Below are 72,089 nucleotides of genomic sequence, written 5' to 3' on the forward strand. Positions count from 1 at the left end.
GAGAGAGAGAGATAGAGAGAGAGAGACAGACAGACAAATTTAAGACAGTGATAGAGAGGGAGGGAGACATACATACATACATACATACATACATACATACATACATACATTCATACATACATGCATACATACATGCATACATGCACACATACATACATACATACATACATACATGCGTGCAGTTGTACATACGTACATACATACATACATACATACATACATATATACTGCATATCTGTCGTATTTGTGAATGTCGATGTAATTTCTTCATTGTTATTGTGAAGTTCTTGTAACAACCTTGACCGTACCCATGAGTTCCATCAATCAACCTGACGTTAACATATTCAAATAACCATGGTGATATTAATAGTAATTATTATTTATTTCAAATGATATCTCCAAAAAATAGAGAAATACACAACTACAGTGGGTTGGCTTCGAGATTAATCTGTGTAAGCAAACTTAGCTCTTCACATTGTACCAAGGTCGAAATACAGATTGAAAGACATACAATGAGAGTTTGAATTCCTTTGTGTAAATGTTCCGTATATAATTATATAGTGACCATAATCAGCGTAACAACATTGCAAACTTTGGGTTTCATGTAAGGTCACGTGGTAATAATTAATAATCATGGTTTTGTGTCTCTTTGTGACTGTCGATATATCACTACTTTGTTGATTTTGTTTTTTCTTCTTTGTTTAGCCTGGACCCCTTGTTCCATCAATCAATCTGTTCACCAAATCCAAACCACCACCATGATTTTGAATAGTAATTATTCTTTATTTCCAATGACATGCACGGAAAATGGAGAGAAAGTAATTACAGCGGTGTCATATTTTTAACAAAGTCCTTAACAATTGACAGTATTATGTATTCTGATTGAAAGACAAATTAAACTACATACAATAAAGTAGTTTTTTCATTGTGTAAATGTTTCGTTTAGAAGTACATAGTCATTATAATCAGTGTAACAGTATTGAATTGTTGGGTTTCAAGGAAAGACAAAACTACAAATAACATAACATTAAAAATAGTTTGTACTAAGGTGCCTAATAAAGTCACTGTGGAGAAAGCCTAGCCTCGTAACTTCGCCATCCCAAAATATGAAACACAGTTGATATTACAAAGTCATCATTAGGATGCTGACATTCCGATGTTATCCACAAATCTCTACATAATCTTAGACTCCAAACGTTTGTTGTGCAAACTCAGGTTTAGTCATTACAATAGCGTTATAAGAAAGCGCCATCAACGGCGAATAATCCAATCATTGAAGTACACCGTATGTATTCAAAAAAAAAAAGAAAGAGAAAAGACTGTTCCCAAGACTACCCAGAATGACACAAGGTACTGAAATAGGTCTCCTGATATTATGTTAATTAATATCCCATAATACGTTCACCTGACCATTACATAAAATAGAGTACTACTGTGGAAAGCCATGTTTCAGCTAACGAAGATAGGCACGTCACAACCTAAAACTGCTGCTGTTCAATGTGGTACATTACATAAGTGGATGATAGCAGTGCTGTGCTTATTCGGATATCAAAATGTATTACAGTGTAAACACTGGCTGGGAGTCCCAAAACACACACACACACACACACACACACACACACACACACACATATATATATATATATATATATATATATATATATATATATATATATATATATATATAGTTTTGGTAGTACTGGAACTCTGATGATCGCAATATGCGTGAAACTCCGAGTTACACCCAAGAAAGAGTTCCAGTACTACCAAAACTATTACGCTCTGCCACTGCGGTATAGAGCACTGTCTTATAGCAGATTGATACTCACCGAGGTATATATATATACACATACATACATACATACATACATACATACATACATACATACATACATACATACATACATACATACATACATACATACATACATACATACATATATATATATATATATATATATATATATATATATATATATATATATATACTAGTATACTGGAAGATAGTATAAATGTAAATGCGTGGACAAAAGACCTGCTATCCTTAAAGCCGCCCTACAGTGAGTGTAGTTACACATTAGCGTTCTGTAATATCTTGTATCAACCTTGGAGTAACTATAGTGACAGTATAATTACTCCAAGTATCAACATATTGCAATAATATATAGTTTTTATTAGTTGGTGCCGATCTCAGCTAACTGAAAGTTTGCTTTCCATATTAGTCGTATTGACGCTGACAAAATATCTCTTTTTATGTACATTTAGAAAATAAACAGGTTAAGTAAAATCTAATATTCAGATGGTAAGTACTAAATGCAATTTCTTGCAGAAATACATACAACAAATTACATAATAATCGTATACGGTATTTACGCCCAACAAAAAATTACTTTGTAAGTAGTTTTGAAAATAAACAGACCAAGTACAAACAAATGAAAACGGGGAAAAAATGCATACAACAAATTACAATAGAAGTACGCCACCCCCCCCCCCCCACCTCCGAAACTCCGAGAAAGATAGGACTACATCATCCATGTATATTAGGTTCCTTTCAAGAAAATAAAGGCAATATACTAGAAACGTAAAATAGAGGACTGTTCTACAGAACATGGGGTTCTTTTGCAAACATCTAAACTACTGTTTGTTTATTTTCTTTCTTTTGAATTGATACGAATTCAGCCCGCAACCCTTTATCAATGGCTTGTACACATTCACTCCATGTTTCATCCTGCTTAAATAGTGGGATGTCGTGTGGAAAGTACCGGAAGGTCATGTGGCGGACTTTTCGCAACCGCGTTGGACTCAGGCCACGTTTTTGACTTGCTACACGACCAGTGCCTCCCCCACGACAATTTCGTCCTACACGTTCTTCTTTCTTGTAAACAGAAAAAACTAACTTCTTAGCGAAATTGCGTATGGAACGACTAGCAAACACCATACACTCCACCTGATCCTCGGTCAGACCAGCACGGTAGTCAACATCTTGTTGCGTGATGACTGGAGGGGACACGGGTAAGGCTGTACTCAGAGACGCGTCGTTGAAACCTACTGGTATCGGTAATTGTACGGTATTGAGGACACTATTCTTTTCTGACTGGCAACAGTGCTGAAGTAGTGCCCCATGATTTCTCTTAAATTCCTCTAAATACAACATAAGATCTCGCATTTCTACCATGATTTTCTCATTCAAACTATTGCAGTTTTTGCAATGGTAACACTCGGTAGTTTTGGTACCGGGATCATCATTGACTGTGCTGCCCTCAACGGTTGTGCCTTCTTCGCTGTCATCGAAACAAAGTGTCTCTAACTCGTTGGACTCTGCTTGAGACGTGTTTGCCCGTTGTTCTTCATAATACTTCATTGAGTAGTCTGCACGGTAGCTTGTTTCCAAAGCGTCTTCGAATTCAGATAAACCAAGTCTTACCTGCAAATTAAAAAAACAACATTCAGTGTTATACCAGTACCTTTGTAGTCTTTTTAGGTAAATGTTCTTGTTCCTGTATGACATCATTTTTTGGCCTATGACACTCACTAACATTTAATAACATTTGCTATCACATAATAAGATCAACCAATCAGGTTACCCCAAGGGGGGGGGGGGTGCTCTCACGCTTGAATGCGATCTTCGGACGAAGATCGCATTCAAGCGTGAAACTCTGAGTAACGGCTCCGTACCATAACTTGTGTACTTTGTGTAATACAGCTCTACTTCTCAGTATTGAGCGCTTTTCCCTCAGTTTATGACTTACCTCTTACACTGAATTAGTATATAAATATATATAAATATATATGTGTGTGTGTATTCTGCAAAAAATAAAGTTGGGGAGAAGTAGCAGAACCTTTCCAGATCTTTCCAATCCCCCCCAAAAAAACAAAAACAAAAAACAACAACAACAACAACAACAACAACAACAACAACAACAACAAAACAAAAACACAAACAACCCAAATGCATCGGGTCCTTGCCCACGAGAGGACGCTAACGCGGTTTTGTACTGCAGCGTCACTGCCTGCATATACTAAGCTTACCTTAGACTGTCTGTTCGCTGAAAAGCTACGACTTTCCTCGTGTTTCGCCATCTTAGAATGTCTAACCTTCAGTGGATCCTGTCAAAAGTTAAAAAAAAAAGTGCTAAGTATCTGCAAGCAAATTGAAATCAATACGTTTTCGTGTTCAACATATCAAATGTGATGTACAGCTACGTTGTGATTTAAGGAGAAACGTCTAACTACACATTGCATGTATATAACACATATACCTTAACGTACAAATGCTATTCGTATCTGACAGATCTCTGAGAGTTGTAATTTTACGGGACAAGCGATCGTGCAATAATCACTAAGGACAATGACAAGATTTCCTGGCTGTATCAAGAAACTATAACCACCTGTTGATGGATTAACGTTGAAACTGCACTTCGGAAGGTTGCCGAATAAAACCGAAGGATGGTAGGAGTTCGTTGAGACTGCACTTCGGAAGGTTGCCGAATAAAACCGAAGGATGGTGGGAGTTCGTTGAGACTGCACTTCGGAAGGTTGCCGAATAAAACCGAAGGATGGTAGGAGTTCGTTGAGACTGCACTTCGGAAGGTTGCCGAATAAAACCGAAGGATGGTGGGAGTTCGTTGAGACTGCACTTCGGAAGGTTGCCGAATAAAACCGAAGGATGGTGGGAGTTCGTTGAAACTGCACTTCGGAAGGTTGCCGAATAAAACCGAAGGATGGTAGGAGTTCGCTCTTTTCGCTTCAGAATCAAGCTGAGTGGTCCATTGGTCTAGCAGCTATATACATACTAACGGATCGTAAAGCCAACATTCAAACACAGCCGTGGGGGGGGGGGGGCAGCTATGTTTATGTCACATGTCATGCAGTATTAATTCAATGCCTTTAAAAGTTTGTCTAAGTTACAAATAATGTTACAACACTCACCTCAATGATAACGTCTATGGATTTCCTTTTCCGTTCTCTACCCTTCGTTGAAGCTGCACTTCTTTGGTCAGGTGATGCCTAAAGAGGTCGAAAAAAATACATCGATCTGTTAATATTACTATTAGTAGTACATGTATAGGTTAATGGTGACTCATATGCATAACTATAGTAAGATGTAAAAGGCCAAAGAAGTTGAGTATGAAACGCTCGCCATGGACACACATTATTGTCTGTGGTTTGACAGAGCAAGAGAACAAATAATGATTATATGTAGACCCCTACTTTCTCATCAGCACACTCAAATTACACATTAATGTTTCCGCTGATAAAATAGCACTGACGCATAGAACCTTGGAATGTGTCTTGGGCTTTTGAAATTGAACCTCCACGTCAAATTAATCAATTACACAGTCAGGACCATACGACGTAACATGACACGCCTATCATCAAAGGGTTGGTCGATGCTTGAGGGCGCAACGTCACATCGTACGTTGCAGACTACCAACCACACTACTGACTTGATGAGAAAGCTTTAATACCTCACTTCGACGCTCTTTGGAATAATCCATACGTTTTTTCAAACGTTCTTCTATAGAGCCCTTGGCAAAATCTAGAAAGAGAAAACAGTACTTGTAAGACAACGATTGAGAACCGAACGTTTGTGAAATCGCAAGTAACACGGCCCCAAGATAAACAGGGATTGTAATCAGATCTTATAATCACCAAGACTGCGAAATTTGACTCAACTTGGTCTGACCATAGAAGTACTTCCACGGTCAGATCTGGCAATGTATTTGTTTAATGTATTGGCCTGTTTACCTCGCGATCTATAATGTTACGTTGTATCGCAGATTGGTACAGGTTTATGAGATAGCGACGTCCGGTTGCAAAACTTTATATACAAACAGATTTGATTGAAGTCACAAAAGTTCCTTCGACAAATGAACATACATTTTCTGCTCAGTGACGAAACTTTAAACCTCCGTTTTAACAGTGACTGAATGAACGATTCGCTCGAGACTTTCTCCAAAATACTACATCATAAATCAAAATGATACATCGAATTGGATATGGAATGACTCATTTTATTTGTGTCAAAATGGTCTGGTCACGGATATAGGCCTGGAATGAATAGGTCCCTATACAAAGTGATAGCGTCCACTCCAATATCTATGGTCTCAGCAGACACTATGTCGCTGAAACGTCCTGGAACCGATTACCTGGCGGGCTGAATTACAACACAGACAAGGAAAAGGTATGTGTGAATACAAGAAGCTTGGAATGGTATCAGGAGAAAGCGGCCCCACGGTAAAGCGGCCCGCAAAACAAAGGAGAAACTGGCCCCACAACGTTCACAAAAGCGAAGATCCTGGAAATTGTGTATTTTTACGAATATTTTTGGTGTTCTTTCTGCTCTTTCTCCAAATCACATGAATTAGATGTCTAGGATCAAGGAGGTATAATGAGATTTTAATATACCGCATTGTTAGGAACAAGTCTAAGTAGTGAAAACATGGAAGTATGGTGGAAAATAACAAAGTTGAACTCTTGCAGAGAATCCATATAATAGTATAACTACGAAGTAACCAACGCTATACATAAAGTGATTATTACCACAGGGAAAAGCAGGCATGTCATTGATTGGTTGGTTGGTTATTTGATTGAATGATTGATCAATGGAGTGGTTAAATATATATAACTTTTTTGTGTGAAATTGACTGATTGAAGTTTGTGGTGAAATTTGTTCCTTCTGTCCTGGTTTGTTGGTAACTGGTTATTTCTGCATCTGGCCATTTCGGCACCACTTTCTCGGTACCCTAGACGTTTCGGTTAGAGTTAACTGGTAACTAATCTACGCTAAAATAGGGGAAACTGATGCCGAAACGTCCAGGGTACCGAGAAAGTGGTGCCGAAATAACTCTGGGGACGAAATGGCCAGGTATGTGCCGAAACATCTAGAAAGCTGCTGGTTTTCTCTACCAGCTGTATACAATTCCCTATTCTTAATAAAGATATCTTGTCTATTCTTCTTCTCTTATCTAAATTAAAACACCTATAATCTTATAATTACCAATTATCGGTTACAGAATTAATTTGCTTTATCTCAACGAAAATATAATGTACATATTATAACCACAGACAAGTAAGAAGATATTGTTTGTGATATTACCTCAGACCTCTATAGTGGTCTGAGATTTTACATAGCATGGAAGTTGTACTTCTATGATTATAGCTTCGTTTGGTAGTTTGCATCTTTCGCTTTACATAATTCCCAATTCATCAAACAATCACAATTGGTGGTCTGCGATAAAGCTAAGGCCAGTCTGAATCTGCACTACAGATACACATAGTGAGAATCTCAACAGAACGAAGAGGATGAAATGTTCTTTGCAGTACTTGACGTCAGACTCTAAGGTTAAATCACGCAGCGAGTTGCCGAATGAACTTACGCCCCCAATCGTTTGACTCGTTCCCGTTACCTACGAAGTTTCGGCACCTGTACAGAGACGGTTCATAGTGACATGCCATGGAAACGTTTTATCAGAATAATTCTGTTCATCAACAGAAACGCTAGTCTATCAGCTAGCCCTCGGATGTTCTTCCGATAAAATACGACACACAGCCGAACAACGCTATCGAGGATGGAACATCCGAGTTCGGGCAAGCCCTCACATGCGAACTTCGTTCGCTTATAGTTATAGCATCGAAAGAAAGCCCGAACGTCTAGCAGCAAGACTACAGAAACGCTAACATTTACCATGGAAGTATCACCCACCCACACTACCATAGAGTTACTATATACCCAGACAACTGCATTGATTGCTTGAGCAATGACAAAAGTGATCTAAAATGCGCCTATATTGTTTTTGCAATGTGCAAAACTTTGGATATCTTAGGTTTGGATACATATCCATTTGTCGACACGAATGAAGTCGTTGACACTTGACCCTTGCAGAAGTAAAAATTGGATGTCAAACGACCTAAAAACATTTCACCGTAGTAGGCCTATCCAAACAAACACGACGAGGAAAAGAATATATTCCTTGTCCATACCTAGTACATAGACCCTCCACGTTGGGTGGAGGGTCTATGCCTAGTACAATGATTGGTATAAGAGTTAAGACTATATCTCTGAATTAAATATGTTTGACTGTTACCGGTACGGTCACACTTCCCCATAAAGGCATAACACATTGTCCCCAAATATTGAAAAACTATCACGCCACGTACAAGCTAGGAGTTCGATCCTTTCGAAAATAATGACATTATTCTTACCTTCAATAGAAAAAATATCGGTAGAGAAGTCGAATGAAGTACTTCTTGCTGATGGTTGTAGACAAGACGATGTTTGAAGCACACAGCTTTCTATAGAATGATGAAATCGGGCATCAACGTACATGTAATCAGTCACCCACGTGAATGTTATAAAGTTATCCCATTATGATCAGTAATTGGATAATTCACCCTGTCAATCACCCAATCACCATTGATTGGAAAACTCACCTTGTCAATCAATCACATTACTATATTCAAGAATAGACCATTTACACCTAGATGTTAGACGGTGGCTAATTTAGTAGGCACTACCACGTCCGTTTTGTCACCTAGGCCATAGACCTTCCTATATATGTCTAGGCCGATGGGAACATTGTTAAATAAGACCGACGAAGTAGATTAGCACCTACTCGATGGACCTTCCTCACCACCAGCTGGCGGTATTCCTTTAACACTACAGACAAAGACTGCTTTGGCACATATTTAGTGTTAATAAAGAGAAACTTTCTACACTGTGCATTGGTGAATGGAGACCTCATTTATTGTCTTTCTTTTTCGTATTTGTATGTTTTTATATTGTCATGGCATATCTTGATGGCCTGAAATAAAGAAATAATAATAGCCATTGGAGGGGAAACTGTCTATGATTGATGTAACTTTCACTACAGTCAGGGAAACGCTCTTCCATCTCAAGTTTTGTCTGGTGATATCCACTCTCCGTTGTAAGACGAACGGGTTTTTATTTATTACATGTTTATTCTACTGATCAGAAGGGGCGGGTGTTCATTTCTTGCATACCATACCATACCATACCATACCATAACATACCATGCCATACCATGCCATACCATGCCATACCATACCATACCATTAAAAAAAACCCAAAAAACCTTTATTTATACTGGATAGTTCTTTAAGGATTTAAACGCTTGTCTCCCAAGAAGTCCAGTGAGGGCCATCCCTCATGGGTTCAGTGTTAATGCAGGAGGAAACCAGAGTACCCGGGGAAAACCTGCGTTGTTCGGTAGAGTCAAACTGAACGACACTCTTCTTACTTACAGCGTGGTAAATTTAATCGAACCCTGAATGGGGTTCGAACCCCGACCGCAGTGGTAAGAGGCAAGTGGTTTAACCATTTGGCCACCGACAACCCTAAACCATACCATACCATACCACACCACACCACGCCATGCCATGCCATACCACACCATACCATACCACACCACACCATACCACACCGTACCATGCCATGCCATACCATACCATAACCCGTGACCATACCATACCATACCATATCAACCATAATAAATAATAAATGATTGAATGAATGAATAAATAAATAAATATATAACAAGACTTCATGTTTACGTCCATTGACAGTTGATATTTTTTCGTCGATAAATGGAGTACTGTATAAAATAATATATTAATTCAAATATGTTTCCCATGTGTCTAAAATTGTAATTCAATACTTGAAATTAAACTAGTAAACTTTGTAACACAATGGCTGACAGTTGTGATACGATCTCTGATATCCATCACCCGAGACTTTAGTAAAAGTATTGTAATTTGTATTAGCGTCAACACTTGTATAACTTGAATATAGCGTATGTCACAAAATCGGGACCGAGTGAGTGTTCGGGTGAATCTGCACATCGTATACCCATACATGCATATGTCCAACCAACCAACCAACCAACCAACCAACCAACCAATAGCCAAATTATTAGTTATATTGGTGGTTGAAAAAATGGCGATGTTCTTAGAAATATCGATAGTTCACTACACCATAGACCCACCATGCTGGAGGGTGGTTGAAAAAATGGCGATGTTCCCAAGAATATCGGTAGTTCACTACACTATAGACCCACCATGCTGGAGGGTGGTTGAAAAAATGGCGATGTTCCCAAGAATATCGATAGTTCACTACACTATAGACCAACCATGCTGGAGGGTGGTTGAAAAAATGGCGATGTTCCTAGAAATATCGGTAGTTCACTACACCATAGACCCACCATGCTGGAGGGTGGTTGAAAAAATGGCGATGTTCCTAGAAATATCGGTAGTTCACTACACCATAGACCCACCATGCTGGAGGGTTTATGACTACACTTATTAAATATTAATGTCTATACTGCATGTAGGATAAGTGATGGTCTCTTTCTAAAATGATACTTTCACTGGAAATGGGATTAGATGTCACGTGTCTTAGCACGTCAGCTAAAACCATTCACACTCTCTGTGAGTTGACTGAAGATTTGATGTTCAAACCATAGACCCTACGTATATACCGTACAAAGGGGTTCTATGTTCAAACCATAGACCCTACGTACATACCCTACAAAGGGGTTCTATGTTCAAACCATAGATCTTACGTATATACCGTACAAAGGGGTTCTATGTTCAAACCATAGACCCTACGTACATACCCTACAAAGGGGTTCTATGTTCAAACCATAGATCTTACGTATATACCCTACAAAGGGGTTCTATGTTCAAACCATAGACCCTACGTATATACCCTACAAAGGGGTTCTATGTTCAAACCATAGATCTTACGTATATACCCTACAAAGGGGTTCTATGTTCAAACCATAGACCCTACGTATATACCCTACAAAGGGGTTCTATGTTCAAACCATAGACCCTACGTATATACCCTACAAAGGGGGTCTATGTTCAAACCATATACCCTACGTATATACCCTACAAAGGGGGTCTATGTTCAAACCATAGACCCTACGTATATACCTTACAAAGGGGTTCTATGTTCAAACCATAGATCCTACGTATATACCCTACAAGGGGGTCTATGTTCAAACCATGCGTAAATTTGTTGTGGGTGCCTGGCTGGCCATATGTAATGGGTCCCAGACATGTATATACTATCAAGTGTAATGTTCCATGGACGCACAGCCAGACAAGGTTACATCTTGTATACCTTTAGGCTCTACTCGTTGTAATAAAAATGTATGGGAAAAATAGCAGATTTAAATCTCAAAATGTATGTTCTTGTTCAACTCACACAGCCTTTCCAATCATCAAAGCGTACTTTTGTACATGTGTCGATATGATATACATGTACAACCCAGCAAGGAATCAACCATTCACGTGATTGTTTAAAGTTATAGTTATATCATAGACCCGTTGGTGGAGGGTCTATGTGGAAAACAAAAGTTAAAATCTGAGACAAACAACAGCTGTTTCGATGACAAGTTTTCCCACACTCAAAGTGTTGCTATTATGAGTCAATAGGTTGCAATTATAACAATGGCATAACTGATCAATACCTAACATGTTAACACCTATTAAACCAGTAAATCATGTACATCCCTTGTAATATTTTGATGATCATGTAGGCCTAGGTGTAAACCTCAGACCACTGTGGTCTGAGTGTAAACACAATAGTCACATCGTTGCACGTAAACATATACAGAAACAACCACTTGGTACAATCACCGTACGTCTTAAATAAGAAGCATCAAAACATCATTATTTAACTTTTAGTAAATAACACGTTCTGTGAAATAAAGACAGTATGATGATGGTGTATAAACATTGTACATAACTGGGACAATCTACAGTCTCAATTATACATCCATGATGGCACTGTGAATGTATGGAAGTATAACATGATGAAGGTAAGAGATAGAAATGGTCGCATTGTCTCGTGGGATCTCGTTAGATCTGCCGCGAGACGGAACATACCTTATAAAAGTTATTCACGAGAACATGATTTCAGTATAGTGCTATGTTAGATCATAGACCTTACACGAAATTAGATCTGTCGTATTCTTTATTCTTTACTTCATTTATAAATAAACAATATTTATTTATATTGGATGGTATACAAACACTTATCTCCCAAGAAGTACAGCGAGGGCCATCCCTTAAGGGTATAGTTTTAATTTACTTATTAATGTCACATGATCTCCGTGTCCATGGTTACAATATCAATTTCAAAAGAATAACACAAAGTTCACTATGATTCAATCTAACATTAGAACGTTTGAGTGATTGTTTATGCAATACACCTGCCGTGATGTCGGAGTTTAATTTAGTCTTGCTGCTAGACGTTAGGGCTTTCTTCCACTATGATAAACGAACGAAGTTCGCAGTGAGGGCTTGCCCGCACTCGGATGTTCCATCCTCGATAGTGATGTTTGGTCGTGTGTCGTATCGTATCGGAAGAACACCACAGGTCTAGCACATGTAGCAGCTAGACTAATCGATCGTCTGCTCGAGCGAGCTAGCGCTTCGTTTTGAAAGTGCGCCATCAACGTCGATGTAAGGTAAACCAGGAAGCTACCAAGCTACGATACGGGGACACATGTTGTTCTACAGTGAGAATGACTACTGTAGGTTTTCAAGTGTTTGTATTGATATTTTCGTTGAGAGGTGAACACTGAAAATACACATCATATGTAAGCATTTTGCAAAAATATACAGTCACCGATCGTCGGCTCACTTCACACCTTTCACATACGTTGTTTACGTAATCATATATCGTACACTTCAATTTGTATCATAAGTAGGTTTTTTTTTTCATTTTCTTTATTCATGTTTTTGTTATTCAATTATAAATATCCACAATCTTAGCTATTTATTGTTCCATGATGCCCATGGTTCAAACTGTACTAGTTGTAACTGGAGTGTTATTTTTTTATCAGACAACCACAATATATTCAATGCAAATTGTTAAAATACCAATAATTGGACATTGTACATGTAGTATTTTGATATAGATCTCAGCAAGTGTGTGTTAAATGGGGAGCTGTTGTCTCCATTACCTTCACTGTTCTTAATGGCATTCACCAAGGGGGATTTTATCGATTTTTTAAATGTTTACATTAATTGATGAGCTGAGCCATCGTTTGTCTTCTTATAAGGTTGGATGTCTGCTTAGTAGTAGACTTTTGAATCACATTTCATATGCCAATGATTTAATTGTCTTCAATCCCACTAGCAAGGGCTTACAAAAGCTTATTCATGTTCACGAGATTTACGGTATTGAACACGATATTATCTATAATCAGAGAAAAACAGTTTGTATTGTTGTCATGCCCAAAAACTTTAAGCTTGTAAACATCCCTGTTATTTCTTTGAATGATAATAAGCTTTCGTTTGTCGACTCATACAAATATCTGGGTGTATTTGTTCTCAGTAGCTTCATGGATGATGATGATATTACTAGACAAATGCGATTACTTTATTTACATACGTGGTAACTTCCTATGCAGGAATTTTGCCTTTTGTTCTAGTGAAGTTAAGGTTAGGTTATTCAAGTCTTTTTGTTCTAAGGGAGTGTCTAGATTTTATTTCCAAGGGGGGGGGGCGGAGGATTTTCAAGGGGCATCAATTTTGCTCAGGAAAAATGGGGGGGGGGGGGCTGAACAAAAATTTAACAATTTTCTAGGGGGTCATGGGAAAAAATCATGATTATTTAATTCAACATAAATCGACCTGCCACTTCTCAAGGTAACTTGTCCGCGAAGATGTGCAAGACTCGTTTCACTATTGATGTGATCAGTATTATCATCTGTACATAAATTTTCTGAGCTATCACTATCACAATTGCCTCCATCACTCCATCACGTGCATTATTACAGAAGTGTCACTTTCAGTCTCAGAGTCACTACTATGAATGTAGTGAGTATAATGTACGCAAATTGCGGCGGTAAGTTGCCGACGGTGACTTTTTAATGAATGACAAACCCGTTCATCTGTAATACTAGCTTTTTTTGTTCGGGGCAGTTGTCCTTCGGGGGCAGTTGTCCTTCGGGGGCAATTGTCCGAGGGTAGTTGTCCTTCAGGGGCAATTATCCGGGGGGGGGGACAGTTGTCCGCCGGGGGCAGTTGTCTGGGGGGCAGTTGTCCTGTTACCGAATAAACACACTGTACATAAACATTACTACTATCTAAAACTCTCTTGACAAAATTATAAACACTTTTCCAGACAAGTTCACCGAAAGCCATAACGGAAAAAGAAACAAACACAGAACTTATACTACACCACTTGGACAGATTAAAACATTTTCTAAAACAATTATTGTACGCAACTCGAACTTAAAATTAGATCACAGATGACAACAATACAAATTAGGGAGTGTCCAGATTTTACTACCAGGGGGACCCTGGAGGAATTCCCCTTTTCCTTGTGTATTTGTTTCTTGCCCCCCTACAAAAGCTTGGGAAAAATTGATGGCCCCCTGCAAGTTCTTGATTTCCCCCCCCCCCCATAGACTAACACACATACACAAACATACCATACATACACAATGTATACGTACATGTACATATATGTATCATTATTGTATGTATGTATGTATGTATATATGTATGTATGTATGTATGTATGTATATTTGTCTGTCTGTATACAATTACAAAACACACACACGCACATACACAGTTTCTCCAATGCGTCTTGATATGTTGATTGGCTCGTAACAATTATCACAGATGACAATAGAGTAAAACGTGCAAATGTGAGTATAAATTATGTGAATTACGGCGGTAAGTTAAAGCGATAAATACAATGATAATGAGTTAGAGATGTTATTCACAGTCAGCTTGACAAAATAAGACCAATCGTCGTAATAACATCCACACATCTTTTATGAATGACGTAACAATTATCACAGATAAAAATAGAGTAAAACATGTGAATGTAGTGAGTATAATGTATGCAAATTGCGGCGGTAAGTTGTAGTCCGGGGGGGGGGGGGGCAGTTGTCCTTCGGGGCAGTTGTCCGGGGGGCAATTGTCCTTCGGGGGCAATTGTCCGGGGGGCAGTTGTCCTTCGGGGGCAACTGTCCGGGGGGGGGGGCAGTTGTCCTAGAATCGTTTATTCATGCGTATGTACCATGATTCTCTACTGCAGGCACTGGACAGATATTCTTTAGTGACTGATGACATTACTTGTTTATGAATATTAGCTTGTCTCTTTTTCCATGGATAGTTTATTTTTAAGGATTTGTATATGTATATTCTCATTCCTAGTGTATTTCTTTAATGTGGGCCTTGGGCCTGATCCAAACAATAAATAATAATAAAAGTAAATACATTAAAAAAAGCTTAGGGTCAGCAGTGAAAAACCAGGTCCTAACACAGGATGATTTGCACAAAATAGACCGTTGCATTATGTTTAGGACAAGAATGTACGAAAATGGCTTGGCTAAATGAAGTGACAACTGCTCGTTCAAGAACAAAACGCCTTGATTAGTCCAAGTGCATCATCCCCGAAGATAAATAACGATCTAGCAGGTGACTCTGTTTAACTGAGAGGGTAAACCGTTGGCAGTTTGCAAAGATTTATAAAAACATCGTAAAAATTAATGCCCCCGGCCTATACGTCCTAATTTTTTGTTGAGACGTCATGTTTACGTAAACGGGTTCCAGATGGAAAGGTCAAAGGTTATTCAGCGGGCGATATAACATGTATAGTAATAGTAGTTAGAATGTTTGTCGTTGCAATTTTTTCTGAGTAAAAAAGAAGTCACTTATTACGCAAGCGTTGAAAATGTCGATTTCTGTTTGTTGCCAATAAAAGGAGTAAAAATTATGAACTTGTCAATCTCGCCGACTTGCATGACTTGAATGCTATTTATCCGTTCGTTTTATGGTTGCCGTAAAGATGTGTGGTTGTTATTACGACGATTGGTCTTATTTTGTCAAGCTGACTGTGAATAACATCTCTAACTCATTATCATTGTATTTATCGTTTCATTTATTTATGTTACTAGGTCACCACGGGGGTTTGAAGTAATGTTACTAGGTCACCACGGGGGTTTGAAGTACTGTTTCGAGTCCGTTGACGTCATGTAGAACAAAGTTCATCGCGACTTTAATATTGGTCAGTGTAGTTTGTGGCGGCTACTTTAAGCTTATTCCGCTCTCCACTCATTCACAAGTAAGTCGTATAATTTTATAATTATATCACTTGTATTTACGTTGTATTGAACAAAAACCTATGTCAACAAGTTTGAACAGTTTGATGTCATTTAGAAGCGATGAGACCAGAGAACAACCATCAATTACAATTATATACGGAGTCAAGTTTAGATTTATTCGATTGGAGACGCAGTATTTCTTGCCGTTCTTTCTTTTACTTCATTTATTACCTAGAAATCTACATCATATGCCAACTATGCAGATTCCTGGCTACCGCAAGTATAATTTGCTGCTAGAAATGTTAATTATTGCTATGTCATTAGTCGATACCAAGATTCACAACAATCTACTAACACCCAAACGCAATGTTACCAGGAATGCATAGCTACGACGAGTGTCATACTGTACTACGTACCTAACATTGTCATGTCTATGCGTATTCATATGTTGTCAAAGATAACAGATGTATTATTTAGAAAAGATAATATCTACAGTACAGGTGACTATTGTTATGACCTTGGAGGTCAACAACCTATTGTTCCTGCCAATATGTATCTATACTTCTTGACTACATAGCAATAGTGTCACTTTACTTCTAAATGCAAAAATTTATAGGACTGTCATTGTTTCTGTATTGTGCCTAATAGTAATTTACTTTGGTTTAATTCATACGTACAGTGCATTGGTCGTTTGCAACTGCTCGTCTTTCAGCTTTCAGGGTTATAGCATATTTTCGGTTGTGAGTTATCTAGTATTGATAAAGTCGGTATTTGTACTGTTTACTTTGGCTTATTTCGCTATGTGTATGTGTCACATATATCACTGAGTGTCTTTCCCGATATCTACAATGTATAGAGTTTACTAACGTGTCTAACAATCGCCGGGTACATGGTGTCCTGTTTTAGGTTAAAAATTGAAAGCTTGAAATTATCAACTAGAAACACAATATTAAACACCTTTGACACCCACTTGCTCAGGCGTGCAATCGTGCACTGTGAGAATTTCAAATAGTGCCTGCAGCCTGGCTACCGCAATATTCTTATCAGAGTTATCGTATGAGTGAAGTATATATAACTAGCGATTGCGTTTTTTAGCTTTGAAATCAGATTATTTCTCATCATCGGAAATACCATACGGCTTACTGATACGTTGAATTCACAAGAATTCGACCTTACTTAACCTTTCTATTGATATAAAACTGCTGCATACCACTAACTCCCATTGTGAGTTGTTTACTCAAATATTATAGATCGACCTCCTTTAATTGTTGGAATACTAGATTGAACCTCAGACCACTAACTGTTTTTAGTGGTCTGAGATTGAACTATTGTACAGTAGTCTGACTGTAGGTGGTTTTTTAGAAGGAAGTGCTACATATTCCACTTTTGTACTGGACCATAATGTTATCCTGTTTTTTTTTGTATTAAAGGCATTGAGTAACAACTGACTAAAAAGACGTATTAAAGTTGTTGTTTATACTTTCTGACATCTAATTTGACCTATATATGTATATTTTGACATGATAGGCCACAGTGGCTAGTTGTCATAACTTGAACTGGGTCCGCATACGTATCACGTGGTCGTCAGGTTTAAAGGTTTTTAGGCAACGAATTTTTGTAGCCCCCTCCCGGCTACACATATTTTAATATGTAACTATACAGTACCCCCCCCCCCCCAATCCACTTCAGAGGTGGAAATTAACTTCAGCGTCCATACATAACGATTAGAGTTTTCTTTACAAATATATGTGGGCTTTGCGAAAAATGTCTCACGTTGGCTAAACTTAGAGATACTTAGCAGCAGGAGGGCGTTCTCTTTCAATATTGATTCTGGGCTGAAACAGAATCCCCTATGGTATCTAGTGGGGAGGGTGTGGGAGGAGCTGACAGTAGAGACCAGAGATCCTAAAGTCAAAATGAATATATTAATCTATGAATATATGAATAATGTTTAATCCAATTTCTGACTTATTCCGACTTACAGCTAGCAGTGTTCTGTGTCCAGTGTTCTTACAAAATCCGTAAGACAACGGGTTTTGATATCGATGGTTACATTTCATTTAGAAACATCCTTACTATTACGTTATACCATCACACTATTACGTCATACACCCTTACTATTACGTCATACCATCCTTACTATTACGTCATACATCATACTTTTCCGTCATACCATACCATCCTTACTATTACGTCATATCATCCAACTACGAAAACATGTAACTGGTAGAGCTCTCAATTGGTATTCAGATATACCATTATATTGTGACGTAATTTCATGGTTACTACAAATTTCCATCCTTGGTTACCAAACCGTTTTGTGTATACTCAATGTAGTGCTTGTACATATTTGATTCAAAATACGTTTTAGAGTGCATACTGTGTGTACATTTTGTAAAGTGACTTTAGCGGAAAATGAATCGTTTCTGTAAACTATGTCGCTTTAACAGTGATATATCTAATGAATTCTCGTGGCTATATCCTTTGTACAGGCATGACGTGGATGTTCACCTGCTTACTTTCCTTTGACGCCAAAACGTTCTCGATTTTATTGTTACTCGTCCTGTTATTTTCACTGTGGTATTTACGTCAACCAACTCGTACACATTTACCACCCAGTCCGTCACTCTGGAATATTATTAGAAGTTTTGCAAAGAACGAAGGTCAGTTACAAGAAGTGTTTACAGATCTATTCAAGCAACTTGGTCCAGTATTTACAATCAAGTTATGGAAAAACTCTATCTTTGTGATCAATGGTTATGATGCAGTGAGTGATGCTTTAGTTGGGAAGGCTGAATTCTTCTCCGATAGACCAGAAATGGTTGCAGATACCAGAGGTAAGTTGCGATCTGAGTTGCGATCGAATCTATGAGAAACATACAATATTGAAGTACTGACGGTGTAAATACAAATGGACAAACGAAAATACCACCAATTACACTTATTTTCAACAAAAATATTCACTACAGACTTACCCAGCCTTAGACCAAAAACTTAGACAGCAATTACAACCCCGTCAATAACATAGATTCTACTCTTTTTTTTCAGGAATTACCTTCTGCAAGTATGGTAATATGTGGAAACGTCGACGCGAGTTTACGTTGAGGGCGCTGCGTTACTTTCTCTGTACGGACAAAAGATGTCTGGAAAATGCTATAGTTGAGGAGGCCCAACATCTAGTTGCTGCAATTCAGGAGAACCATGGCTCATTGTTTGATATAAGACACGTCTTAAACAGATTCGTTGCCAACGTTATCTTTGAATTTTGTACCGGAAAGCGTTTTGACAATGAGGACCGATATTTTCGTCACATGATCGAATGTATAACGAAACTTTATTCCAGAAGATCCAGAACGCTGAAAGGATTTCTTAGCCAAATATTTCTACAAAATTGGCGAGTATATCCAAAAATACACGAATCAGGTGGACGTAACTATGCTAAGCAGATTCTCGAAGATTTTATTCGAAAGTCAGTCGATGAGCATCGAACGACCTTTGACCCCGAGGACACGAAAGACATGATAGATTTACATTTACTTGAAAATCTGCGCAATTCCGAAAGGAAAACAGATTTAATAACTGATGAGTTGATTATTGGTGAGATTTTTGACTTAATCGTAGCTGGCACTGACATAACTACTCAAACTATGACGTGGATTGTGCTATATCTAGTGGCAGACGATGATTTACAGATTAAGGTACGTGCACGTGGAATGCATATCTCATAGAATGATCGGTAATTTAATCTAAAAAATGATCAGTGTTTCTCCATTAGATATTCGTTATGAATTAATGACCATACAAATGTTTTTATTTGTATAATGAACCGTCTCAAGTTGTTGTTTAGAATGATAGTACGCGACATCTCGGAAATAAATATTTAAACCTAACTTTGCTGTTTTTGTGTTAAAAGAAAAATCAAAGCCATTCTAAGTTAAAGATATCATCGGACACTGTAACAATAGTTACTGTGTAAACACACAGTAGTTGAAATTAAATCAAAAGTAAACACACAATAGTTGAAATTAAATCAAAAGTAAACACACAGTAGTTGAAATTAAATCAAAAGTCAGCTATTTTAGAATGTAAAATGTCGTCCAATGTTGTGCTAAATTAACGAATGTCGATTTCATAGATAATGTCGTTTTCGTAGAATATATTTAATGGATTTTCGATTTCGTGGATTGTCGATTTCATAGAATATGTCGAGTTCATGGAATTTCATCAATTCCTTTGTTACTCCAAAAGAACCAAGGACAAATTTCGTGTGACAAAGTTGAGGGAAATTGTATTCTACACGTACGTTTGCAGAGAAATTCAGTTGTCTAAATTTAATCTAAATTTAATCACCATACAATCACAATCGTCATATTAAACCTAAAGTTCTCTGATTATCTAAATAAAATTTTGATAATTTTGATACCAGACAATAGCGCCCTCTATTCAGTTGTTGTTTCGAAAAAAGTGTAAAATAATATGTGTAAAGTGTAAAATAGTCTACATCATCTCTCCACTGACAGTGATATTCGCTATCACTGTCAATTATCATGTATAGTTCTGTATCACATGTATATTATATATAATCTCGTTTTTACTCATTTTCGTTTTCAGATTCAACAACAAATCGATGAAATAGTAGGTAAAAACAGGTCTCCGTCTCTCAGTGACATGTCAAAGCTTCCATTGATCGACGCCACCATTGCTGAAATATTACGCTTGCACACTACAACACCTTTAGGCGTCCCCCACGCCACCAGTGTCAATGTCACTTTCTATGGTTACGATATCCCAAAGAATTCGACGATTTTTATCAACATGTGGTCCGTCCATCAAGATACAAAACATTGGTCTAAACCGACGGAATTCAATCCTAGTCGATTTCTCGACCGTAATGGCAAATTCATGAGGAATATCGCCCTCTTGCCATTTTCGACTGGTTAGTGAATTTTTCAAATGACAAATTTAGTGCAAATATTTGTTGTTAAGTACTTCAAAAAGGATCCAAATTTTATTGTGTATAGTCAATGTATAGTAGTTCATAGGCTTATACAAGTAACTGTAAAATCTTAAAGTTGAAATCACGGGGTCCCACAACCTTTTTGCAATTATTAACCAAGACTACCCATCTTCGTTATGAACTGAAATAAGCAAACTAACTAACAAAACCTCCACAAACAAGAATTTCAACTTTTAAACAATACCACTCAGCCTTTCTCCTGTCCTTGTAACGATTTTCAGTTTTTCGTTAGTTACAACTTGGTGGCGATATCGATGTCATTCATTGAACGTGCTGCCCATGGGATGGTATGTAGTCCGATGTCCGATGACTTCGTCTCTGTTTTTTATCCAACCGTCTGATATGTTAATGGTGTTTCTTGGTAAAATCAAAGTGTTTCACAATAAAGCAAACCCCCCTCCCCTCCCCCAACATGTAACAGTTTGTTTCCGATAACATGACTTCAGAACATAGACAGGCCGGAGTTATATTTTATTTCTTTTAATTTTTTCTGTTGAGAAATTGCGTTGACCCAAAGACAAGATACTCATTACTTCTGTTATAGTTTTATGAGGTGTAAATGAAGACAGTTACATGTGAAGTAGATAAACCCAATATGTACATGTGAAGTAGATAAACCCAATATGTACATGTGAAGTAGATAGACCCAATATGTACATGTGAAGTAAATAAACCCAATATGTACATGTGAAGTAGATAAACCCAATATGTACATGTGAAGTAGATAAACCCAATATGTACATGTGAAGTAGATAAACCCAATATGTACATATGAAGTAGATAAACCCAATATGTACATGTGAAGTAAATAAACCCAATATGTACATGTGAAGTAGATAAACCCAATATGTACATGTGAAGTAGATAAACCCAATATGTACATGTGAAGTAGATAAACCCAATATGTAAATGTGAAGTAGATAAACCCAATATGTACATGTGAAGTAGATAAACCCAATATGTACATGTGAAGTAGATAAACCCAATATGTACATGTGAAGTAGATAAACCCAATATGTACATGTGAAGTAGATAAACCCAATATGTACATGTGAAGTAAATAAACCCAATATGTACATGTGAAGTAGATAAGCCCAATATGTACATGTGAAGTAGATAAACCCAATATGTACATGTGAAGTAGATAAACCCAATATGTACATGTGAAGTAGATAAACCCAATATGTACATGTGAAGTAGATAAACCCAATATGTACATGTGAAGTAAATAAACCCAATATGTACATGTGAAGTAGGTAAGCCCAATATGTACATGTGAAGTAGATAAACCCAATATGTACATGTGAAGTAGATAAACCCAATATGTACATGTGAAGTAGATAAACCCAATATGTACATGTGAAGTAGATAAACCCAATATGTACATGTGAAGTAAATAAACCCAATATGTACATGTGAAGTAGATAAACCCAATATGTACATGTGAAGTAGATAAACCCAATATGTACATGTGAAGTAGATAAACCCAATATGTACATGTGAAGTAGATAAACCCAATATGTACATGTGAAGTAGATAAACCCAATATGTACATGTGAAGTAGATAAACCCAATATGTAATTGTGAAGTAGATAAACCCAATATGTACATGTGAAGTAGATAAACCCAATATGTACATGTGAAGTAGATAAACCCAATATGTACATGTGAAGTAGATAAACCCAATATGTACATGTGAAGTAGATAAACCCAATATGTACATGTGAAGTAGATAAACCCAATATGTACATGTGAAGTAAATAAACCCAATATGTACATGTGAAGTAGATAAGCCCAATATGTACATGTGAAGTAGATAAACCCAATATGTACATGTGAAGTAGATAAACCCAATATGTACATGTGAAGTAGATAAACCCAATATGTACATTTTGAAGTAGATAAACCCAATATGTACATGTGAAGTAGATAAACCCAATATGTACATTTTGAAGTAGATAAACCCAATATGTACATGTGAAGTAAATAAACCCAATATGTACATGTGAAGTAGATAAACCCAATATGTACATGTGAAGTAGATAAACCCAATATGTACATGTGAAGTAAATAAACCCAATATGTACATGTGAAGTAGATAAACCCAATATGTACATGTGAAGTAGATAAACCCAATATGTACATGTGAAGTAGATAAACCCAATATGTACATGTGAAGTAGATAAACCCAATATGTACATGTGAAGTAGATAAACCCAATATGTACATGTGAAGTAGATAAACCCAATATGTACATGTGAAGTAAATAAACCCAATATGTACATGTGAAGTAGGTAAGCCCAATATGTACATGTGAAGTAGATAAACCCAATATGTACATGTGAAGTAGATAAACCCAATATGTACATGTGAAGTAGATAAACCCAATATGTACATTTTGAAGTAGATAAACCCAATATGTACATGTGAAGTAGATAAGCCCAATATGTACATGTGAAGTAGATAAACCCAATATGTACATGTGAAGTAAATAAACCCAATATGTACATGTGAAGTAGATAAGCCCAATATGTACATGTGAAGTAGATAAACCCAATATGTACATGTGAAGTAAATAAACCCAATATGTACATGTGAAGTAAATAAACCCAATATGTACATATGAAGTAGATAAACCCAATATGTACATGTGAAGTAGATAAACCCAATATGTACATGTGAAGTAGATAAACCCAATATGTACATGTGAAGTAGATAAACCCAATATGTACATGTGAAGTAGATAAACCCAATATGTAAATGTGAAGTAGATAAACCCAATATGTACATGTGAAGTAGATAAACCCAATATGTAAATGTGAAGTAGATAATCCCAATATGTACATGTGAAGTAGATAAACCCAATATGTACATGTGAAGTAGATAAACCCAATATGTACATGTGAAGTAGATAAACCCAATATGTACATGTGAAGTAGATAAACCCAATATGTACATGTGAAGTAGATAAACCCAATATGTACATGTGAAGTAGATAAACCCAATATGTACATGTGAAGTAAATAAACCCAATATGTACATGTGAAGTAGGTAAGCCCAATATGTACATGTGAAGTAGATAAACCCAATATGTACATGTGAAGTAGATAAACCCAATATGTACATGTGAAGTAGATAAACCCAATATGTACATGTGAAGTAGATAAACCCAATATGTACATTTTGAAGTAGATAAACCCAATATGTACATGTGAAGTAGATAAACCCAATATGTACATTTGAAGTAGATAAACCCAATATGTACATGTGAAGTAAATAAACCCAATATGTACATGTGAAGTAGATAAACCCAATATGTACATGTGAAGTAGATAAACCCAATATGTACATGTGAAGTAGATAAACCCAATATGTACATGTGAAGTAAATAAACCCAATATGTAAATGTGAAGTAGATAAACGCAATATGTACATGTGAAGTAGATAAACCCAATATGTACATGTGAAGTAGATAAACCCAATATGTACATGTGAAGTAGATAAACCCAATATGTACATGTGAAGTAGATAAACCCAATATGTACATGTGAAGTAGATAAACCCAATATGTACATGTGAAGTAAATAAACCCAATATGTACATGTGAAGTAGATAAGCCCAATATGTACATGTGAAGTAGATAAACCCAATATGTACATGTGAAGTAGATAAACCCAATATGTACATGTGAAGTAGATAAACCCAATATGTACATTTTGAAGTAGATAAACCCAATATGTACATGTGAAGTAGATAAACCCAATATGTACATTTTGAAGTAGATAAACCCAATATGTACATGTGAAGTAAATAAACCCAATATGTACATGTGAAGTAGATAAACCCAATATGTACATGTGAAGTAGATAAACCCAATATGTACATGTGAAGTAGATAAACCCAATATGTACATGTGAAGTAAATAAACCCAATATGTAAATGTGAAGTAGATAAACCCAATATGTACATGTGAAGTAGATAAACCCAATATGTACATGTGAAGTAGATAAACCCAATATGTAAATGTGAAGTAGATAAACCCAATATGTACATTTTGAAGTAGATAAACCCAAATATGTACATGTGAAGTAGATAAACCCAATATGTACATTTTGAAGTAAATAAACCCAATATGTACATGTGAAGTAGATAAACCCAATATGTACATGTGAAGTAGATAAGCCCAATATGTACATGTGAAGTAGATAAACCCAATATGTACATGTGAAGTAAATAAACCCAATATGTACATGTGAAGTAGATAAGCCCAATATGTACATGTGAAGTAGATAAACCCAATATGTACATGTGAAGTAAATAAACCCAATATGTACATGTGAAGTAGATAAACCCAATATGTACATGTGAAGTAGATAAACCCAATATGTACATGTGAAGTAGATAAACCCAATATGTACATGTGAAGTAGATAAACCCAATATGTACATGTGAAGTAGATAAACCCAATATGTACATGTGAAGTAGATAAACCCAATATGTACATGTGAAGTAAATAAACCCAATATGTACATGTGAAGTAGGTAAGCCCAATATGTACATGTGAAGTAGATAAACCCAATATGTACATGTGAAGTAGATAAACCCAATATGTACATGTGAAGTAGATAAACCCAATATGTACATTTTGAAGTAGATAAACCCAATATGTACATGTGAAGTAGATAAGCCCAATATGTACATGTGAAGTAGATAAACCCAATATGTACATGTGAAGTAAATAAACCCAATATGTACATGTGAAGTAGATAAGCCCAATATGTACATGTGAAGTAGATAAACCCAATATGTACATGTGAAGTAAATAAACCCAATATGTACATGTGAAGTAAATAAACCCAATATGTACATATGAAGTAGATAAACCCAATATGTACATGTGAAGTAGATAAACCCAATATGTACATGTGAAGTAGATAAACCCAATATGTACATGTGAAGTAGATAAACCCAATATGTACATGTGAAGTAGATAAACCCAATATGTAAATGTGAAGTAGATAAACCCAATATGTACATGTGAAGTAGATAAACCCAATATGTAAATGTGAAGTAGATAATCCCAATATGTACATTTTGAAGTAGATAAACCCAATATGTACATGTGAAGTAAATAAACCCAATATGTACATGTGAAGTAGATAAACCCAATATGTACATGTGAAGTAGATAAACCCAATATGTACATGTGAAGTAGATAAACCCAATATGTACATGTGAAGTAAATAAACCCAATATGTAAATGTGAAGTAGATAAACCCAATATGTACATGTGAAGTAGATAAACCCAATATGTACATGTGAAGTAGATAAACCCAATATGTAAATGTGAAGTAGATAAACCCAATATGTACATTTTGAAGTAGATAAACCCAAATATGTACATGTGAAGTAGATAAACCCAATATGTACATTTTGAAGTAAATAAACCCAATATGTACATGTGAAGTAGATAAACCCAATATGTACATGTGAAGTAGATAAGCCCAATATGTACATGTGAAGTAGATAAACCCAATATGTACATGTGAAGTAAATAAACCCAATATGTACATGTGAAGTAGATAAGCCCAATATGTACATGTGAAGTAGATAAACCCAATATGTACATGTGAAGTAAATAAACCCAATATGTACATGTGAAGTAGATAAACCCAATATGTACATGTGAAGTAGATAAACCCAATATGTACATGTGAAGTAGATAAACCCAATATGTACATGTGAAGTAGATAAACCCAATATGTACATGTGAAGTAGATAAACCCAATATGTACATGTGAAGTAGATAAACCCAATATGTACATGTGAAGTAAATAAACCCAATATGTACATGTGAAGTAGGTAAGCCCAATATGTACATGTGAAGTAGATAAACCCAATATGTACATGTGAAGTAGATAAACCCAATATGTACATGTGAAGTAGATAAACCCAATATGTACATTTTGAAGTAGATAAACCCAATATGTACATGTGAAGTAGATAAGCCCAATATGTACATGTGAAGTAGATAAACCCAATATGTACATGTGAAGTAAATAAACCCAATATGTACATGTGAAGTAGATAAGCCCAATATGTACATGTGAAGTAGATAAACCCAATATGTACATGTGAAGTAAATAAACCCAATATGTACATGTGAAGTAAATAAACCCAATATGTACATATGAAGTAGATAAACCCAATATGTACATGTGAAGTAGATAAACCCAATATGTACATGTGAAGTAGATAAACCCAATATGTACATGTGAAGTAGATAAACCCAATATGTACATGTGAAGTAGATAAACCCAATATGTAAATGTGAAGTAGATAAACCCAATATGTACATGTGAAGTAGATAAACCCAATATGTAAATGTGAAGTAGATAATCCCAATATGTACATGTGAAGTAGATAAACCCAATATGTACATGTGAAGTAGATAAACCCAATATGTACATGTGAAGTAGATAAACCCAATATGTACATGTGAAGTAGATAAACCCAATATGTACATGTGAAGTAGATAAACCCAATATGTACATGTGAAGTAGATAAACCCAATATGTACATGTGAAGTAAATAAACCCAATATGTACATGTGAAGTAGGTAAGCCCAATATGTACATGTGAAGTAGATAAACCCAATATGTACATGTGAAGTAGATAAACCCAATATGTACATGTGAAGTAGATAAACCCAATATGTACATGTGAAGTAGATAAACCCAATATGTACATTTTGAAGTAGATAAACCCAATATGTACATGTGAAGTAAATAAACCCAATATGTACATGTGAAGTAGATAAACCCAATATGTACATGTGAAGTAAATAAACCCAATATGTACATGTGAAGTAGATAAACCCAATATGTACATGTGAAGTAGATAAACCCAATATGTACATGTGAAGTAGATAAACCCAATATGTACATGTGAAGTAAATAAACCCAATATGTAAATGTGAAGTAGATAAACGCAATATGTACATGTGAAGTAGATAAACCCAATATGTACATGTGAAGTAGATAAACCCAATATGTACATGTGAAGTAGATAAACCCAATATGTACATGTGAAGTAGATAAACCCAATATGTACATGTGAAGTAGATAAACCCAATATGTACATGTGAAGTAAATAAACCCAATATGTACATGTGAAGTAGATAAGCCCAATATGTACATGTGAAGTAGATAAACCCAATATGTACATGTGAAGTAGATAAACCCAATATGTACATGTGAAGTAGATAAACCCAATATGTACATTTTGAAGTAGATAAACCCAATATGTACATGTGAAGTAGATAAACCCAATATGTACATTTTGAAGTAGATAAACCCAATATGTACATGTGAAGTAAATAAACCCAATATGTACATGTGAAGTAGATAAACCCAATATGTACATGTGAAGTAGATAAACCCAATATGTACATGTGAAGTAGATAAACCCAATATGTACATGTGAAGTAAATAAACCCAATATGTAAATGTGAAGTAGATAAACCCAATATGTACATGTGAAGTAGATAAACCCAATATGTACATGTGAAGTAGATAAACCCAATATGTAAATGTGAAGTAGATAAACCCAATATGTACATTTTGAAGTAGATAAACCCAAATATGTACATGTGAAGTAGATAAACCCAATATGTACATTTTGAAGTAAATAAACCCAATATGTACATGTGAAGTAGATAAACCCAATATGTACATGTGAAGTAAATAAACCCAATATGTACATGTGAAGTAAATAAACCCAATATGTACATGTGAAGTAGATAAACCCAATATGTACATGTGAAGTAAATAAACCCAATATGTACATTTTGAAGGCTTGATTTCTCTGGAATGGGGTTTAAAAAAAAAGAATTCACAAAAGAAACCTTGACAACAAAATTTACATCGAAATGAAAGTAAATTCTCACCATGTAAAAATTTAGGGTCGGTGGCTTAAACTAGGGTCGGTTGGGTTACCGGAAACACACCATTTTTTTATTTGGCCTAACTTACAATTAGAACTGAACTGAATTGAACTGAACTGCAAAGATCAATTGTGTTCCACGATCTTTTTCTAATTATTCCCATTTCTTCTTTTCTAGGTAAACGTTCCTGCATTGGTGAACGACTTGCGAAGACTGTTCTCTTTTTATTCACCGTTACCATTCTCCAGCATTTTGATTTAAGACATTTGAACAACAATCCTGACCCTCGATTGGATGGAAAGTTAAATATGTTAGGGACAACTGATTTTGAAATTATCGCCATCAAGAGATGACAGAGTTTAAAAACTGCAACTGGTACAGTCCGATTCGAGTCCGAGTCTGATTCCCACATGCCCATCTCGGGGTCCCACGCTACGAACACATAGCCAGTATAGTAGCTATGACACCCAAACAAAACTTTGTTTCAGTGTAGAATTCTGATTATTTTATTCATTTTGAGTTGTTGCCCTTTCTAAAGATTGACAGCGGCTAAGATCATGTTTCATTTACTTTGTCCCCTTGTAAGAAGGGTTTCTGTCACAAGTTTCATCTCCATGAGCACAAGTCAGGATCTTGACAAACGAGACTGAATTTGTTGCAATTATGACCAAGTTCGTTGAACCATTACAGTGTCCTCAAATCAAAACCTCTAAGAATGCCATAGGGTCACACTTTGCGAGTTTTGTTGCTATAGCAATTTCCGATACTAAACCTGTTGAGTGATTGCCTCATAAACTATCAAAGTATTCCCACTAATCAATACACTTTTATCTTTACTTCGAAGCATTGTCCTCATCATATTACACATTCATTCAGCCTTCTTAATTAAAATATTACCCTTTAGCCATGGTCTTCTCTCCGTAAATCATCGTCGAGTAATCACCACCCCACAATACGGCCTTAAATCAATTGAAAGTTGACTGTGATTTATCGTATGTTGACTTATAACATTAGACAACAATTACTTGTATCTTACACTGTATAACAAGTAGACCATACAATTACTTGTATCTTATACTGTATAACAAGTAGACCATACAATTACTTGTATCTTACACTGTATGACAAATAGACCATACTATTACTTGTATCTTACACTGTATGACAAGTAGACCATACAATTACTTGTAACTTACACTGTATGACAAGTAGACCATACAATTACTTGTATCTTACACTGTATAACAAGTAGACCATACAATTACTTGTATCTTACACTGTATAACAAGTAGACCATACAATTACTTGTATCTTACACTGTATAACAAGTAGACCATACAATTACTTGTAACTTACACTGTATGACAAGTAGACCATACAATTACTTGTATCTTACACTGTATAACAAATAGACCATACAATTACTTGTAACTTACACTGTATGACAAGTAGACCATACAATTACTTGTATCTTACACTGTATGACAAGTAGACCATACAATTACTTGTAACTTACACTGTATAACAAGTAGACCATACAATTACTTGTATCTTACACTGTATGACAAGTAGACCATACAATTACTTGTATCTTACACTGTATGACAAGTAGACCATGCAATTACTTGTATCTTACACTGTATAACAAGTAGACCATACAATTACTTGTATCTTACGCTGTATGACAAGTAGATCATACAATTACTTGTATCTTACACTGTATGACAAGTAGACCATACAATTACTTGTATCCTACACTGTATGACAAGTAGACCATACAATTACTTGTATCTTACACTGTATAACAAGTAGACCATACAATTACTTGTATCTTACACTGTATGACAAGTAGACCATACAATTACTTGTATCTTACACTGTATGACAAGTAGACCATACAATTACTTGTATCTTACACTGTATAACAAGTATAAGTAGTTATACAATATATACGCCTTAACGTTAGGCAAAATCCCTACGATAGTAGAACTAATGTAACACTAAATTCATGACGATACCAGAGTAAACCAGACGTTAGGCTTTGCTTTAGAAAGGGTCTCCTTTTTTCATAAAAGTGATATGACGACACTTTATTTCTAAAGTCTGCGGGAGCCTCCTCGTGGACATGGCGCTATTCCCTGCCCTCCAGGGTTGTAGCTCCGAACAGAGATAGATCACGAGAAACTATGATGAAACAATGGTTGATATTCTAAATACCATTATGTCTTGATGAGTGGCTCCTCTAAACATCGTTCACGATAGAAGTCAAACATTGATATTGTAGAGTCATTCGCCACTGACCGAGAAACAAATATTATCTACGAACTGTTACAAAACCAATCATTCCATAGCTACGATGCCTCCTGAAAACTGTTTGATTTATCGCTATATAAACTAAATGTACCTGACATCGTCCCCGCTTCTATTTCATATAAATGTATTAATCTAGTTAGACAGAATTTGCGGTTATTTACGGTTAGACATAATGTCGCCATTACTTGACGAGGTGGCGGAGGACATCGTAAAATGCATTCTTGTGATATAAATTGATGTAGAGTGTAACAATCATACAGAGATAATGATGTAGAAAGAAAGTACACTCTCTCAAATTTCTTAAAGACAGAACGTAGAAAAGTCACACTTCTTACGTTGCGATATTTGAACACATAATTAAATGTGAGTGTATAACCTTATCCTAAGCCGGGTAATGGTACTTTATAGAAAACACAGACAAGGCTAGATCCTTGCCTTGTGTATAAAACTATTCTAGTATAATTTTAGTGTCGATATATATATTTGATAGCATTATAAATCGTATCCTGGTGTCGTTAGCACCGTCGATGACTTTACTAAAGATTTCCGCTACAAGTTACTTTACGGCTACTAAATTGTATTATAGAATCGTCAGATACCATGAGTTCTTCAAATAGCAGGGTGATGTTTAAAGTGTATTTCAGTACGTAGAATACTACTTGTGCCTTTTTAAGTGCGATATGCGGCAACGTATAAACCCCGCCAAAACGTATAGACTTAGGTTATGCCCCCTTTAATGTTGTATGCAAACTTGCGCGCGTTTCAAAGCTTCTGAGTTGGCCGCGTGGTGTATCTCGAGAGTAATTTTATGCGAGAATTGTTGAAAATAAAGTAAACGAAACAAGGTATACTCTTCAGACATCACCGTCACAGTTGGCTGAGAGGTTTTATGAAGATCAAAGTGACAATTTCTATCACCATGACAGTCGTGACACTGAGTTTATCAAGGGTGCGAGTCTAAGATGACATTGTTTTATAAATTCTACACGTTGTATAGTATAATATAAATCTATTCCCAGAAATGGAAATGTATCAGATACACTGCACTAATAATAAAGGAGATTAGAGGTAGTTAACTAGTAAAATATTCTTTCAAATTTAGACAAAATGCAACATCTTGGCTTCTTCAGATCTCGTCAAAAACAGTCAGTTGCACGGATGCAATCACGAACACATATTACATGTAAATGTTCACATACGAAAGTGATGAAACTAACTAGAGAATTGTAGATATTATTTGTGTTTTCGTTTGAATTCTGACCTGCAGTGAATATTTCTTATATCTATTGGTATGTTCTATGATTAGCCATCGACATATTCAGATCATTCCTGGCACTTTGTCTAGTTCTGTATGATTTCAAATGTATAATCGGAGAGAAAAATCATGCAATGTGTGAAATGGGGTGTATGAGTTAATCTTCAAAATTGTACAGACTAAAACTATTATAACGGTCTGGCAAGAAATTGCCAGAGTTACGAAGTAATTGATGTTAAATCAACGAAGTCTTAGAGTCAAATGATTTCTCAATTTTAAATTAGAATTTCATAATAAGCACTCAGTATGCACAAATTGTAAACATTTCAACTAAAAAAAATTAGACATTTAGATGTAAATAACTTTAATTTTAGCATAGCTGGTCTTTTTGTTCTCAAATTTGATTAAAGTATAATATTAAAGTTTTACATAGTTTGGAATTAATAATGGCGATGGAGTACATTTTATGTGTGCATAGATGTGACTTGAATTCAAAGTTTTCTGATTGGTTGAGATCAAACCTCCTAGAATGGGTATTACTCGTTGTTTGTATCTGTTTGCTTCAAACACTATCTCACTTTTCGTCAAAAGAGAAAGAATTGGACATACACAGACACATTGATTGATTCAGAACCAGGATACAGGACATCATTCTTCATCAATAACGGCAATTACACAGTCAGTCGTCTAATTGTAGTCTACATTAATTGCTTCAGCTGAGCCTTTCAACGTTGTTTTTGTAAAATACGAATCAATATATAAACATGTCTGTTGTGTTGTATTCAGAGATTCCAGGTTCGTTCGATAGAAATTATAGTCGGAAGACTAGTGTAAACAAGCTATGTTACGTATGACGTATGTATGTTGAGATGACGTGCATACTATACGGGCTGTTGAAATGGTACCAGTTTCCATCTTGTCAAAGGTTCGTTCCTGCTTTACATCTTTGTCCGAACAAAGCGACGAGTAATCGGAAATGACAGCACGATCTATGCATGGGGTTAAAAAGTTAAAAATCTCCTGGCTATGCCATATGGAATAATAATAAAAACGTCCCGAATACTTAAAATCAAAATATTTATGAGTACCTTTATATAGTTTGTACACTTTTAAAGGTTTTTACGAGTAATTCAAGATTGTGAAGGTGAGAAAAGTCACGATTTTTAGATTTCAAAAGTGTAACGAAATATGTCTGGTTTTAGTATGTGTACACGATGTTTTATTTATGTCGTGTTTGAAGGACGATTTGTTGTATTTTTAATGTGACAGACTATGATTTTATATACGCGATTTAAATTAAAGAGAAGTATGTGTCGTGTCATAAATATATACATTTAGTCCAGTTTGTTTTTTTTTACTCTGAGATGACAGCGGGTCCTAGTAGACTCAAAGATTATATAAATACCAAATAGTTGGACACTTCAAGTCTTCCCTGATAGTTAGAATAGAATAGAATAGAATAGAATAGAATAGAATAGAATAGAATAGAATAGAATAGAATAGAATAGAATAGAACTTTATTGTCCATTTACGGAAATTTCCTTTCGCTTCACCAAGGCACATTAAAATATATATACACACTAAAATAATTACAGTAACACAAACACAGTTACAATCTTCCAATAAAAGTATTCTTCGAATTGAGTGTAGATCTTTAAAACAAAAATTGTCAGAAGCCTAAAATCACAGGTCTGAGTTCAGTATGGTTATTGCACTTGGTATAAATGCTTTTTAAAAAATGTTCTTACGAGTTAAAGGTACTCTATATCGTCTTCCTGAAGGTAACAAATCAATTTGCGAATACAAAGGATGTGAGGTATCACTAATAATTGCTTGGGCTTAGTTAAGTTTACTTTTGTTACTTTCTCAAATTTGTCACGTGATCAATACAAGTCTACAAAGGATAAAAGTTCTGATAATACTTTTTTTTTCATTTTCTCCTCTGCTGGAAATTATTCTGATTTCTTTCAGTGGCTTGAATAAAAATGATAGCGAACAGCGATGGCGTCACCGAAACGAAGTTGTTTTAAAGTTTTACACCGTCGACAAAATATTTTTGTTACAAGATTTGAGAGATCCATTGGTCCGCTTACGCAACACACCTCTGAACCCACACTGTATAAAATGATCTCAGAACCAAATTCTTGTTGGGACGAATTACAGCATAGTATTGTCAACGTTACCATGACAACAGTAGTCATCATACATACATACATACATACATACATACATACATACATACATACATACATACATACATATGTAGATTAGATCACAAACCAATTTAACATGTATTTGACATCATTAATTGAGCGGTACGTTTTCCCATTTCATATACTTCAGTAACATACTTCATTCAGACGTGAGAGAGTGCATTATACTGTATTATAAGTGGAAGGAACGCCTTGAACTTTCAGGCTAGATTTTCTACTTTTTATTTGTTTTGAAGAATTAAGTTCTATTTATAGGATCATAAATTGCTCTGAATTTGCGAGTTGTAAATGACATGATAAAATATATAATCTTTATGGATAACATTTACTCTTTTCGTGAAAAATCCATCTTTGATTCATCGAGATTTATGATAATTTGTTCTGACTCTGTGAGTTGAAAATGTCAAAACGTGGAAAAGAAACAACGTTGGTAAAATGATCACATCTTGTGTAATTTCATCGGACATTTGAAACAGAATTAATTCTATGAGACGCCACGTAACCATGTGGTCCCTTCATTAGGAATGGTCTAAATGACGATATCAGATGTAGTAGAAAACTAATATGGACTTGTAATGATTATATAGGAACGTGACATCAAGCGGAAAAAGTTAAATTTAATGAGACTTGCTACTACTTTATGGTTGTGGAATGAGATGACAGGGATGATGCAATGATTAGACATGTTTCCCATGTTTTTCTTATTGCTTATAATATGGGCCTTGTCACTACGAGTCGCTAGACTATTTTGCTAGTATTTTGTGGCTGAATGAAGTAAAACATTGGGAATAACTCACTTTACTTCCTTGAGCATGAATTATGACAAATCGGGAAAATATATTACGATTTGGAATGTTTTCACTCATATTTCGAGCACCGCAAAAACCAGTGACGTAGACACTGATTGTCGTGACGTAGAACACCAGAGTGTATAATCCATATGTTCTGTTCAAGAACAAGTCTTTGGCTTGTGCATGGTGGTATTATGGTTGTAAATTGTCTCTTGTGACGAAAAATAAATCGCCATGTAGGCATAAAACAAAGTTCTTGAAAACATTATGCAAAGTCATGTAGCTCAGCCATGACGTGTAGCTCAGCCATATCATTGAATGTTCAGGGTGAAAGATAGCAATGCAGTATAAAGGAGACGGTCACATCTCTTCTTTATTAGTTTATTGTCGGTTTTTAGAGATTCTTTCTTTCCCTTTCTCTTTAGAGAATTTAGTCCTCAACAGTAACGCGATACACTTGTAATCTTGACCTCACATTTCAAGATTAAAGTCGGTAAGTTCGTATAGTCAGTCAAAATAAGTGTTACATTTCAAAGTGGGATAGCCACCAGGTGTGCAATCGCGGAAAATGAAAATCTGGCTAATGCACTTACAAGGAAATTGCTAAATACTGAGATGTCACAAGGTTTTCTATTCGCTAAAGCGGACCGACATCCCTGCAGTGGACTACAATTTTTTTATGACTCTAAATAAGCGCCACTGATCATTGCTTAACTTTGGATAGTTGGAGCTATATAAGTTTGTAGATAGATAGACAGACAGACATACTAATGGATAGATATATAGATAGATAGATAGATAGATAGATAGATAGATAGACAGACAGACAGACAGACAGATAGATAGATAGATAGATAGATAGATAGATAGATAGATAGATAGATAGATAGATAGATAGATAGATAGATAGATAGATGGATGGATGGATGGATGGATGGATGGATGGATGGGTGGGTGGATGGATGGGCGGGCGGACGGACGGACGGACGGACGGACAGACAGATAAGATAGATAAGATAGATAGATAGATAGATAGATAGATAGATAGATAGATAGATAGATAGATAGATAGAAATACTTTGAACTCACATGTGCGCTTGGGAACCATACCTCTTTATGCAACCAAACTTTGCAGGTCATCCACCTGTGTAAGCAAATTAAAGACGCCTTGAGAACAAATATTACATGACTCCAGCTTGAGCTGGTATACATTTCTAGTGTAATTTCTTCTTGAAGAGCACGGAGTACTTCTCAGACGTCCTTTTTTTCCAGCAGCGCATTTCTTAAACAGTTAATAAAACATGGTGTTACTATGTTAACCTCATTAAGAACACAACAACAGGTCCCTGCTCTATCACACTGTGTACTATTAGAACATAGTCACGACATCCACCACACATTTTTATCTTCGTGTGACACATCAAAGTACAAAATGTAGGCCGCAATCCCAGAGAGCTCGAGAGGTCATAGAGAAAAAGTAAATGAATTCTTTAAGAGAACTGAGGCAGGTTCATTCAAACCTATTTCGTTCAAAACACATCTGGAAATCCTTTAGCGTTGACAGTTAATTAACGGTGTCACTGCCAGCCGTATTATCTAAGAAGCCGATGTACTGAGTTGGGACAGTGTGGGGTCAAGTAAGGTCACCTACTAAGAGTTTTGTCCTCAACATTCGTGTCATTCTTTCCCTAGAGAGTCCAATAAAATTGTCATTGTAACGAGGTTTCTATTGACAATTATCATATAATATGTGGGGTTGTAATGGTCAATATTACATCCACTTAAACAAAACATTTAGCAGACACTCAAATAATATTTTCTTTTCTAGCTGTGAACGACATCTCGGATCCCGCCCTTTTATTTAAATATATGACCAGTGCACCAAAATATTAAATGTCAGCGAGTTTGTTTGTTTCTTCTGGTCTTAATAGTCCGTTGCCTGGTATTTCCATGCTATGATATGACCAGGGGCATACAGCATGCAGTCCATCGTCAGAACACACAACTAAAACGTGCAGAAGGACAGAACCATCATCATCGCAAATTACATTTTGTCGTAGTGGTGCCGATATTGAGTGAAGAAACACGAAAGAGTTCAGAACGGCGCCTTACATCTGTAACCTACCTCGTTCCATGGGTCTTCTTAGTGTAGTATTGTAGTAAAACCCGAATCTGCGCTTTGGGGGTTGTTGAATAAAGTTCGAGGGGTCTAGCACTTATATCATCCCGCCCGGGTTATATACACGAGAAAAATTCTCTTTAATTACTTGTAATCTTTAACAGTGCCAATTGATTCTTGACGCAAATCATGGCGTGTAATCATTAAAACTGTAGCTGGAACTAGGGTTATGCCTAAAAAAATAAAATCGTGTGGTAAAGATTACGCTCACTGAATTTTAGAATAGATGAGGTAGGTTTACTTTTTTTCATGTGTGAGTGTCTAGTTCAGGTAGTTATGTTTTCCGTTGTTTTCCATATGGGTCTCTGTGTTATTGGTTTCTTCTCATCAGATGTACAGCCATTACAGATTGGAAGAACAGCTTTATATTGTCTTTTAAAGTTGATGTCAGTTTCCGCATCCACTATTTCTCGCGAGGTTTCACAATTTTCTCGTGTTTATTTTTGTTCTCGAATACGTAAAACAGATTTTGAGTTGGCAGTAGAAATTTAGGTGGGGTCAGGTAACCGGAACTAACCAATTTTTAGATCGAACTCAAAATTGTTAAAATACCAATAATTAGATATTGTACATGTTAATTAGAAATCTTAGACTATTTTATCTGTAAGCTTAAGTAGTATAATAAGTTGAAATCATGTTTCAGTGAGCGCGCTGATTTTTGGGTGCGGACCCAAAGATAAATTTGATTGGATTTATTGTACTATAATACTATGTGTAGCCATAGATGCTTCAATACTGTACGATTAAGTTATTATATCTATAACAAAACAGTTTTAAAAAAATCCAACATTTACAAAAAAGTAAATTGTGTCCCTACTTACGTGTTCTCGTCTATCGAATGATGATGTTCCACCTACTGCAATCTTTCCCGAGAGTTTGCATTGCAAAATGTAATCACCATATATGAACAATGGTCGTTGTAATACGCTGTCGTTATGACGACAAGTCTATGGGTGAAAAATTCAGCCCTCAGAAAAACATGATGTGATTTTGTTACAACCTCCAGTGCTTTGTTGTATTCAACTATACCATCTGTATGCAACTATACCATCTGCCTCTATCATCATCGAGAATAAATAATGTATTTCATGTAAGTATTATTAGTTCAAACTTTGACAACAGCCTACTCAGGTTATCTGGCCTATCTATCAAAAGTGACTTAATTTAGGACTAGAATGTTCTGTATCATTGTCCAAAGTCTTACACAACTGTGGTTGTTCCATTTAGGAATTCGGTATCATTTTGCGAAGACAAACGTTTTTTTGGAGTGTTGGTTTGTATTTCATCGTGAATCTGGTTAACATTGACCAATAATAGAGCAATATTTTAACCCAGTTTACAACACAACTGTACTGCACTAATGCTGAACGTCCGCAGTCTAAATATAGACTAAAATTTCCACATACAAGACTTAGATCTTTTCCCGCCAATCTTTCAGAAAGTAAACATTCTTTGTTTTTTCTTATTCACAACACCCTAACGCAAATCACTTTTATTTTAGACAGTGTTGATAAAAATGCTTTCTAAAAATGAACTTGTGTCAGAAGTAAAGTTTTGAAGACAGTTATAGTAGAATGAAAGTTGATTTTATTTTGTGGACTTCAAACAATTACCTACAATCACTTTGATTGTACGTCGAAGTGTTATCACACATGTAGGTAGTGAGAAGCTTGAAGTATTCACTGATTCAAACGGTCTAAGAAATCAAACACAGCTGTCTGACAAGTTACGCAAATCATAATCATTTCAAAGGCTGGTGTCAGAGTTCAAAGTGATCCTAAACAGACCTAGAGTTTGTCGGAATGTCTTCAGGAATCAATATTTTCATATACAAATCTCTGATGACCGAAAGTATGGCGATTAGTATGTGATTGGTGCTATTTTGATTTGGTTTTAAATAAAAAGAAATGTGAGTTAAAATCGGGGGAGGGTACTGGAATATTCTACATATTTGATTAACACGTTTTAGACATAAATGTTGTACATCTAATGAACTGAGATGTACATGTCATCTCAGTAAGTCACATTCCATGACAATGTCAAAGACCTTTTATTCCGATGTCATCTCTATTATACCACATGGCGGCAAACTGGTTGCAGTGGTTCACTGCTTAAGACGTTTAAACATAAATTGGTCGGTAAAACAAGCAAATACATACTGCACATCTTTTCACGGAATTGAAACCCCAGAGTTAACCAGACGTCGGAGATATTGCGCCTCCCCCCTCGTTGACCAGAGACGTGATAGATATTGCGCCCCCCCCTCCGTCGTTGACCAGAGACGTGATAGATATTGCGCCCCCCCCCCTTCCGTCGTTGACCAGAGACGTGATAGATATTGCGCCCCCCCCTCCGTCGTTGACCAGAGACGTGATAGATATTGCGCCCCCCCCCCTCCGTCGTTGACCAGAGACGTGAGAGGTAGTGAAAACCCCAGAGTTAACCAGAGATGTGAGACACTATTTATTTTTTTTTAAAAGTGTAGTGGCTATCTGGTACGCATGTCCCAATGAAGTATTTGTTGGCAAACACAATGTATTAAAACTCTTACCCACCAAAAATCAAAAATCAAACCACCCTGTTTAATTTAGCTTATTTGCATACCGTCGGCGTGCAACCTGGAGGTGCAAGCGTGTGTGAATTGAGTCTCAAAAACAATCTGTGACGACATACCGTAAATACACTTTGATGATAAAATGATAATATGTAGCGATAACGTTAAGGTGTAAATTACAACAGGGCTATAAAGCTCGATAACGTTAAGGTGTAATTACAACAGGGATATAAAGCTCGATAACGTCAAGGTGTAATTACAACAGGGATATAAAGCTCGATAACGTTAAGGTGTAATTACAACAGGGCTATAAAGCTCGATAACGTTAAGGTGTAATTACAACAGGGCTATAAAGCTCGATAACGTCAAGGTGTAATTACAACAGGGATATAAAGCTCGATAACGTTAAGGTGTAATTACAACAGGGATATAAAACTCGATAACTTTGAGATTGCAAACTGTTTTGCATTTCGCATAAACTGTGTTTATTAGAAACAAAGAACTTCACTGAGATCTCTTTGTCATTATCATTTGGCACTGCTCCCCCCCCCCCCGATATCTCGATAGTCAACTATTCACGCAGTGGTGAAATCAACATCAACTATACCACTTTCAAATGTTACACTAAATATTGAATAGGAATTCTTAATGCATACCTACAAGACAGAGATTGCATGTCATGTACGTATGTTGGTGTCAATGCGATCCCTTTCAAATCGACGTCACCATGGTAATGACCTGTGATACTGACGTCATAATTCCAGGTCACCAAACACCAAATACTATGTCTGACATTCTAGTCTTTTTAAAGACAGTGTTGACAAGTTCACGTACACAGTTTAGATACCTAAACTAGCAATTTAAAGTGTATCATATTACTAAATCACTATATCAGCTCTAGTGCTTAAAGACCCCTTATATCTAGAGTCGTATTTCATGTTAATGGCTCTATTAGGATGTATCCATTCCCATAAATCAGTCCATCCTTCAAATCCAAGTAGATGTAGATCCGTCCATACAACAGTCTAGTGGAGTGGAGTCACGATGGTCACATGTTTAGAGTGGCTGGCTTTGAATATGCAGGTTTAGAGTCTCGCTAAATGACGCTTGTTTCTGAATGGTTAAAAGTCATTGGGCAAGAATTGAACAGCGACTGAGCCTAGACAACTGGGTTGATATAATCACAGGGAGCCAAGGAACCGTGTTACAAACAAACAAACAAATAAACAAACAAACAAACAAACAAACAAACAAACAAACAAACAAAATATGCATGGGTAAATGGAATGTTATTTTAAACTATATATATGTATATGCGAACATGTACGCTACTGCAGTAATGTATTATATATGTTTCTATATAATACTATCTATACAAACAACACACGTCAGATAATATATAGAAACATAACACGGTTCCTGGGCTCCCTGTCATATAATTGGGAACCTGGTAGATAGATGTTGCAATGTGAATGTTTTAGTTCTATGGACGTTCAGAAGCTATAACGGATTGTATGCTCTCCATCCAAGTTTAGGAAGTGTAAATGGTCGGCTATAGGTTCATGCCATGGGTAATAGTTTGAGCACAGACTACCACAGTAGAAAACACTGTATACGCTAAAGTTATCATTATTAGTGTTTGCAGACTAGCAAACACGACCGTCATGAACACGTTATATACGATATAATGACATCTATTTGATCTGCTGTTATACTAATTCTCTGTGTTATATATAAGAACATGATGTGACTTTTTTATGATTTGATAACACATTATTTTTATCCTGACACGTACTTTCAGAGATTTATTCCCAACAAATCATAACTAGAGACACACACAGTCCCTTCTTTTCTCTCTGTACACTGTATCTGATAGAACTCAGAAAGGTCTCACAATAATATTTTAAATTTCACAACGTAAAATAATTATTGATAATCCCGCAGTACACACAAAACAAAACTCCCATGCAAATATGAAAATCAATAGCAATTATCAGTCTAAAATGTTATCAGTTATAAGACCTAACCCACATTACATTAATAAAAAAATATATAGGCCTACTTCCCTCTAATAAATACAGACACGTGGATAATGTAATGTCACACACTAATAGTATTCGATTATATAGGTACACCTCAGTCATAAACGTATAGAAGGATTGATTATTGTTGACTGAATTTGATAAACCAAAACAGTTATGTTAAAGAACCACATACTGTGCATAATTTATCGTGAATAGTACGGGAATTTTAAATAGATGCAGCATAAACTTTGATTTGGCGTAAACTCCAGGTGAGCTTATATATTATAACAAAAGCTCGAGTTAGAACTAATGTAAAATAATTGCATTGTTTAAATTCGACTACAGTTTGTATTGCATATTGCTACACAGTAATCAATGCCGTTTGCCGAATGTCTATTGTATATAAACATCCCAAATGGAAATAAAATACAAGCTCTTATTAAATCTCCGATTTATCAATTGATAATGTAACCATAGTATTAAAAACAGCCGCTTAAATGAGTAACCTTGGTAACTAAATATCACAGTGTAATCAAATAGAATAATCTGAGAAGTCTGATGAAGGTCGTGAATGAACAACGCTTTCACGTACATTCGTCTTGAAGGTTGACTAATTCCATAAACATTAAACTAAGATATGTAGTTATTATCGCAATGATTTTCTATTGCAGAGTACTTAAGTTGGGTTCAAATTACGAAGTCTTAAAAACAAAAATCTGTGTTTGATATCATAGCCACGTCCAATTATAACTGTTTTTTTCAATATGTACATGTACAAGGAAAGCCAGATGTGGCTCGGTTGATATACAATGTTTGAGAGCAAACACCAGATGCGTAGTTGGGGTATTCTAACATGACAAGAATGCTGGATAACACAGACTGTTGATGAAGACAACCGATTGCTACGTGTCCAGATAGGGGATACAAATAATCCCAAAGAATTCACACAACGGTTTTAACGATCAACATTTGAAACATGGTTTCCTTTTTTGTAATCTGAAGAGGATAAAAATGTGGACCCCGTCTACAATTTACGTATGGATGTAACAAAAAGTCAAAACAAATTACATAGTGGTTAATCCATAAAAATGGTGACATGGTCTCATGCATCCATTTATACATAGTTTGAGATGAAGTTCTAACGTTATCAGTAACGGTTGATGCGACATCTTAAAACTCGGGTGAAGGCCTTTTTAAACTCTTTGTGTGAGAAGGTATATATGATTGGGTTCAACATCGAGTTGACGTAGCCCAGCCAGGCAAAGAACGCTATGGCTATGGGATGAACACGGCAGTGCCTACAAAACGGCAAGACAACTGCGAGTATAAAGAATGGCAACCAACATAACACAAATGCACCGATCACTAGTCCCAATGTCTTAGCTGCTTTACGTTCTTTCACGACACAAATTAATCGCGTATCATTAATTGCAGATGCGTCGCTTCGTGTCCTGTCCCGTTTTACGTGGTCAAGACCCTGTTCCCTGGGAACTGCCAGAACCGAATCCCCGTGCGGCGTCAGGTTTTGTCGGCGAGTCGTTTGAACTTGAATTGTCGTACCGACTTGGTTTCTCCTGATACTTAGTTTGGCAGCATTGAATATCCTCCAGTAGACAAAAAGTATGATGGTTAACGGTAGATAGAAGGCGAACAGTGTGGAGTATATCGTGTATGCTTGATCCTGACTGATGAGGCACTGCTTTGGGTCAGCCCGGTCGTTTGGAGTTCGCCATCCGAAAAGTGGCGGTATAGATACGAGGGCAGAAATCACCCAGACGCTGACGATCATAACAGCTGCCCGGCGTGGGGTTCTTTTGGTCACGTATTCCAGTGGTTTAGTTATTGCCCAATATCTATCCAACGCTATCACAGTCAAACTAAGAATACTTGCCGTACAACACAGTACATCCAATGATATAAATATATCACAAAATATTGTTCCAAAAATCCATATTTCCGTCATATCATAAGCTAGTCGAATTGGCATCACGAGAAGCGATACAAGAAGATCGGCAAGGGCTAGGGAACCTATGAGATAATTGGCAGCAGTTTTGATGTTCTTCTCAACTGCCAGCGCTACTATCACCAACGAATTACCGAACACCGATAACACGATGACAGCAGTCACCAAAACCAAGGCTGTCAGTTTTGACGCGTCGAGTGGGACAGATTGCGAACCATCTTCACTGGTAGCATTATCAAATACCGTAAAGTCCGTGGAGAACGCTGCAACTGTGCTGCTACCATTCATTGCTGACCACTTTATCCGAATCCAAGTGATAAAAGACGTTCGACAAACTTATATTCAGTGTCAGGCGAGACTTCGGAACATCTGTATTCGTAGTGGTCTGGGTTACAACTGTTTCTGTGTCGAGGTTCTCCGAAAACGTATATTTTACTTACAGCTGTGGTGATTGAATTATAACACGTTCCTTAATAAGGTAACTATCATATGTCAACAATGTTATACCACATAGTGATGCCTATCAAACATCTCTCGGCAATAATTTCGCCACTGAAATATGCGCATGCGTTGGTTATCACAATGATTTCCAACTTTCTACAATCCGAAAACAGGGAGATCATGAAGATCAAGTCGTAGGCAAAGCAAATTTAGATTTTCTACATTTGAATAAAAGACGACACTGTTATTGCCTATGTTCAGAAAGGATACCTCAAACGTTGACATGTTTTATGAAATCTATCTATCTATCTATCTATCTATCTATCTATCTATCTATCTATCTATCTATCTATCTATCTATCTATCTATCTATCTATCTATCTAACTATGTATCTATATATCTATCTATCTATCTATCTATCTATCTAACTATGTATCTATCTATCTATCTATCTATCTGTCTGTCTGTCTGTCTGTCTGTCTGTCTGTCTGTCTGTCTGTCTGTCTGTCCGTCCGTCCGTCCGTCCGTCCGTCCGTCCGTCCATCAAACTATACATACATACATACATACATACATACATACATACATACATACATACATGCATGCATGCATGCATGCATGCATGCATGCATGCATACATACACACACACATACATACATACATACATACATACATACATACACATACATACATACATACATACATACATACATACATACATACATACATACATACATACATAGGAATGTAAAAGTAATAATTGATACAGTCCTTATCAATCAGTATAATCCTTGACGTTTCGTAAAACAATTCTTTAACAAAGATAAACATGGGTTATCGAACGAATGACAGACATGCGGACAGACAGACAGACATGTTGAGATTGGTGATGAGTAATTTACATCAATTTACATTATCGTCTTTCTCTCCCAGATGACAATAATCAACTTCAGAATATTTCTGTTCTATCTTTATACAGAAGTACATGTTTGATTGTACCACCTGGGCTATGCCTACGAGGCAGAAACCGGAGTTAGTGAATCGCAGCCTCACATATTATCTTACACTACGAAATGTTACTATAAATACACTTCGAACTTTAAAAAGTACACCCATTTCAACCTCTGCATGAATACGGTACAAACGCGGGTGACCCTAAAACGAATGACAACCTGAATGACGGAAAACGAATGACAGCATTTCTAGGTGGTAAACAGTGGAATGACACCCTTTTCTACATTCAGTTAGTTGAATGACACCCTCTGCACTGTAAAACCAGTGGAATGACAGCCGCCACTCTATAAAATAAGTGGAATGACAGCACTTTCAACGCTTTAGAACTGGAATGACAGCATTTCTAGGTGGTAAACAGTGGAATGACACCCTTTTCTACATTCAGTTAGTTGAATGACACCCTCTGCACTGTAGAACCACTGGAATGACAGCCGCCACTCTATAAAATAAGTGGAATGACAGCATTTTCAATGCTTTAGAACTGGAATGACTGCATTTCTAGGTGGTAAACAGTGGAATGACACCCTTTTCTACATTCAGTTAGTTGAATGACACACTCTGCACTGTAGAACCAGTGGAATGACAGCCGCCACTCTATAAAATAAGTGGAATGACAGCATTTTTAATGCTTTGGAACTGGAATGACAGCATTTCTAGGTGGTAAACAGTGGAATGACACCCTTTTCTACATTCAGTTAGTTGAATGACACCCTCTGCACTGTAAAACCAGTGGAATGACAGCCGCCACTCTATAAAATAAGTGGAATGACAGCACTTTCAACGCTTTAGAACTGGAATGACAGCATTTCTAGGTGGTAAACAGTGGAATGACACCCTTTTCTACATTCAGTTAGTTGAATGACACCCTCTGCACTGTAGAACCACTGGAATGACAGCCGCCACTCTATAAAATAAGTGGAATGACAGCATTTTCAATGCTTTAGAACTGGAATGACTGCATTTCTAGGTGGTAAACAGTGGAATGACACCCTTTTCTACATTCAGTTAGTTGAATGACACACTCTGCACTGTAGAACCAGTGGAATGACAGCCGCCACTCTATAAAATAAGTGGAATGACAGCATTTTTAATGCTTTGGAACTGGAATGACAGCATTTCTAGGTGGTAAACAGTGGAATGACACCCTTTTCTACATTCAGTTAGTTGAATGACACCCTCTGCACTGTAAAACCAGTGGAATGACAGCCGCCACTCTATAAAATAAGTGGAATGACAGCACTTTCAACGCTTTAGAAGTGGAATGACAGCATTTCTAGGTGGTAAACAGTGGAATGACACCCTTTTCTACATTCAGTTAGTTGAATGACACCCTCTGCACTGTAGAACCACTGGAATGACAGCCGCCACTCTATAAAATAAGTGGAATGACAGCATTTTCAATGCTTTAGAACTGGAATGACTGCATTTCTAGGTGGTAAACAGTGGAATGACACCCTTTTCTACATTCAGTTAGTTGAATGACACACTCTGCACTGTAGAACCAGTGGAATGACAGCCGCCACTCTATAAAATAAGTGGAATGACAGCATTTTTAATGCTTTGGAACTGGAATGACAGCATTTCTAGGTGGTAAACAGGGGAATGACACCCTTTTCTACATTCAGTTAGTTGAATGACACCCTCTACACTGTAGAACCAGTGGAATGACAGCCGCCACTCTATAAAATAAGTGGAATGACAGCATTTTCAATGCTTTAGAACTGGAATGACAGCATTTCTAGGTGGTAAACAGTGGAATGACACCCTTTTCTACATTCAGTTAGTTGAATGACACCCTCTGCACTGTAGAACCACTGGAATGACAGCCGCCACTCTATAAAATAAGTGGAATGACAGCATTTTCAATGCTTTAGAACTGGAATGACAGCATTTCTAGGTGATAAACAGTGGAATGACACCCTTTTCTACAATCAGTTAGTTGAATGACACCCTCTGCACTGTAGAACCACTGGAATGACAGCCGCCACTCTATAAAATAAGTGGAATGACAGCATTTTCAATGCTTTAGAACTGGAATGACAGCATTTCTAGGTGGTAAACAGTGGAATGACACCCTTTTCTACAATCAGTTAGTTGAATGACACCCTCTGCACTGTAGAACCACTGGAATGACAGCCGCCACTCTATAAAATAAGTGGAATGACAGCACTTTCAACGCTTTAGAACTGGAATGACAGCATTTCTAGGTGGTAAACAGTGGAATGACACCCTTTTCTACATTCAGTTAGTTGAATGACACACTCTGCACTGTAGAACCACTGGAATGACAGCCGCCACTCTATAAAATAAGTGGAATGACAGCATTTTCAATGCTTTAGAACTGGAATGACAGCATTTCTAGGTGATAAACAGTGGAATGACACCCTTTTCTACAATCAGTTAGTTGAATGCCACCGTCTGCACTGTAGAACCACTGGAATGACAGCCGCCACTCTATAAAATAAGTGGAATGACAGCATTTTTAATGCTTTAGAACTGGAATGACAGCATTTCTAGGTGGTAAACAGTGGAATGACACCCTTTTCTACAATCAGTTAGTTGAATGACACCCTCTGCACTGTAGAACCACTGGAATGACAGCCGCCACTCTATAAAATAAGTGGAATGACAGCATTTTCAATGCTTTAGAACTGGAATGACAGCATTTCTAGATGGTAAACAGTGGAATGACACCCTTTTCTACATTCAGTTAGTTGAATGACACCCTTTGCACTGTAGAACCAGTGGAATGACAGCCGCCACTCTATAAAATAAGTGGAATGACAGCATTTTTAATGCTTTAGAACTGGAATGACCGCATTGCTAGGTGGTAAACAGTGGAATGACACCCTTTTCTACATTCCGTTAGTTGAATGACACACTCTGCACTGTAGAACCACTGGAATGACAGCCGCCACTCTATAAAATAAGTGGAATGACAGCATTTTCAATGCTTTAGAACTGGAATGACAGCATTTCTAGGTGATAAACAGTGGAATGACACCCTTTTCTACAATCAGTTAGTTGAATGCCACCGTCTGCACTGTAGAACCAGTGGAATGACAGCCGCCACTCTATAAAATAAGTGGAATGACAGCATTTTCAATGTTTTAGAACTGGAATGACAGCTTTTCTAGGTGGTAAACAGTGGAATGACACCCTTTTCTACATTCAGTTAGTTGAATGACACCCTCTACACTGTAGAACCACTGGAATGACAGCCGCCACTCTATAAAATAAGTGGAATGACAGCATTTGTAATGCTTTGGAACTGGAATGACAGCATTTCTAGGTGGTAAACAGTGGAATGACACCTTTTTCTACAATCAGTTAGTTGAATGACACACTCTGCACTGTAGAACCACTGGAATGACAGCCGCCACTCTATAAAATAAGTGGAATGACAGCATTTTCAATGTTTTAGAACTGGAATGACAGCTTTTCTAGGTGGTAAACAGTGGAATGACACCCTTTTCTACATTCAGTTAGTTGAATGACACCCTCTACACTGTAGAACCAGTGGAATGACAGCCGCCACTCTATAAAATAAGTGGAATGACAGCATTTTCAATGTTTTAGAACTGGAATGACAGCTTTTCTAGGTGGTAAACAGTGGAATGACACCCTTTTCTACATTCAGTTAGTTGAATGACACCCTCTACACTGTAGAACCACTGGAATGACAGCCGCCACTCTATAAAATAAGTGGAATGACAGCATTTGTAATGCTTTGGAACTGGAATGACAGCATTTCTAGGTGGTAAACAGTGGAATGACACCTTTTTCTACAATCAGTTAGTTGAATGACACACTCTGCACTGTAGAACCACTGGAATGACAGCCGCCACTCTATAAAATAAGTGGAATGACAGCATTTTAAATGCTTTAGAACTGGAATGACAGCATTTCTAGGTGGTAAACAGTGGAATGACATCCTTTTCTACAATCAGTTGAATGACACACTGTTTACTACCTAGAAATGCTGTCATTCCAGTCCTAAAGCATTGAAAATGCTGTCATTCCACTTATTTTATAGAGTGGCGGCTGTCATTCCACTGGTTTTACAGTGCAGAGGGTGTCATTCAACTAACTGAATGTAGAAAAGGGTGTCATTCCACTGTTAACCACCTAGAAATGCTGTCATTCCAGTTCCAAAGCATTTAAAATGCTGTCATTCCACTTATTTTATAGAGTGGCGGCTGTCATTCCAGTGGTTCTATAGTGTAGAGGGTGTCATTCAACTAACTGAATGTAGAAAAGGGTGTCATTCCACTGTTTACCACCTAGAAATGCTGTCATTCCAGTTCTAAAGCATTGAAAATGCTGTCATTCCACTTATTTTATAGAGTGGCGGCTGTCATTCCACTGGTTTTACAGTGTAGAGGGTGTCATTCAACTAACTGAATGTAGAAAAGGGTGTCATTCCACTGTTTACCACCTAGAAATGCTGTCATTCCAGTTCTAAAGCATTAAAAATGCTGTCATTCCACTTATTTTATAGAGTGGCGGCTGTCATTCCACTGGTTTTACAGTGCAGAGGGTGTCATTCAACTAACTGAATGTAGAAAAGGGTGTCATTCCACTGTTTACCACCTAGAAATGCTGTCATTCCAGTTCCAAAGCATTAAAAATGCTGTCATTCCACTTATTTTATAGAGTGGCGGCTGTCATTCCAGTGGTTCTACAGTGCAGAGTGTGTCATTCAACTAACTGATTGTAGAAAAGGGTGTCATTCCACTGTTTACCACCTAGAAATGCTGTCATTCCAGTTCTAAAGCATTAAAAATGCTGTCATTCCACTTATTTTATAGAGTGGCGGCTGTCATTCCACTGGTTTTACAGTGCAGAGGGTGTCATTCAACTAACTGATTGTAGAAAAGGGTGTCATTCCACTGTTTACCACCTAGAAATTCTGTCATTCCCGTTCCAAAGCATTAAAAATGCTGTCATTCCACTTATTTTATAGAGTGGCGGCTGTCATTCCAGTGGTTCTATAGTGTAGAGGGTGTCATTCAACTAACTGAATGTAGAAAAGGGTGTCATTCCACTGTTTACCGCCTAGAAATGCTGTCATTCCAGTTCTAAAGCATTGAAAATGCTGTCATTCCACTTATTTTATAGAGTGGCGGCTGTCATTCCACTGGTTTTACAGTGCAGAGGGTGTCATTCAACTAACTGAATGTAGAAAAGGGTGTCATTCCACTGTTTACCACCTAGAAATGCTGTCATTCCAGTTCCAAAGCATTAAAAATGCTGTCATTCCACTTATTTTATAGAGTGGCGGCTGTCATTCCACTGGTTTTACAGTGCAGAGGGTGTCATTCAACTAACTGATTGTAGAAAAGGGTGTCATTCCACTGTTTACCACCTAGAAATTCTGTCATTCCCGTTCCAAAGCATTAAAAATGCTGTCATTCCACTTATTTTATAGAGTGGCGGCTGTCATTCCAGTGGTTCTACAGTGTAGAGGGTGTCATTCAACTAACTGAATGTAGAAAAGGGTGTCATTCCACTGTTTACCGCCTAGAAATGCTGTCATTCCAGTTCTAAAGCATTGAAAATGCTGTCATTCCACTTATTTTATAGAGTGGCGGCTGTCATTCCACTGGTTTTACAGTGCAGAGGGTGTCATTCAACTAACTGAATGTAGAAAAGGGTGTCATTCCACTGTTTACCACCTAGAAATGCTGTCATTCCAGTTCCAAAGCATTAAAAATGCTGTCATTCCACTTATTTTATAGAGTGGCGGCTGTCATTCCACTGGTTTTACAGTGCAGAGGGTGTCATTCAACTAACTGATTGTAGAAAAGGGTGTCATTCCACTGTTTACCACCTAGAAATTCTGTCATTCCCGTTCCAAAGCATTAAAAATGCTGTCATTCCACTTATTTTATAGAGTGGCGGCTGTCATTCCAGTGGTTCTATAGTGTAGAGGGTGTCATTCAACTAACTGAATGTAGAAAAGGGTGTCATTCCACTGTTTACCGCCTAGAAATGCTGTCATTCCAGTTCTAAAGCATTGAAAATGCTGTCATTCCACTTATTTTATAGAGTGGCGGCTGTCATTCCACTGGTTTTACAGTGCAGAGGGTGTCATTCAACTAACTGAATGTAGAAAAGGGTGTCATTCCACTGTTTACCACCTAGAAATGCTGTCATTCGTTTTCCGTCATTCAGGTTGTCATTCGTTTTAGGGTCACCCTACAAACGCTACACAGTTTAACGATTTGTAGAAAACGAACATCCTGATCTCAGAATGGAGTAAAAGAATCTATTCTCCAGTGTTTAATAAGACTCTCACGCGTTCAATCAAAGTCCTCGAACTCGACAAGACACTGGTATAAATTTTGAAAACATACGCCGGGTCAAGCGGTATCAGCACTTTCCCATTTCTTTAATGATCACAGTCAATACCTACATCAGATTCACTTTACATTCCAACCCCTATGAAAATCAGATGGATAAATATTGAAGGTTAGACATATTTTCTGTCAGTGTTTCTGCCCCTTACAATGTTTGCTTGACTTACTGGATATGAAGTAAATATTAATAACGACCGAGTAATAAATCTTTTTTGCTTCCACACTACACACAGTTAAGTTATGCGATGACCGTTGCATTCTTGTTATGAGCGTTTTCTAAACTTCTAAACATATTACATTTCGTCTGAGAATGATCGTTGGAGTTTGCTCGAGTAAAACACAGGATTTGTTTTTAAATGCTTTCCGAAGCTTGTCATAACATAACATATCGTGGTTGAATTTAGCAGACGAGTGGTATCATACTGTGCTAGTCCGTGCATGCATTTGTTCTGTTTCTATATTGAGAATGCTACGCAGCATATGTACGTGACACGACGTACTCCCCGGTTTATCGAAATAGATTCATAGCTTCATAGATTCATTCTGGCTTTAGGCATCTATGGCCGCTACCGTCAGCTCGGTGTTTTAATTCTCGTAACGTCTTAAGGGTTTGAGAACAGACCTACATATCATGTGGTTATTATATGAAAATAGATTCACTGTTTATTTTAAGGGGGGGGGCAGATTTTATCTTAGCTGCATTTAATTAGGGGACTTAGAAAAGTCATTTTCACCCAGTCCTGCACTGTGCAACCTCTCTGAATAGAGCTATATATTGGAAAAACGCTGTACACAGGGATGAGGCATTATGGGAAGTAAACATGGAGTGTCACCCCCCCCCCCAGGTTCAATAGATGTGAAGCTCCATACTTTGTTTACTTCCCATGCTACCACGCACCGTTGTACAGCAGGTTCCTGACACATTTTCTGCTTTCCATATCTCTATTTTGGAGAGACCGCAATAATGGGTTGATAAAAAGGATTTTTCTGTGTTTCCTAAACATTCGAAATGCAACTTGAATTGTTCCTCTTTGATAACTATTTTCTCCCTCATACCTCCATCGTCAGAGTAACTTGAATGATTCTTCCCTCTAACTGTGGTACCGAGATTCTTTGGGCTTGGATTAGTCAGGAATTAGTCACCTTGCACAGTCGCGTCACTCGCATTCTCCCTTACAGACAATACGACGTACACAGAGTTTTGTTGGTCAAATCATAAATCTGAGAGATATAGTACAAGAATCTATGCTATAAAGTCAGCACAGGACTGAATTCTGGAACAGAACAAAGCAGTCATTCCGAGGCTCTCCTAGTATGATTTTGTTTCTTTATTTCTTTAACCTAGCACACGATTCTGAAATAATTAAGAACAGTAAATAAACGATGTCATCAAAATCTAAATATTAATTTGATTATGAAATGTGATCTTTCTTCCAGACTATAGCTCTTAGATAGCATCATCAGTCACGTAATATGTAAATTGTACATATGTGTTTGCATGATCACACTGTGTGGAATGGAAGATGGGAGAATAACAAAACGCTTGAGAACTGTTTGCCGGCGATACTTAAAATCGTATCTGGTATCTACTGGTCTAAGATAACGTTTTGCTAGAGATAGCTAGAGCTGTTATTGTTATATGGTTAAACTTATATAATCTGGCTACTTTTGCAAAAATGATCCAAAATTCCTAGATATTTTTGGATAGTAGCACTATCAAAAAGAATACGAAAAACTTACACTGACATTTTCAAATGGATAAACAAATAAGTTTAATTGGCGTTTTAGAACATTGAAAGTAACTAAGATTTTTAAATAATACAAGAAAGTTATGAAGTCCAACTTGGGACACTTTATATAAATGCGTTATACTATATAAACTCATCTAGTATGTGGATTTATGCCTGGAAGGAGACATAAAACATTAATGACTCTCTTTAGTCCTGATGTCATTCTTCATGTCTAGGTACACGCAAAAAATATCATGTGGTAGAATTGTTTTTATCTAGTTTGGCTAAGATTAGTGTTACAGATTTCTAGTCACTAGTGATGAGAAAATATGTACGAGTAAACAGTGTAACATATTAAGCAACTGACAGAACAGCGAACGAGGCACTAGTTTCAACTCGGCGTTTCGTAGTAATCGAGCTGTTATTATTGAATGTATAATCATGATATGCAGTGGAACTCTCCAGAAACCAAAGTACACGAAAATGTATTCAGTGATGCCAACGTTCAATTCTCCTTTTAGTAGTATCTTACTAAAACAAAGAAGATAACGCAGAAAGACAGTATCTGAATAAGACGTGTTGGCGCGATAAAGATGACACTATAACGTATATTTCAAATCACTGACTTGATGACCTTTTGGTATTTAAACGTGTCTTACGTATACTTTGTTGTAGACAGTTAAATGTTACAATAAATTTGAAGGCGTTTTGTAATGAGATTTTTACTGGTCAGACATGTCCGACATGGGGTCTCATGTTCACACAATATACATTTTAAACATTTTAAAGTTGAATACTTTCCACATTCCAATCTATCCAATACTCTTGCATACAGTTTCATTTTCTCGTTCAAATGTTGAATGGTTTCAATATATTTGTAATGGATAAGAGAACGGTTGCAACATATATGTATGTAAAATGTTAACGACGTAGCAATGAAGTAGTTCATGTTCCATTGCAACGGTTGCTGATGACGACATCATGATGATGATGATGATGATGATGATGATGATGATGGTGGTGGTGGTGGTGGTGGTGGTGGTGATGATGATGATGATGATGATGATGATGATGACATTTACTGCATGGAGGGAATATAACCAGTGTTGAAAAATAGGTGTATTGGATCATTAGTTAATCATGCGTACATAAAACTTGGTAGGTCATTACAAATGTATTAATCATATATATTTACTATACAATGATCACCAACGTCTATATTTATTGAGAAAGCTAAGTTCGATCAGACGATCTCATCCCTATTCTATAAAACGTTTATTGAAAGTGTCATGACCTTTCCTTCATATTGTTGGTTTCAGAATTTGAGGCTAGAGCAAATGACAAGTCTGTATTTCATCAAAACACGCTGTATTACACAATCTAGAAGATAGTTATTCAGGTCTTGGTTTGATGAATAGCGATGGGTCTCTATTAATATATTGCGCGTCCAAGAAATGCATCAAATAATTCCAAATATTTCTTTTAACAACTTATCACTGATGTGTACTCGATATTAAAATGGGTGGTCACTGTAGGTCAACTCATACAATATGTTTAGCCTCAGTCAATAAGGAGAACACGTACAGTCATGGTGGCCAAATATTTCATGGACACTTATCCTAAATATTAACCTCTCCTACAAATAACCTCTAATAGGTGATATGCTAATTGTATGCCAATGTTTCCTTTCAGATAATAAGGTGTGACCAAAATTTCTAAATTTGAATTACTGTAGGCTGTATATGTATGAAGAGTGCACTTGTCAGGCTCATCATCCAGCCTTCACATAGGCTACCTAAATATAACACTTGCAATAAACGTATCGTAAAGTTGGTGAGATGTGTAGTCACTTCTAAATGGGGTAGTTTGATAGGTGTTGTCTACGTGAATTAACGTCATATATATGTATCACATTGAATGTGTAGTGTAATGTGATTAGGTTCCTTATACTTGATAAATGATGTCATGTGAGTCGAACTTTGTGATATATTTTGTCTGATATGACCTGCCTGATCTTTCATCCATAACAATAAATAACCGTACCGGTCTTTAAGAGACGCAACACACCATCACCGCGATCAGAGTATATAGGATTGGTTTATAAGGACTGGTAAGTTTCCAAAGTCTGGGGGTGGAGTGGGGGTACCGGTGGATGATTTCATCGGGTCGACAAAATCCCCTCCCCTTTGTAAAGTCCACACCTATTACATATTTATTAAGTCCACACCTATTACATATTTATAAACAATGCCCCCCCCCCGAATCCCTTCCTGTGTTCAGAGAACTGTACAACCAATTTAAACTACTTTATAAGTATGAACACTTTATCGCAAAGAAAAACCACAAACTCATACCTATTCTAAAGAAACGGACCCCCCTCATTCCATATGTAACATAAATGGTAATGGATTGCAATGTAAACATTGCTCTTTTGAGAACTGGAATGTAACATGACATGTATACCCTTTACAAATAACACCCAATAAAAAACCTTAAATTACAAAAAAACAAACCTCACCATCAGATCGTTCCATGCCCCCCTCACAATCAGATCGTTCCATGCCCCCCCCCCACCAGCAGATCGTTCCATGCCCTCCCTCACCATCAGATCGTTCCATGCCCCTCACCATCAGATCATTCCATGCCCCTCCCCTCACCAGCATATCGTTCCATGCCCCCTCACCATCAGATCATTCCATGCCCCCCTCACCAGCATATCGTTCCATGCCCCCCTCCTTACCATCAAATCATTCCATGCCCCTCCCCTCACCAGCATATCGTTTCATGCCCCCTCACCATCAGATCATTCCAAGCCCCTCCCCTCACCAGCATATCGTTCCATGCCCCCTCACCATCAGATCATTCCATGCCCCTCCCCTCACCAGCATATCGTTCCATGCCCCCTCCCCTCACCAGCATATCGTTCCATGCCCCCTCACCATCAGATCATAACATGCCCCTCCCCTCACCTCACCAGCATATCGTTCCATGCCCCCCTCCTCACCATCAGATCATTCCATACCCCTCCCCTCACCAGCATATCGTTCCATGCCCCCCTTCTCACATCAGATTGTTTCATGCCCCTCCCCACACCAGCATATCGTTCCATGCGCCCCTCCTCACCATCAGATCATTCCACACCCCTCCCCTCACCAGCATATCGTTCCATGCCTTCCTCACCATCAGATCATTCCATACCCCTCCCCTCACCAGCATATCGTTCCATGCCCCCCTCCTCACCATCAGATCATTCCATACCCCTCCCCTCACCAGCATATCGTTCCATGCCCCCTCCTCACCATCAGATCGTTCCATGCCCCCCTCACCAGCATATCGTTCCATGCCCCCTCCTCACCATCAGATCGTTCCATGCCCCCCTCCTCACTATCAGATCGTTCCATGCCCCTCCCCTCACCATTAGAAAGTGTCAGATGAAATTTACCCTCGAAAAATAAAAAGTTTCCTTTCAAGAATTAAAAGCGTATTCTTGGAAAATATTTACTGTCGAAAATAAACGTTTTATTCACCGCAATATACTTTGTGGTGTCAACTGTGGGCCACTGTATTAAATAGTACGTTTTTCAAAACACTCAAGGTGAGGTAATATTCATGACAATACAGGATAAGAAAAAATACTAAAGTTCAGACAGATAGTCATACCATTTTAAAGTACCTTGTTATTCCATCTCAACACAACGACTCGCCACATCCCTACCCCACTTTCAATTTCAAAAACAGGATGCCCTCGACTAATCCAACGACACTCCGTCTCCGGCGCGTAAGAAAATGACCAAATGCAACTTTCTATTGTCGTAGATAGCCAACTAGGGAAAGTCATAGTTACCATGGTTACTAGTTGATTGTTTTCCTACACATCTACTCATCTATTTTGGTCTTGGTTCATGTCTATGAATTCACGTCAAATCGATAAGAACGGGTTGTATTTGCATTACTGCGACATAGTAAGTCGAATAATTGAATGAGAAAAAAGTCAAATTTAGATCGGACTGTGTTCCTAATATAACTTGTTGATGGTAAAATTGTGGATAGTCACATGACAAAGCCATTGCGTAATTCACTTTTTATCATCTTTACAACTGTTTTCCCGACAAATTGATCTGAACAAATGTCACTCTTTCCTGTGTTTTTGGCAAAACCCGGGTCTACAAGTTTTAGAAATTAATGATTAAAATAAACTTCCTCAGTGAAATTTATCACAAAACTGAATGTATAAAAAATATTCAAATTTTTAATGACTGCATGGAAACGTTCACCTATTACAACACGTGTCTATTTATTTGTCTGAGAAGGCTGAGTTTTGTAATTATGCATTATACCTCCTTCGTATTGCATATGTGTTACATTTATAATACTTTCATAGACACTGTTAAAATTCAAAGATCGGTGAAGATAAATCTAAATGGGATGGTATAAAGCTGGTATTATTGTCTGTGGTATACTCTAATATATTATGACGGTAATAAAAAGTGATTTAGGAGCATTCAAAAGATAAAGTAAAGTTTAAAAACCGATGTCCTGGCGACCAAGGTAAATGTCGCAATATATAATCTTTTATTTATACTCGATTGGCATCATCAGAGCCTGCCTCCCACCAAGTCCAGTAAAAGCTGCCCTTCATGGGTCCATCGTTTTATGCGTTCTAGTGCAGGGGTCAGGAAACCGGAGGTGCTCGCTGAAACCTGCATTGTTTGGTACAACTGCTGACATCAGACCGCGTATGTGGACGAATGGAACCTGTTACACAGGGAAAGTAAACAAATGCATTGGACTTGTCACAGCATGTTGGAAGTACAGAGACTTATAATACATTCTATCATTTGATAAGAACGCGCACAGTAGTTCAGAGTCACAAACACATTACCAGTTCCTCTGGCATTTCATGTACACATAAAAAGCCATAAAACTGTGCTTATCAAACCGTGAGTAGCACAAGTCTCTGCTGTTCCACATGCTGAGCCAAGTGTTATTAATCCATTTCATTTCATTGTACTTTCCCTGTTTGTAACAAATTCCATCCACGGTCTGATGTCGGCAGTTGTAGAATGACACTCTTCTTACTTTTACAGCCTGACTAATATAATCAAACCCATGGTCTGTTCAAGGCACCGAATGAGAGTCTCTGCGATAACTCATCTTACGTTCAATACAGAGATAACGGAGTAAGAGCACCAGAGCGCCGTTAACAGTTTATAAACCCGGACTCAGATTCAAAATTCGAACCCCCCCCCCCGAACCCTAACAACCACTGTGGTAAGAGGCAAGTAGCAACTACTCAGCCTCAGACAAACTAACATCATGCACTCCTTAACACACGTTTAATATTTCAGTATTGGACACCGCGTTGCAAAGTACTACATCTCAATCATGACACAGGTTCCACACACTACTAGTAACAAGTCATCTGGATAGAGGCCAAACAAATTCTCTAGGTCGAAGAATCTATTAGTATCCTCTAAGTTATGTTTTAACCTTTTCATCTGAAATTTCTGAGACCATTAATTTGATAAATTCCCAAACCCAACTATTTCCTAAGTTGTCTGAATAATGCCGTACCAGTACAGTGTCCGTTGAGTGATTTGATATAATCATCATGTCGAAGACAGGCGCTATTACAACTACGCTACAGTTATTGTTCTCTGGGATTGTCAATGTTCTCAGTTTGTTTACAAGTACTATATTCAACCGTAGCCCCTATACGTGTAGGAGCTATGGTACAATATTAGCCATTTACCCTGAATCACAATGTCGTTTAGATCGACAAACATCTGATGAACATTGCTATGTTTTGTCTGGCTCAGAAAAGTACAGTTATTACATTCCAGTCCTTTTGAGGGTGTGGGTCACCTACAGGTAACGAAGATGACGAAGAGAATGTAAGAATACTAGTAAGATATTTGTCAAGCCAGACAATAAAATGTAGCAACATGAGTTTTGATTGAGTGAAATCAAAATCAACATATCGTGTATGCAATCACCATCACCATCTGCGAACAAACTAAACCCGATCTTGACCTCTAGACAACATACGCAGATCTAAAGAACATATCACTGTCGTCTCACATGGTTTAACATGAAGAGAGTAGCGTATAGAAGTCTATGTTAATTTGAACACAGGAGGTTTAAATACTAACAGTTCAATTTCGTTTAATGTTAATTTGAACACAGGAGGTTTAAATACGCACACTTCCTAATTCCAGTCACAGGTTATCTGATTTCGTTTAATTACATGGAATCTTTATATTTAATGATACCTCTACCCTTAATACTTTAGATTGACAAGTTGACATTACTATCGAAAGCTGACCACGTAAACAAGCTATAAAGGTAGCCTGAAACTAGCACAGTAACACGTTAATTGATAACAAATATATGTTCCAGAGGGTAACACCTTATATCTATTTACTCGAGAGACTGAAAATCATCTCAAAACTTTACGAACATTTTGTGGATGACTCACGATCGTTTGCCAAAATGTCCTAGGGAAAGTGATGTATGGAGTAAACCCGTGTGCCGTGTGTGTGTGTGTGTATGTGTGTGTGTGTGTGTGTGTGTGTGTGTGTGTGTGTGTGTGTGTGCACGCCTGCCTGCCTGCCTGCCTGCTGCTTGTCTGCCTGCCTCTGAGTGTGTGTTTTAACTCTAACATTAATATTTCCTAAATCGAATACCTATTGTTTTTCAGGGCATACACAGTGTACCTATAATGTTGTGGTATCGAGACATGTAAAGTATTGTTACACTTACTGCAACTAGAATTACACTACCCTTGTTGTGACGTATAAGGTATTAAAGGTAATTGACCAATTAAATCAGTTTCTTCCGACGTTTACTTTTTTAGCCTTTCTAGTTTTAGTTTGAGGCTAGGAAAACTAAATGTCAGGTCATAACTACGATCCAATTATCACCTGAGAATGGAGGTGTGTTCTTAAAAATAGCAGAACGCCTACGTGATATTATATTTTGTGTTGATTAACCAAATACTCAAGGTAATACAGCTAATTATGACATGCAAGAGCAACTCGTGACAGACTAGCCCAAGAGAATTTCTAAAAATAATTAGTACCGGAGAATCTTGTAATATCATGGGGAGGTATTTTGAATGTCAGATACCCAAGTCAGGCAAGTGCAGAGTGCTAGTGGGCGAATAGCTAAAAGTTGTTAGGCGATCTGCCACGAACAGACTTGGACTATAGTTTTCATACTCGTAACACAAGACGTCGTTGGACTGCAAGTTATATTTATTTATGTTTTATTACTACTTTATTATCCTCCGTGACCACATTTGTCTTACAACGTGACAGACAAAAAAATACAACACAAGGTTAAACAGGAATACGAAGACGTTGACAATTCAATAAACAGATAAAATAAAATGGACGTCAGCCCACAATTCCGTCACTCTTACAGTACCGCAGCCTGCGGGGGGGGGGGGGGGGCAAGGGGGGCAGCTGCCCCCCTGAGATTTTGGAAAAAAGGAAAGAAAAAAAGCTACTTTTTGAATACATAGCGATGTTACTAAAATCATTATTTACGTGACGATTCCTAGCATGCACGATTAAAATTGATGGTTCACTATTGACTGTACACTGACTCCTCGCTAATATGTATCTTATATCTCTATTGTACGCTGGCTTAACTTTGAATAAAAGTGTGTCCACTTAAAAAATGTAACATTTTGCAGCAAATTAAAAGAAGTGCGCACATGCACTGTGCATTTTCCTCGAGTAACAGTAGTCTTGAAAGTCCCCTTCATTTGAAGATAGCAAGTCGCAATTATAATGTCAGTGAGTAGCAACTACTCAGCCTCAGACAAACTTACATCATGCACTCCTTAACACACGTTTAATATTTCAGTATTGGACACCGCGTTGCAAAAGTACTACATCTCCATCATGGTTCCACACACTACTAGTAACAAGTCATCTGGATAGAGGCCAAACAAATTCTCTAGGTCGAAGAATCTATTAGTATCCTCTAAGTTATGTTTTAACCTTTTCATCTGAAATTTCTGAGACCATTAATTTGATAAATTCCCAAACCCAACTATTTCCTAAGTTGTCTGAATAATCCCGTACCAGTACAGTGTCCGTTGAGTGATTTGATATAATCATCATGTCGAAGACAGGCGCTATTACAACTACGCTACAGTTATTTTTCTCTGGGATTGTCAATGTTCTCAGTTTGTTTACAAGTACTATATTCAACCGTAGCCCCTATACGTGTAGGAGCTATGGTACAATATTAGCCATTTACCCTGAATCACAATGTCGTTTAGATCGACAAACATCTGATGAACATTGCTATGTTTTGTCTGGCTCAGAAAAGTACAGTTATTACATTCCAGTCCTTTTGAGGGTGTGGGTCACCTACAGGTAACGAAGATGACGAAGAGAATGTAAGAATACTAGTAAGATATTTGTCAAGCCAGACAATAAAATGTAGCAACATGAGTTTTGATTGAGTGAAATCAAAATCAACATATCGTGTATGCAATCACCATTACCATCTGCGAACAAACTAAACCCGATCTTGACCTCTAGACAACATACGCAGATCTAAAGAACATATCACTGTCGTCTCACATGGTTTAACATGAAGAGAGTAGCGTATAGAACTCTATGTTAATTTGAACACAGGAGGTTTAAATACTAACAGTTCAATTTCGTTTAATGTTAATTTGAACACAGGAGGTTTAAATACGCACACTTCCTAATTCCAGTCACAGGTTATCTGATTTCGTTTAATTACATGGAATCTTTATATTTAATGATACCTCTACCCTTAATACTTTAGATTGACAAGTTGACATTACTATCGAAAGCTGACCACGTAAACAAGCTATAAAGGTAGCCTGAAACTAGCACAGTAACACGTTAATTGATAACAAATATATGAGACTGTTCCAGAGGGTAACACCTTATATCTATTTACTCGAGAGACTGAAAATCATCTCAAAACTTTACGAACATTTTGTGGATGACTCACGATCGTTTGCCAAAATGTCCTAGGGAAAGTGATGTATGGAGTAAACCCGTGTGCCGTGTGTGTGTGTGTGTGTGTGTGTGTGTGTGTGTGTGTGCACGCCTGCCTGCCTGCCTGCCTGCTGCTTGTCTGCCTGCCTCTGAGTGTGTGTTTTAACTCTAACATTAATATTTCCTAAATCGAATACCTATTGTTTTTCAGGGCATACACAGTGTACCTACTGTTGTGGTATCGAGACATGCAAAGTATTGTTACACTTACTGCAACTAGAATTACACTACCCTTGTTGTGACGTATAACGTATTAAAGGTAATTGACCAATTAAATCAGTTTCTTCCGACGTTTACTTTTTTAGCCTTTCTAGTTTTAGTTTGAGGCTAGGAAAACTAAATGTCAGGTCATAACTACGATCCAATTATCACCTGAGAATGGAGGTGTGGTCTTAAAAATAGCAGAACGCCTACGTGATATTATATTTTGTGTTGATTAACCAAATACTCAAGGTAATACAGCTAATTATGACATGCAAGAGCAACTCGTGACAGACTAGCCCAAGAGAATTTCTAAAAATAATTAGTACCGGAGAATCTTGTAATATCATGGGGAGGTATTTTGAATGTCAGATACCCAAGTCAGGCAAGTGCAGAGTGCTAGTGGGCGAATAGCTAAAAGTTGTTAGGCGATCTGCCACGAACAGACTTGGACTATAGTTTTCATACTCGTAACACAAGACGTCGTTGGACTGCAAGTTATATTTATTTATGTTTTATTACTACTTTATTATCCTCCGTGACCACATTTGTCTTACAACGTGACAGACAAAAAAATACAACACAAGGTTAAACAGAAATACAAAGACGTTGACAATTCAATAAACAGATAAAATAAAATGGACGTCAGCCCACAATTCCGTCACTCTTACAGTACCGCAGCCTGCGGGGGGGGGGGCAAGGGGGGCAGCTGCCCCCCTGAGATTTTGGAAAAAAGGAAAGAAAAAAAGCTACTTTTTGAATACATAGCGATGTTACTAAAATCATTATTTACGTGACGATTCCTAGCATGCACGATTAAAATTGATGGTTCACTATTGACTGTACACTGACTCCTCGCTAATATGTATCTTATATCTCTATTGTACGCTGGCTTAACTTTGAATAAAAGTGTGTCCACTTAAAAAATGTAACATTTTGCAGCAAATTAAAAGAAGTGCGCACATGCACTGTGCATTTTCCTCGAGTAACAGTAGTCTTGAAAGTCCCCTTCATTTGAAGATAGCAAGTCGCAATTATAATGTCAGTGAGTAGCAACTACTCAGCCTCAGACAAACTTACATCATGCACTCCTTAACACACGTTTAATATTTCAGTATTGGACACCGCGTTGCAAAAGTACTACATCTCCATCATGGTTCCACACACTACTAGTAACAAGTCATCTGGATAGAGGCCAAACAAATTCTCTAGGTCGATGAATCTATTAGTATCCTCTAAGTTATGTTTTAACCTTTTCATCTGAAATTTCTGAGACCATTAATTTGATAAATTCCCAAACCCAACTATTTCCTCAGTTGTCTGAATAATGCCGTACCAGTACAGTGTCCGTTGAGTGATTTGATATAATCATCATGTCGAAGACCGGCGCTATTACAACTACGCTACAGTTATTGTTCTCTGGGATTGTCAATGTTCTCAGTTTGTTTACAAGTACTATATTCAACCGTAGCCCCTATACGTGTAGGAGCTATGGTACAATATTAGCCATTTACCCTGAATCACAATGTCGTTTAGATCGACAAACATCTGATTAACATTGCTATGTTTTGTCTGGCTCAGAAAAGTACAGTTATTACATTCCAGTCCTTTTGAGGGTGTGGGTCACCTACAGGTAACGAAGATGACGAAGAGAATGTAAGAATACTAGTAAGATATTTGTCAAGCCAGACAATAAAATGTAGCAACATGAGTTTTGATTGAGTGAAATCAAAATCAACATATCGTGTACGCAATCACCATCACCATCTGCGAACAAACTAAACCCGATCTTGACCTCTAGACAACATACGCAGATCTAAAGAACATATCACTGTCGTCTCACATGGCTTGACATGACGAGAGTAGCGTATAGAACTCTATGTTAATTTGAACACAGGAGGTTTAAATACTAACACTTCAATTCCTAATTCCAGCCACAGGTTCTCTGATTTCGTTTAATTACACGGAATCTTTATATTTAATGATACCTCTACCCTTAATATTTTAGATTGACAAGTTGACATTACTTTCGAAATCTGACCACGTAAACAAGCTATAAAGGTAGCCTGAAACTAGCACAGTAACACGTTAATTGATAACAAATATACGAGACTGTTCCAGAGGGTAACACCTTATGTCTATTTACTCGAGAGACTGAAAATCATCTCAAAACTTTACGAACATTTTGTGGATGACTCACTATCGTTTGCCAAAATGTCCTAGGGAAAGTGATGTATGGAGTAAACCCGTGTGTGTGTGTGTGTGTGTGTGTGTGTGTGTGTGTGTGTGTGTGTGTGTGTGTGTACGCCTACGCCTGCCTGCCTGCCTGCCTGCCTGCCTGCTGTTTGCCTGCCTGCCTCTGAGTGTGTGTTTTAAATCTAACATTGATATTTCCTAAATCGAATACCTATTGTTTTTCAGGGCATACACAGTGTACCTACTGTTGTGGTATCGAGACATGCAAAGTATTGTTACACTTACTGCAACTAGAATTACACTACCCTTGTTGTGACGGATAAGGTATTAAAGGTAATTGACCAATTAAATCAGTTTCTTCCGACGTTTACTTTTTTAGCCTTTCTAGTTTTAGTTTGAGGCTAGGAAAACTAAATGTCAGGTCATAACTACGATCCAATTATCACCCGAGAATGGAGGTGTGGTCTTAAAAATAGCAGAACGCCTACGTGATATTATATTTTGTGTTGATTAACCAAATACTCAAGGTAATACAGCTAATTATGACATGCAAGAGCAACTCGTGACAGACTAGCCCAAGAGAATTTCTAAAAATAATTAGTACCGGAGAATCTTGTAATATCATGGGGAGGTATTTTGAATGTCAGATACCCAAGTCAGGCAAGTGCAGAGTGCTAGTGGGCGAATAGCTAAAAGTTGTTAGGCGATCTGCCACGAACAGACTTGGACTATAGTTTTCATACTCGTAACACAAGACGTCGTTGGACTGCAAGTTATATTTATTTATGTTTTATCACTACTTTATTATCCTCCGTGACCACATTTGTCTTGCAACGTGACAGAAAAAAACAACAACACAGGGTTAAACAGAAATACGAAGACGTTGTTAATTCAATAAACAGGTAACATAAAATGGACGTCAGCCCACAATTCCGTCACTCTTACAGTACCGTAGCCTGCGGGGGGGGGGCAGGGGGGGGGCAGCTGCCCCCCTGAGATTTTGGAAAAAAAGGAAAGAAAAAAAGCTACTTTTTGAATACATAGCGATGTTACTAAAATCATTATTTACGTGACGATTCCTAGCATACACGATTAAAATTGATGGTTCACTATTGACTGTACACTGACTCCTCGCTAATATGTATCTTATATCTTTATTGCACGCTGGCTTAACTTTGAATAAAAGTGTGTCCACTTAAAAAATGTAACATTTTGCAGCAAATTAAAAGAAGTGCGCACATGCACTGTGCATTTTCCTCGAGTAACAGTAGTCTTGAAAGTCCCCTTCATTTGAAGATAGCAAGTCGCAATTATAATGTCAGCGAGTGAAACTCATAAAAAAGACGGAAAAAATCGTTCACTGGTGAGGTCGCCTGTTATGCTGCATGCAGTGACTCCGAAGATGCGCTCGATCTTATATTAAAACATTTCATACTGATAAAATGGCAGATCTCTTTTTGGAATATTTGGTGGCCCTGAAAAACTAAGTACGCGGTTTAAGGTCCACTTTTTGAAGATCCACTTTCAATAATTGTGTTCGACGTTGTCTTTGGTAAAAAATGTTTGATATAATTATCTCATTGCACACTGACAGTACCGTTATTCCGCTATTCATTTTGAAGCGACAATTTGCTATGGAAAAAATGGCCCTGAATTTGTAAACAAAGCTGTACCTTCGACATCAAAATCCACACTTCCATTTCTATTATAATGATGGTGACAAGGAGAATTCACTGAGTTCACCTTGGGTTCCAACATAAACGCGGCCATAAAAGTTTTAGAAGTTGGGTAAAGAAAATGATTATTTTGTTGTGTTACTTATTTGAGCAAGCACCATCCATTTTTACTTTGAATGTGACATCTTTTCGGCAACTACTTTGAAAGATACGATATTAGGCCAGAAAAAGTGAAAAAGCTGTTCAACCTACGCATCTATTGTTTCTGGTGATGGGCAATATATCCTCATGCGGGCTTCGCATTTTTTACGATATTTCAATAGTTCATGTAACAATACACATTTGAGTCTATTCCAAATTATATAATATCTTGTACAGTGGTTACTTGGCTCTGATGATGCATACAGACATGAAGTGAGATTAAATTAAGATGTTGCATATCAAAATCCACACTTTCTATTACAAAACGAATTGAACAAAAGTTTACGACCATTGGAGTGGGCTGAGCAGTCATTGGGCCATCAAAAGTCTGAAAGTTTTGAAATGTTTTGCTTTGTGATTTTTTGGAACCAAATTAAACTTCAGGAGAAGTCATTTACAAAGTGCACATCCGCAAAATATCTTTCAACTTATCACAACAAAATACACTTCCAGATAATATGTAATGCATAGCATAAATGTTTCAATTCTGGTATTTTATTACCATATTCAAGCATTGTAAGACTTTAAATTATGTCTATGGTTTGATATTTTATGCCTCTAAATGGCCTCCTACGCTGTCTTTTTTTCAGTTTTTTTTCACCCTTGGAGTTACATGTCTCCTTCCAATCAGTAGCAATCAAGGTGATAATTGTCTTTCTCCCAAAACAAGATGGAAGGTGTCTGGCTAAGTACCACCCTGTATATGTTAGAGTTAATTAGAGACATCATGTGAAATCCACATCCTGTGTAAGTAATCTCGTTAGGAGTATTATTGTAGTTGGCTATCCCTTATGCACCATTGTACCATATGATCTCCACTGTTGTGTAGGTGACAGAAGCATGTCAAAATACGAAGGATCATTGGTAATTTTTGTAGTTTTACTTTTGTTAACGAATGCTTGATTTCCATTACTATGGTTGCTTGCTTTTACATTCAGGACCACATATTTTAGTACAGGTGTTGACCACTGTCTGTAATTTGTTAACATTGGAAACAATCAACCCTCCAAACCAGCTTAGAAACGAAAGGGTAACTACACTCTCAATATGACTAGAGTAGAATGGTTTCAGTACATTTGGTCTAATATGCAATGTCTTAGTAGGGGCAGCAAATACATTCGCTCTTGGTATTTCTTATATACAGCATGAGTGTTATACTGGAATGTCACACGAAGTTTTTAATAATAGATAGTTAGACATTCAGTAAACTAAAAACAGTACGATACATTTAATCCCTATGATACATCTATTATTGAAGCAAACCAATCAAGGTTTTTTTTTCAACATTCACCTCAAAGGTTTGTTTTAAAAAGTGCACCTCAAACCACAGAGCCAAATGTTGATATTGTGAGATAAAGGTGAATTCTGTCGAATGGTCACTTCATTTCCTATGGTTTTGTTATTGTTTTAAAAAAAAAAAAACACCCGAAATTTGAATTTTCATAAGGTACTAACGCAAAATAAATTTCTGTTCCAGACTGTATACAAAGACTAGCTGTAAGTGCTTAGTTATGGACGATATACAAAATTTAATTAGTTTTATTAACATGTTTGTTTTTGATGTCAGACTCTGTTTACTGTACAAAGCAGCTAAACTGAATAAATGTTCGGCCTACTATTAAGACTTACTCTGTACACAAAAATATTACTAGCATTTAGTAAAGCGGGCATAACACATGGCATGGCATATAGGAAAAAACACTCATTCTTGTGTTCGGATAATATGTGGGGCAAATCATGTGTCAAAATAGCTATGATTTGAAAATTAGCTAATTCGCTGAAAATTTCGCATAAGCAGAGTTCGCAATACATATGTTATAGCGCCCTCACAAGGTCAATTGAATATATCAATGCTGAAAGAAATGAACAGTAAACATGATTCGCGTGATGGAATAACCCCATTTGTAACATCTAACTGTTATTAGCATGATGATACGTATATGTACGATCTGTCAGTGCGTTGTATGTATTGATGTGATAAAACACTTACTACAGCTATTCCTTGACTATCAACCCCAACAAATGACATCGCCAGAAGGTTTTGAATTCCGAATCGGTGCTCCTATTGAACAAATTTGAATCGATATGGCAATCCAAATTTCTAATACTATGTGAAAAAATTAACGAACACGTACTGTGTATTCATTATATATGACATTTTATTTATTGCTGCTCAAGCAAAAATCTGAACACAGCAGACACAACCACATACACGGACTCACACTTACAGATACACAAACATATACATACATACATACATACATACATACATACATACATACATACATACATACATACATACATACATACATACATACATACATACATACATACATACGTACGTACATACATACATACACACATACAAACAAACAAACACACAAACACATACATACATACATACATACATACATACATACATACATACATACATACATACATACATACATACATACAAACACACACACACACACACACATACATACATACATACATACATACATACATACATACATACATACATACATACATACATACACACAAACTTTTACATATCTCATGTATCTCTTTCATACAAATAAAGCTTGCTCTTAAACTGTATATAGGTATGATGTATAATGACACTGTAATCTGTTACGTTTATTCAAAAAGAAGACAAAAAGTAAATTTGATTATAACTTTCCCTCTGGGTGAAGCTTATACATTGGCTGTATACATGAGATAAGTATGATACAAGGTTACACCTTTGACTTAAGTTATCCACGGTGATATCTGCCCCCCCCCCCGTGCTGTAGACAGTCAAATTAGTGGTACTTCGTGTCATACTACGTCTGGATAGAGCTGATTAGGTGGATCACAGTTAGGGTAAGAGTAGGGTAAAGGTGGATGAGATCGACTTTTCTTACAGACATATGACATATATCTATTTATATTGCACTCAGTTGCATCATGTTAAAATAATTACCAGTCCGTGATTTACCGTTCTTCCTAGTGTGCGATGTAGATTACCTTGTAAAATATTGGCTATTTTATCGAGAAATAAATTGAACCAGAAAGAAACTTGTCACAGAAATGTTGTAATCCTCCCCATTGAAGACACATTTTATAGTTACAACTTACGCACCCGTCGTGACTGAGAGGGGGCGAAAAGTGATAAAAACACGTACATTCGCACAAGTTGGTGCTGTCCATAAGACAGCGGCCCATGGTTTAGTCCAGAGATTCAGAATGTGGCGTTCGATGGCTCAAATGATAAGTGTCTGGGCTAGCCCTTGGCCACATGTTGGTGAGTCGAGTTTATGTTCAGGCTTGGGCAGGGATGTGGTACAGCCTTTTGAAAAGAATTTGAAGTCAAACCAATACCCCTTTCCAGATGACATCCCTGTCTAAAAGTCACGTGATGTTCGTACATTAACACTAGAAAAGTTACCAATATCAATAACGTTTACTCGAAACATTTTATTTGGTGGTGGTGGTGGTGGTGGTGGTGATGTGTGGTGGTAGGGCTAATAATTAGTAGTAAACTCCAACTCCATGATAATTGACATTACAGTTGACATTATGTCTAATACTATACAAACGAATAGACGGTTACAGTTGAATATGGATTACGAACACATTACTGATCGGGAAAGAACCTGAAAACGTTGAACTATCCTTAAATAAATAAATAAATTAATATCAAATACTATTAGATTTGATATATATATATATATATATATATATATATATATATATATATATATATATATATATATATATATATATATATATACATATATATGATAGTTTTGTGTTAGGTATATGCGATGGAAGCTATCATGTGTACCGACACACGCTTCATTAACTCAACATTTATCCCAAATTACGCACATACATCCATACTTACTTTAGGGGGCTGACTACCGGTAAATGTTCAGACTGAAATTAGCTTGAAACGCCCTAGGGATACTGAGACAATCTTAACGTTGTGCAGGTGCCCTTAATGGCGAATATCTTTAACCTATATTTGTAGAGAGGAAAAGTGAACTAAATAGGGTTTTAATGACGGCAAACCACCTAACGATTACTCAAGTAAACCGTACGGCAGTTCTCGATAACTGGATAAGAGTGAGCGAAACCACAAGAAAGAAAGCGGCAGCGGAGAGAGGGCGCCCTCAAAGTAGTCAACCCGACCGCAAAACGACCAGTGAAACACGTGTTACGTTATATGTAAGCTTATAGGGCAGATTTGAAGCAAAGACGTGATGGACTTGCATAACTTAAAAAAATTTACCCCAGTTAATGTTTCTGCTTCTTGCATATTGTATTACGCTAAAACTGGTGTAGCGAATGAAAACTTGAATGTTTAAATCAAATATGGTTTCACTGTAATTCAACTATTATAAAGCAGCATAAAAAGTCTAAACGTGGAATATATTCAAGCTGGGAAAAAATAAAAAAATGGCTCAAAATGTTTGAAATGCTATGTTTCTATCAGATGCAATTTAATAAGACGTGTTTGTCAATTTTCATCTAAGGCGGAAACTAGTTCACCATTACATGTATACAGAAGTCTATAAACTCCCCCATTTAGTAGCAGAACAGTGTAAGTACTGCTTTCCACAATTGACTATTAAACAGTATGCGTGGGTGGCGAGAAAACTGCCTTCTTTTGAAAACAATGCCTTGTTGGCGAACACAAAGCATCAACTATTAACCAAATATATGAAAACATTTGAGATATCGATAGGTATAAGTAACGTTGTTAAATTGAAAAGACTTCGGTTGGTTATTATGGAAAATTACTTGACAACCACGTCTTTGTTACAGCTAACTTTTAATTCGTAGAGGTCGAAGGCATAATTATGGCTGGATTTTGTTCATA

At 37.0% G+C, this 72,089-nt stretch overlaps 2 protein-coding genes across 2 annotated transcripts; one reads left to right on the plus strand and one right to left on the minus strand.

Moving 5' to 3' along the window:
- The first annotated feature begins 18,589 nt into the window (after positions 1-18,589).
- Positions 18,590-29,410, plus strand: LOC144433671 (cytochrome P450 2U1-like). Its single transcript, XM_078122020.1, has 4 exons — positions 18,590-18,932; positions 19,144-19,793; positions 20,707-21,031; positions 29,235-29,410. Exons 1-4 carry the CDS (start codon positions 18,590-18,592, stop codon positions 29,408-29,410), a joined length of 1,494 nt encoding a protein of 497 aa, XP_077978146.1.
- Positions 29,411-43,533: 14,123 nt separating this feature from the next.
- On the minus strand, positions 43,534-44,637 carry LOC144433672 (5-hydroxytryptamine receptor 1A-alpha-like). The gene has a single exon (XM_078122021.1). The coding sequence runs from the start codon at positions 44,635-44,637 to the stop codon at positions 43,534-43,536; it is 1,104 nt and encodes a 367-aa protein (XP_077978147.1).
- Positions 44,638-72,089: the final 27,452 nt, after the last annotated feature.

This window comes from Glandiceps talaboti, chromosome 4 (genome assembly GCF_964340395.1).
Source record: "Glandiceps talaboti chromosome 4, keGlaTala1.1, whole genome shotgun sequence".
NCBI lineage: Eukaryota > Metazoa > Hemichordata > Enteropneusta > Spengelidae > Glandiceps > Glandiceps talaboti.

Bases quoted from the DNA above. Each gene is read 5' to 3' on its own strand.
- LOC144433672 (XM_078122021.1), bottom strand. From the start codon at position 44,637: ATGAATGGTAGCAGCACAGTTGCAGCGTTCTCCACGGACTTTACGGTA.
- LOC144433671 (XM_078122020.1), top strand. From the start codon at position 18,590: ATGACGTGGATGTTCACCTGCTTACTTTCCTTTGACGCCAAAACGTTC. The intron at 18,933-19,143 runs GTAAGTTGCGAT...CTTTTTTTTCAG, and splicing joins AATGGTTGCAGATACCAGAG to GAATTACCTTCTGCAAGTAT. The intron at 19,794-20,706 runs GTACGTGCACGT...TTTCGTTTTCAG, and splicing joins ACGATGATTTACAGATTAAG to ATTCAACAACAAATCGATGA.